General features: G+C 40.0%; 5 protein-coding genes across 7 annotated transcripts; 2 read left to right on the forward strand and 3 right to left on the reverse strand.

Annotated features, from left to right (window-relative positions):
- Positions 1 to 31047: 31047 nt before the first annotated feature.
- LOC109156511 (SUMO-activating enzyme subunit 1A-like) lies at positions 31048 to 33346 on the forward strand. The gene is made up of 5 exons (XM_019304364.1): positions 31048 to 31082; positions 31227 to 31458; positions 31588 to 31638; positions 31775 to 31841; positions 33197 to 33346. Exons 1-5 carry the CDS (start codon positions 31048 to 31050, stop codon positions 33241 to 33243), a joined length of 432 nt encoding a protein of 143 aa, XP_019159909.1. The 3' UTR covers positions 33244 to 33346.
- A 15785-nt stretch (positions 33347 to 49131) lies between these two features.
- LOC109156562 lies at positions 49132 to 50547 on the reverse strand. 2 transcript variants are annotated; one of them, XM_019304412.1, is made up of 3 exons: positions 50426 to 50547; positions 50127 to 50266; positions 49132 to 50027 (listed from the first exon to the last, which is right to left on the reverse strand). In XM_019304412.1, exons 1-3 carry the CDS (start codon positions 50431 to 50433, stop codon positions 49315 to 49317), a joined length of 861 nt encoding a protein of 286 aa, XP_019159957.1. In that variant the 5' UTR covers positions 50434 to 50547; the 3' UTR covers positions 49132 to 49314. The 2 variants fall into 2 exon arrangements, with proteins under 2 accessions (XP_019159957.1, XP_019159956.1); XM_019304411.1 differs by having other exon boundaries at positions 50127 to 50349; positions 50411 to 50547.
- A 413-nt stretch (positions 50548 to 50960) lies between these two features.
- LOC109156561 (E3 ubiquitin-protein ligase KEG-like) lies at positions 50961 to 54277 on the reverse strand. Of its 2 annotated transcripts, none has more exons than XM_019304408.1 (5): positions 54046 to 54277; positions 53355 to 53738; positions 53164 to 53255; positions 52605 to 53078; positions 50961 to 51987 (listed from the first exon to the last, which is right to left on the reverse strand). In XM_019304408.1, exons 2-5 carry the CDS (start codon positions 53724 to 53726, stop codon positions 51030 to 51032), a joined length of 1896 nt encoding a protein of 631 aa, XP_019159953.1. In that variant the 5' UTR covers positions 53727 to 53738; positions 54046 to 54277; the 3' UTR covers positions 50961 to 51029. The 2 variants fall into 2 exon arrangements, with proteins under 2 accessions (XP_019159953.1, XP_019159955.1); XM_019304410.1 differs by lacking the exon at positions 54046 to 54277 and adding an exon at positions 53939 to 53959.
- An 11491-nt stretch (positions 54278 to 65768) lies between these two features.
- Positions 65769 to 68734, forward strand: LOC109156566 (PTI1-like tyrosine-protein kinase At3g15890). The gene is made up of 4 exons (XM_019304417.1): positions 65769 to 66275; positions 66703 to 66850; positions 67363 to 67625; positions 67710 to 68734. The coding sequence occupies exons 1-4, from the start codon at positions 66232 to 66234 to the stop codon at positions 68341 to 68343; spliced, it is 1089 nt and encodes a 362-aa protein (XP_019159962.1). The 5' UTR covers positions 65769 to 66231; the 3' UTR covers positions 68344 to 68734.
- Positions 68735 to 68776: 42 nt separating this feature from the next.
- Positions 68777 to 70627, reverse strand: LOC109156565 (protein TOO MANY MOUTHS). The gene has a single exon (XM_019304416.1). The coding sequence runs from the start codon at positions 70331 to 70333 to the stop codon at positions 68873 to 68875; it is 1461 nt and encodes a 486-aa protein (XP_019159961.1). The 5' UTR covers positions 70334 to 70627; the 3' UTR covers positions 68777 to 68872.
- Between the last annotated feature and the right edge of the window lie 194 nt (positions 70628 to 70821).

Consider the following 70821-nt stretch of genomic DNA (forward strand, 5'->3'; position numbering starts at 1 on the left):
GTTTCATACCTCTTTTGCAATTCGTTGCTTGTTTCGTGTGAGTGGTGGTGCGTGTGTGGCTCTACCTGGATTGCACGATTAGTGGTATGGGACGCTAGTCACCAAGGTATTGCAGCGGTCCTCGTGGTGGCCGTGACGTGATTATGGAGTTGTGGCTGAGTCCACGTGTTTGGGGGATAACATTGTGTTATCCGGGCATGTGTTGCCGTGAATTGGTGGATTTTCGTTGGTGGTTATAGGTGGGGGACGACGGTCCCGGCGGAATAAGGTTGGACTTGGCTGTACAGGGGTTTTCCGGAGGTAATGGTTGGCTTTGAAGGTACAAGGTTGGGGGTAGCCATAAGGTTGGAACAGGGCATAAGGAAGGCATATCAATTCGTGATGGGTGATGTCACGAGGGCTTGTGTAGCCGTTGTTGTGTGATCTTCTCTCGTGACGTGTGTAGTCATAGAGGCTTGTGTTGTTTGGCATGCGTTGCCGTTGGGTGAGTCTTTATCCTTGTGTGTGGTTAACCTTTGTGGTTGGGATGTGTTCCCGGTGTTATCCTTGCGAGTAGTGAGTCTTGTGTTGTCTTTTGATCTTGGCTTTTGACTTATATATATGTATTCCGTTTCGAAAATGGTTTTCATATTATATATCTACCTATTTATGATATTTAACGGTATTGGTGGGTTACCAGCATCTTTCGCTGACCGGGCGTCGCCCCGATGTTTATCTTTGTATCTTTCAGGTGATGCATAGTCGAGCGCGATGTCTAGAGCCGGTAGCTTAGCACCTGTATCTTTAGACAGTGTTGTTGAGGCCTGTGTGCCAATGTCTTTAGATTGTTCTAGTATGTTGTTTTTGGGATAGTGATACACTTGCAGATTGTCGCCGTAGCGTATGCCAAGTGTGGTATACGTGGCATAACACCCCGTTTTGGATTCCTTTTATCCAGTTATCTTTCTATCTTCCGATGTGCTAGTGTTTTGTTGTTAATCTGCATGTGTTAAGACTTGTTTTTAGGTCTTGCTGTTTTGGGGGGTGTTACAGTTGGTATCAGAGCCTAGGTTTGAACCTTGGTTTAGAGCCTAGGAAGAGTTAAGTCTAGACTTTCTAAGTGTTTAAGTGTGTTTTGAGACCTCTAAGCGACCTTAAGAAGCTAAGTGTTAAGCTTAGGACTCTAGGTTGCGCGGTGAGGTGTGTGTTGTTTTCTGTCTTGCTTGCTTGCTTTTTGTGGTAACCTTGTTGTTGTAGCAGAAGTGCGATGCCTCCTCGCCCTCGCGCCCGCTCCCCAGAGACCCCGACCAACGAGCAGCTCGCCCAGAATCTCCATCAGCTGACGCAGACGATGCAGTCTCTCAGTGAAGCTCTGTTGAACAACAATCAAGCTGTGCCACCTCCGCCTCTGGTTGGGCACCGCGATGTGGGTCGTTTAGTGTCCGGGCATCGGCCGCCTTCCTTTGCTGGTGAAGAAGACCCTGTAGTCCTTGAAGAGTGGCTACGGGTGTTTGATAAGATTTTTACCGTGGTGGGTTGTCCCGAAGAGAGGAGAGTAGAACTGGCAACGTTCTACTTCTGCCAAGAAGCTGATCTGTGGTGGGTTCACGAGAGTCCGGCCTTTCTTGAAGAGCCTGGGTTTGATTGGACCGCGCTCAAGGACAGGATGCGCAAAAGGTTCTACCCAGCGCATGTGCGAGCCGCCATGTTTGATGAGTTCCTTCATCTGCAGCAGGGACCTCTATCTGTGGTGGAGTACCACAAGAAGTTCCTAGAGCTGGCGCGCTTCGCGAGGGTGTTGGTGCCTACAGAGCTTGCCAAGGTTGAGCGTTTCGTTGCCGGTCTGAATTATGAGGCACGAAAAGCGTTGACGGTGAGTAGACCCAGTTCCCTTAAGGATGCGTATCTGTGTGCCGCGGATCTGTTTCGTGTTCAGCAACTTCAGAAGAGTTCGCTTGAGTTGGCTAGGAAGAGAGTTGAGAGTGGTGGTTCTTTTGCTTTCAAGAAGCCCCGACCGAGTTTTCCGGCTAGAGTTGTGTCATCTTCTTCTCAAGGACCAGTTAGGATGGAGTCTCCGGTTCAAGCTAAGTCGGTTGGTTGTCGCAAGTGTGGGAAGGTGCATCCGGGTCAAGTTTGCTTTGGCCAGGCGTTTAAGTGTTTTCGCTGTGGGGTTGTTGGTCATAGAGTTGCGGAGTGTCCTCAGCTTGTCGGTCATAGAGCGTTGCCGCCACCCCCGGGAGTCGGAGGAGCACCAGGAGGGAGTTCGAGTCGTGGAGCTGTTGGAGCTAGGCCGCCGGGGAGAGTTTTCGTGATGGCGCGTTCGCAGGCGAAGTCGGAGGGTCTAGTGGAGGAGGAGTTAGCAGGTAACCCTTGTTTTGAGCCTATCCTTGTGTCCCCGAGAGCTTTGTGTTCTTTGTTGCCTTGGTGCTATCTTGTGTTTCGTAGTTGTCTTTGTGTTCTTTGTTGCCTTGGGTGCTATCTTGTGTTTCGTAGTTGTCCTTGTGTTCTTTGTTGCCTTGCTTGGGTGCTATCTTGTGCTTCGTAGTTGTCTTTGCTTGGCAATCCTTGGCTTGTTTCCCTTTCTTGTTTTTCGTTGGATGCTTAGTATAGACTCTTTTCTTGCTAAGTGTTTTCTTTAGTTGGTATCTTGTTTGTGGTAGCCATCTATCCTTGAGTTATCTTGTGCTTAGCCCAATTCTTTCACCTTTGGACTTGGTTGTTTTTACAACAATTCCTTGAGCTTTTCCCTAAATTTTCCAAGTATTCTTTGATTTGGAAAATAGAAATCCCTACCAAAATCTTTCCTTGTGTAGCCTAAAAGTTGAGCCTAATATTTCTTTGTAGCCTTTGAGTTTCAAACCTTAGCCAATTTCTTTTCTACCCAACCTATAAACTACTTGAGCCAATTATCTTTCTTGGAACCTAACCTATTTTAATTCTTTCTAAACCTTAAATCCCACTTTGTTCAAAATCCCCAAATTTAATCATCTTTTTCCCCAATCTCGCCCAAATCCCTAATTTCTTTCCCCAAAATTCTCTTCATCTTTTTCCTTCTCCCTACCCGTGAGCTACCCGAAGCCACCCCACCCCATCGCCCAGCACCACCTGCCCGTCGCACCACCGCCTCACCATCGCCGGAGTTCGCCGCACCGCCGCCGCCGTCGACCTGCTGTGTGCCGCGTCGCCGAGAGCAGCCGAGAGAGAGAGAGTGCAGCGTGAGTGTGAAGAAGGAGAGTTGTGGGCTTTGTTTGTTGAGCTTTGGATCATCTTTCAGCATGCCTAGAAGGTCAAGCTTGGCTAGGAAAGCGGAATGGGTGGATGCCCACTACCTTGTGCTTGAAGGTAAAGCTTTTGATCCGGAATCTTTTTCAAGTTCCTTGTTGGATTTGCTTAAGTTTTAAGGTTTGTTAGATGGGTTTCTCGCCATAAGGGCTGAGACTTACCCGAGTTTGGTGAAAGAGTTTTACCGTCACATGGTGGTGACGAAGGAAGGTGAAAGGCTTGAGATCACCTCTAAGGTGAGAGGTGTGAAGGTTGTGTTGTCCGAGAAGAGGTTAGCTCAGTTGTTGAGTTTGTCTGCTACCGGAGTGGCTCAGTACAGTGGTCATTCTTGGATTAGTACGGATACCATGGGGTACCGTGACTATTTGAGCTATCTGTTTGGCCGTACGAGTGGTTTCGCTCAAGCTTCAAGGCCGGAAAGGAAGTGGTTTTCTGCGGAACAAAGGATCTTGGTTATGTTGGTGTCAGATTGTTTGTTGCCTAACAACAACAAGAGCAGTTTGTTGGGTAAGTTGGAATGTACCTTTGCTTTCTGTTTGAAGAATATGGTTAAGTTCAATCTGCCTGCTTTGATGATGCAACACATGGTGTTTTGCCGGGATCACAACCGGAAGAGTTTGCCGTATGGCATGGTGTTAAGTTGGATCTTGGTTAAGAAAGGTGTTAGTGTGGATGGTTGTCCCTCGAAGGCTGTGGGAAAGATGGTGTTGGATACCGCCAATCTTCGGAGTTGTAATCATTTTCAGTTGGATAGTGGTGAGTACATCACGCTTGAAGAGGTTGCTAGGAAAGCACCTGTTGAGAGAGCAGAGTTAGCTGCTGGGCTTGAGATTCATGCCAGGAAGTTGAGCCTTGCAGTCCAGAGTTTGGGTGGTGATGAAGAAGTTGAGGAGGAAGCAGATCAGGAAGAAGAAGAAGGAGCACCGGAGACCGCTGAAGCTGAAGTAAGTGAATCAGACGGTGAGGAACGCCGTAGAAGGGAAGAAGTTCGCACCAAGAGAGGGCAAGACGTTGTTTCTTTGCTTCGTCAGCAGAACAGTTTGATCGCCGAAGGTTTTGCGTTTGTGAGGTCGCAGTTTGCCGTAGTGCATCAGAGGCTGGATCGGTTTGAAGCTAGTTCTAGCCACAGAGATGAAGCCGAAGAAGAAGATTCTGAAGAGGCCGAAGAGTCAGAGAGTGAAGAGTTCTAGTGGTGTTGTGGTAACCCCGTTCGCTTCTTCTTTGTTGTTTCTTAGCCTTTGTAGCTTGGTGTTTGGTTGTTGTGTGCTTTGTGTGCTTGCTTGTTTTGTTTGTTGCCTTGTTGTTTAGCTAGTTTGTTAGTTGGTGTTTGAGTTAGTAGTTTAGTTCTTAGTTGTTGTCTAGAAGTTGGTTGTTGTGTTGAGGGTTAGAGTTCTTGATGCCCAATCTATCCGTTTGTTGACCTCTTGCCTATCCTTGAATTCGTAATGTCTTTCTCTTTGCTTTGGAACCTTGTGAGAACTTTTGGAGTTTTTGACCAAAAGGGATATTCTTGGACATCTTGTCACAATTTTGTTTCCTTGTTACCTTTCGTTCTTAATACGTTGTACCCAAGTTTCGGGGACGAAACTTCTTTGAAGGGGGACAGGATGTGACACCCCAAAAATCCACACTCCAAACCATGAATTAATTGAGTAATTAATTCTATCTCTTTTGAGGAATTGATTCCTAAAATACTGATTTTTTTTTATACTCAAGGACTAGTATTTGACTAGTCAATCTTTAAGTGGTGTTGTACCTTGTGCTTTGAGAGGAATTCCCTTGTTCCTTACACTTTTTAAGAGTTAGTAAGGGTATCCTTGTCTTTTCACCAAGAGCTAGTTTTGTAACCTAAACCTAGAAGACTTCTTCATTTCATTCCCTTACATTTCCTAGAAAATATCTCTACCTTCTCTCTAGAATAGAAGAGTAGCTTGTTCTTCAAGCCAAAAGAAGCCTTTGTCAAGATTCCAAGTTTTGCTTCCAAGATTCAATCTTTCCTCTATTTTGGCATCTAGAAGGGTAAGATCTAAGCTTGTCTAGTCTTTTTGGTTCCATCTTAGTTGTCGTTTTCTTAAAGGTTGGATCTTTATGATCTTTTGGTTTGATCTTGAAGTGGGTTTGGCTAGTGAGCTTAGTGGAGAGCTTGTTGTGGTGTAAGAAGAGTCTTTTGGTCTTCAAGAGGTAACCCATGCTCTACAAAACCTATTTTGCTTACCTATATGTGATTTCTTGGCTTCTATTTGTGTTTTGCTATGAAATGTGAGAGTTTATGCATTTATCTTGTGATATTGCATATCTAGAGCTTGTGTTTAGGATTCCTTTGTGCCATTGCTTGGCATTTTCCTTGGTTCAAGTCATTTTGTTGTGTTTGGTGAGATTTGGCATGTTTTGGACTTGAATTTGTGTTTGGAGGAGAAAATCCCCGAAGGTATTTGTTGTGGTACAAGGGCGTACCCGCGGGCGGGGCACCACCCGCCGGCCTACCCGCAGGAACGTCTTGCCTTGTGGGTGTTGTACCCGCGGGCGGGACCACGGGTGGGGCACTACCCGTGGGTCCACCCACGGGGTACACGATGGTGTTGAGATGGGATTTGTTCCCCATGATTTGTTTGTCTCGGTCTTTGATCTTTTGGCCTCCCGATGTTCTTTTGTGGAACTATTTGAGCGTCTTCTTGATGTTTCGTAGGTCTAGAGCTTTATGGTAGGTATCCATGTAGGATCTTTGGTGTTGTGTATCGTGCTAAGTGTTCAACATTGTGTTTCGTTGATCCGTGTGGTGTCTTGTGTGTTCCTCGGAACTATCTTGAGTTTCCCCGTTGTTGAGCTTGCTAGTTATTATCTTAATGCTAGCGTCGTTATTGTCGTTGGGTGGTGACCCGTCTCTTGATTGAGTATGTTTCATACCTCTTTTGCAATTCGTTGCTTGTTTCGTGTGAGTGGTGGTGCGTGTGTGGCTCTACCTGGATTGCACGATTAGTGGTATGGGACGCTAGTCACCAAGGTATTGCAGCGGTCCTCGTGGTGGCCGTGACGTGATTATGGAGTTGTGGCTGAGTCCACGTGTTTGGGGGATAACATTGTGTTATCCGGGCATGTGTTGCCGTGAATTGGTGGATTTTCGTTGGTGGTTATAGGTGGGGGACGACGGTCCCGGCGGAATAAGGTTGGACTTGGCTGTACAGGGGTTTTCCGGAGGTAATGGTTGGCTTTGAAGGTACAAGGTTGGGGGTAGCCATAAGGTTGGAACAGGGCATAAGGAAGGCATATCAATTCGTGATGGGTGATGTCACGAGGGCTTGTGTAGCCGTTGTTGTGTGATCTTCTCTCGTGACGTGTGTAGTCATAGAGGCTTGTGTTGTTTGGCATGCGTTGCCGTTGGGTGAGTCTTTATCCTTGTGTGTGGTTAACCTTTGTGGTTGGGATGTGTTCCCGGTGTTATCCTTGCGAGTAGTGAGTCTTGTGTTGTCTTTTGATCTTGGCTTTTGACTTATATATATGTATTCCGTTTCGAAAATGGTTTTCATATTATATATCTACCTATTTATGATATTTAACGGTATTGGTGGGTTACCAGCATCTTTCGCTGACCGGGCGTCGCCCCGATGTTTATCTTTGTATCTTTCAGGTGATGCATAGTCGAGCGCGATGTCTAGAGCCGGTAGCTTAGCACCTGTATCTTTAGACAGTGTTGTTGAGGCCTGTGTGCCAATGTCTTTAGATTGTTCTAGTATGTTGTTTTTGGGATAGTGATACACTTGCAGATTGTCGCCGTAGCGTATGCCAAGTGTGGTATACGTGGCATAACACCCCGTTTTGGATTCCTTTTATCCAGTTATCTTTCTATCTTCCGATGTGCTAGTGTTTTGTTGTTAATCTGCATGTGTTAAGACTTGTTTTTAGGTCTTGCTGTTTTGGGGGGTGTTACAGTTGGTATCAGAGCCTAGGTTTGAACCTTGGTTTAGAGCCTAGGAAGAGTTAAGTCTAGACTTTCTAAGTGTTTAAGTGTGTTTTGAGACCTCTAAGCGACCTTAAGAAGCTAAGTGTTAAGCTTAGGACTCTAGGTTGCGCGGTGAGGTGTGTGTTGTTTTCTGTCTTGCTTGCTTGCTTTTTGTGGTAACCTTGTTGTTGTAGCAGAAGTGCGATGCCTCCTCGCCCTCGCGCCCGCTCCCCAGAGACCCCGACCAACGAGCAGCTCGCCCAGAATCTCCATCAGCTGACGCAGACGATGCAGTCTCTCAGTGAAGCTCTGTTGAACAACAATCAAGCTGTGCCACCTCCGCCTCTGGTTGGGCACCGCGATGTGGGTCGTTTAGTGTCCGGGCATCGGCCGCCTTCCTTTGCTGGTGAAGAAGACCCTGTAGTCCTTGAAGAGTGGCTACGGGTGTTTGATAAGATTTTTACCGTGGTGGGTTGTCCCGAAGAGAGGAGAGTAGAACTGGCAACGTTCTACTTCTGCCAAGAAGCTGATCTGTGGTGGGTTCACGAGAGTCCGGCCTTTCTTGAAGAGCCTGGGTTTGATTGGACCGCGCTCAAGGACAGGATGCGCAAAAGGTTCTACCCAGCGCATGTGCGAGCCGCCATGTTTGATGAGTTCCTTCATCTGCAGCAGGGACCTCTATCTGTGGTGGAGTACCACAAGAAGTTCCTAGAGCTGGCGCGCTTCGCGAGGGTGTTGGTGCCTACAGAGCTTGCCAAGGTTGAGCGTTTCGTTGCCGGTCTGAATTATGAGGCACGAAAAGCGTTGACGGTGAGTAGACCCAGTTCCCTTAAGGATGCGTATCTGTGTGCCGCGGATCTGTTTCGTGTTCAGCAACTTCAGAAGAGTTCGCTTGAGTTGGCTAGGAAGAGAGTTGAGAGTGGTGGTTCTTTTGCTTTCAAGAAGCCCCGACCGAGTTTTCCGGCTAGAGTTGTGTCATCTTCTTCTCAAGGACCAGTTAGGATGGAGTCTCCGGTTCAAGCTAAGTCGGTTGGTTGTCGCAAGTGTGGGAAGGTGCATCCGGGTCAAGTTTGCTTTGGCCAGGCGTTTAAGTGTTTTCGCTGTGGGGTTGTTGGTCATAGAGTTGCGGAGTGTCCTCAGCTTGTCGGTCATAGAGCGTTGCCGCCACCCCCGGGAGTCGGAGGAGCACCAGGAGGGAGTTCGAGTCGTGGAGCTGTTGGAGCTAGGCCGCCGGGGAGAGTTTTCGTGATGGCGCGTTCGCAGGCGAAGTCGGAGGGTCTAGTGGAGGAGGAGTTAGCAGGTAACCCTTGTTTTGAGCCTATCCTTGTGTCCCCGAGAGCTTTGTGTTCTTTGTTGCCTTGGGTGCTATCTTGTGTTTCGTAGTTGTCTTTGTGTTCTTTGTTGCCTTGGGTGCTATCTTGTGTTTCGTAGTTGTCCTTGTGTTCTTTGTTGCCTTGCTTGGGTGCTATCTTGTGCTTCGTAGTTGTCTTTGCTTGGCAATCCTTGGCTTGTTTCCCTTTCTTGTTTTTCGTTGGATGCTTAGTATAGACTCTTTTCTTGCTAAGTGTTTTCTTTAGTTGGTATCTTGTTTGTGGTAGCCATCTATCCTTGAGTTATCTTGTGCTTAGCCCAATTCTTTCACCTTTGGACTTGGTTGTTTTTACAACAATTCCTTGAGCTTTTCCCTAAATTTTCCAAGTATTCTTTGATTTGGAAAATAGAAATCCCTACCAAAATCTTTCCTTGTGTAGCCTAAAAGTTGAGCCTAATATTTCTTTGTAGCCTTTGAGTTTCAAACCTTAGCCAATTTCTTTTCTACCCAACCTATAAACTACTTGAGCCAATTATCTTTCTTGGAACCTAACCTATTTTAATTCTTTCTAAACCTTAAATCCCACTTTGTTCAAAATCCCCAAATTTAATCATCTTTTTCCCCAATCTCGCCCAAATCCCTAATTTCTTTCCCCAAAATTCTCTTCATCTTTTTCCTTCTCCCTACCCGTGAGCTACCCGAAGCCACCCCACCCCATCGCCCAGCACCACCTGCCCGTCGCACCACCGCCTCACCATCGCCGGAGTTCGCCGCACCGCCGCCGCCGTCGACCTGCTGTGTGCCGCGTCGCCGAGAGCAGCCGAGAGAGAGAGAGTGCAGCGTGAGTGTGAAGAAGGAGAGTTGTGGGCTTTGTTTGTTGAGCTTTGGATCATCTTTCAGCATGCCTAGAAGGTCAAGCTTGGCTAGGAAAGCGGAATGGGTGGATGCCCACTACCTTGTGCTTGAAGGTAAAGCTTTTGATCCGGAATCTTTTTCAAGTTCCTTGTTGGATTTGCTTAAGTTTTAAGGTTTGTTAGATGGGTTTCTCGCCATAAGGGCTGAGACTTACCCGAGTTTGGTGAAAGAGTTTTACCGTCACATGGTGGTGACGAAGGAAGGTGAAAGGCTTGAGATCACCTCTAAGGTGAGAGGTGTGAAGGTTGTGTTGTCCGAGAAGAGGTTAGCTCAGTTGTTGAGTTTGTCTGCTACCGGAGTGGCTCAGTACAGTGGTCATTCTTGGATTAGTACGGATACCATGGGGTACCGTGACTATTTGAGCTATCTGTTTGGCCGTACGAGTGGTTTCGCTCAAGCTTCAAGGCCGGAAAGGAAGTGGTTTTCTGCGGAACAAAGGATCTTGGTTATGTTGGTGTCAGATTGTTTGTTGCCTAACAACAACAAGAGCAGTTTGTTGGGTAAGTTGGAATGTACCTTTGCTTTCTGTTTGAAGAATATGGTTAAGTTCAATCTGCCTGCTTTGATGATGCAACACATGGTGTTTTGCCGGGATCACAACCGGAAGAGTTTGCCGTATGGCATGGTGTTAAGTTGGATCTTGGTTAAGAAAGGTGTTAGTGTGGATGGTTGTCCCTCGAAGGCTGTGGGAAAGATGGTGTTGGATACCGCCAATCTTCGGAGTTGTAATCTTTTTCAGTTGGATAGTGGTGAGTACATCACGCTTGAAGAGGTTGCTAGGAAAGCACCTGTTGAGAGAGCAGAGTTAGCTGCTGGGCTTGAGATTCATGCCAGGAAGTTGAGCCTTGCAGTCCAGAGTTTGGGTGGTGATGAAGAAGTTGAGGAGGAAGCAGATCAGGAAGAAGAAGAAGGAGCACCGGAGACCGCTGAAGCTGAAGTAAGTGAATCAGACGGTGAGGAACGCCGTAGAAGGGAAGAAGTTCGCACCAAGAGAGGGCAAGACGTTGTTTCTTTGCTTCGTCAGCAGAACAGTTTGATCGCCGAAGGTTTTGCGTTTGTGAGGTCGCAGTTTGCCGTAGTGCATCAGAGGCTGGATCGGTTTGAAGCTAGTTCTAGCCACAGAGATGAAGCCGAAGAAGAAGATTCTGAAGAGGCCGAAGAGTCAGAGAGTGAAGAGTTCTAGTGGTGTTGTGGTAACCCCGTTCGCTTCTTCTTTGTTGTTTCTTAGCCTTTGTAGCTTGGTGTTTGGTTGTTGTGTGCTTTGTGTGCTTGCTTGTTTTGTTTGTTGCCTTGTTGTTTAGCTAGTTTGTTAGTTGGTGTTTGAGTTAGTAGTTTAGTTCTTAGTTGTTGTCTAGAAGTTGGTTGTTGTGTTGAGGGTTAGAGTTCTTGATGCCCAATCTATCCGTTTGTTGACCTCTTGCCTATCCTTGAATTCGTAATGTCTTTCTCTTTGCTTTGGAACCTTGTGAGAACTTTTGGAGTTTTTGACCAAAAGGGATATTCTTGGACATCTTGTCACAATTTTGTTTCCTTGTTACCTTTCGTTCTTAATACGTTGTACCCAAGTTTCGGGGACGAAACTTCTTTGAAGGGGGACAGGATGTGACACCCCAAAAATCCACACTCCAAACCATGAATTAATTGAGTAATTAATTCTATCTCTTTTGAGGAATTGATTCCTAAAATACTGATTTTTTTTATACTCAAGGACTAGTATTTGACTAGTCAATCTTTAAGTGGTGTTGTACCTTGTGCTTTGAGAGGAATTCCCTTGTTCCTTACACTTTTTAAGAGTTAGTAAGGGTATCCTTGTCTTTTCACCAAGAGCTAGTTTTGTAACCTAAACCTAGAAGACTTCTTCATTTCATTCCCTTACATTTCCTAGAAAATATCTCTACCTTCTCTCTAGAATAGAAGAGTAGCTTGTTCTTCAAGCCAAAAGAAGCCTTTGTCAAGATTCCAAGTTTTGCTTCCAAGATTCAATCTTTCCTCTATTTTGGCATCTAGAAGGGTAAGATCTAAGCTTGTCTAGTCTTTTTGGTTCCATCTTAGTTGTCGTTTTCTTAAAGGTTGGATCTTTATGATCTTTTGGTTTGATCTTGAAGTGGGTTTGGCTAGTGAGCTTAGTGGAGAGCTTGTTGTGGTGTAAGAAGAGTCTTTTGGTCTTCAAGAGGTAACCCATGCTCTACAAAACCTATTTTGCTTACCTATATGTGATTTCTTGGCTTCTATTTGTGTTTTGCTATGAAATGTGAGAGTTTATGCATTTATCTTGTGATATTGCATATCTAGAGCTTGTGTTTAGGATTCCTTTGTGCCATTGCTTGGCATTTTCCTTGGTTCAAGTCATTTTGTTGTGTTTGGTGAGATTTGGCATGTTTTGGACTTGAATTTGTGTTTGGAGGAGAAAATCCCCGAAGGTATTTGTTGTGGTACAAGGGCATACCCGCGGGCGGGGCACCACCCGCCGGCCTACCCGCAGGAACGTCTTGCCTTGTGGGTGTTGTACCCGCGGGCGGGACCACGGGTGGGGCACTACCCGTGGGTCCACCCACGGGGTACACGATGGTGTTGAGATGGGATTTGTTCCCCGTGATTTGTTTGTCTCGGTCTTTGATCTTTTGGCCTCCCGATGTTCTTTTGTGGAACTATTTGAGCGTCTTCTTGATGTTTCGTAGGTCTAGAGCTTTATGGTAGGTATCCATGTAGGATCTTTGGTGTTGTGTATCGTGCTAAGTGTTCAACATTGTGTTTCGTTGATCCGTGTGGTGTCTTGTGTGTTCCTCGGAACTATCTTGAGTTTCCCCGTTGTTGAGCTTGCTAGTTATTATCTTAATGCTAGCGTCGTTATTGTCGTTGGGTGGTGACCCGTCTCTTGATTGAGTATGTTTCATACCTCTTTTGCAATTCGTTGCTTGTTTCGTGTGAGTGGTGGTGCGTGTGTGGCTCTACCTGGATTGCACGATTAGTGGTATGGGACACTAGTCACCAAGGTATTGCAGCGGTCCTCGTGGTGGCCGTGACGTGATTATGGAGTTGTGGCTGAGTCCACGTGTTTGGGGGATAACATTGTGTTATCCGGGCATGTGTTGCCGTGAATTGGTGGATTTTCGTTGGTGGTTATAGGTGGGGGACGACGGTCCCGGCGGAATAAGGTTGGACTTGGCTGTACAGGGGTTTTCCGGAGGTAATGGTTGGCTTTGAAGGTACAAGGTTGGGGGTAGCCATAAGGTTGGAACAGGGCATAAGGAAGGCATATCAATTCGTGATGGGTGATGTCACGAGGGCTTGTGTAGCCGTTGTTGTGTGATCTTCTCTCGTGACGTGTGTAGTCATAGAGGCTTGTGTTGTTTGGCATGCGTTGCCGTTGGGTGAGTCTTTATCCTTGTGTGTGGTTAACCTTTGTGGTTGGGATGTGTTCCCAGTGTTATCCTTGCGAGTAGTGAGTCTTGTGTTGTCTTTTGATCTTGGCTTTTGACTTATATATATGTATTCCGTTTCGAAAATGGTTTTCATATTATATATCTACCTATTTATGATATTTAACGGTATTGGTGGGTTACCAGCATCTTTCGCTGACCGGGCGTCGCCCCGATGTTTATCTTTGTATCTTTCAGGTGATGCATAGTCGAGCGCGATGTCTAGAGCCGGTAGCTTAGCACCTGTATCTTTAGACAGTGTTGTTGAGGCCTGTGTGCCAATGTCTTTAGATTGTTCTAGTATGTTGTTTTTGGGATAGTGATACACTTGCAGATTGTCGCCGTAGCGTATGCCAAGTGTGGTATACGTGGCATAACACCCCATTTTGGATTCCTTTTATCCAGTTATCTTTCTATCTTCCGATGTGCTAGTGTTTTGTTGTTAATCTGCATGTGTTAAGACTTGTTTTTAGGTCTTGCTGTTTTGGGGGGTGTTACAGTTGGTATCAGAGCCTAGGTTTGAACCTTGGTTTAGAGCCTAGGAAGAGTTAAGTCTAGACTTTCTAAGTGTTTAAGTGTGTTTTGAGACCTCTAAGCGACCTTAAGAAGCTAAGTGTTAAGCTTAGGACTCTAGGTTGCGCGGTGAGGTGTGTGTTGTTTTCTGTCTTGCTTGCTTGCTTTTTGTGGTAACCTTGTTGTTGTAGCAGAAGTGCGATGCCTCCTCGCCCTCGCGCCCGCTCCCCAGAGACCCCGACCAACGAGCAGCTCGCCCAGAATCTCCATCAGCTGACGCAGACGATGCAGTCTCTCAGTGAAGCTCTGTTGAACAACAATCAAGCTGTGCCACCTCCGCCTCTGGTTGGGCACCGCGATGTGGGTCGTTTAGTGTCCGGGCATCGGCCGCCTTCCTTTGCTGGTGAAGAAGACCCTGTAGTCCTTGAAGAGTGGCTACGGGTGTTTGATAAGATTTTTACCGTGGTGGGTTGTCCCGAAGAGAGGAGAGTAGAACTGGCAACGTTCTACTTCTGCCAAGAAGCTGATCTGTGGTGGGTTCACGAGAGTCCGGCCTTTCTTGAAGAGCCTGGGTTTGATTGGACCGCGCTCAAGGACAGGATGCGCAAAAGGTTCTACCCAGCGCATGTGCGAGCCGCCATGTTTGATGAGTTCCTTCATCTGCAGCAGGGACCTCTATCTGTGGTGGAGTACCACAAGAAGTTCCTAGAGCTGGCGCGCTTCGCGAGGGTGTTGGTGCCTACAGAGCTTGCCAAGGTTGAGCGTTTCGTTGCCGGTCTGAATTATGAGGCACGAAAAGCGTTGACGGTGAGTAGACCCAGTTCCCTTAAGGATGCGTATCTGTGTGCCGCGGATCTGTTTCGTGTTCAGCAGCTTCAGAAGAGTTCGCTTGAGTTGGCTAGGAAGAGAGTTGAGAGTGGTGGTTCTTTTGCTTTCAAGAAGCCCCGACCGAGTTTTCCGGCTAGAGTTGTGTCATCTTCTTCTCAAGGACCAGTTAGGATGGAGTCTCCGGTTCAAGCTAAGTCGGTTGGTTGTCGCAAGTGTGGGAAGGTGCATCCGGGTCAAGTTTGCTTTGGCCAGGCGTTTAAGTGTTTTCGCTGTGGGGTTGTTGGTCATAGAGTTGCGGAGTGTCCTCAGCTTGTCGGTCATAGAGTGTTGCCGCCACCCCCGGGAGTCGGAGGAGCACCAGGAGGGAGTTCGAGTCGTGGAGCTGTTGGAGCTAGGCCGCCGGGGAGAGTTTTCGTGATGGCACGTTCGCAGGCGAAGTCGGAGGGTCTAGTGGAGGAGGAGTTAGCAGGTAACCCTTGTTTTGAGCCTATCCTTGTGTCCCCGAGAGCTTTGTGTTCTTTGTTGCCTTGGGTGCTATCTTGTGTTTCGTAGTTGTCTTTGTGTTCTTTGTTGCCTTGGGTGCTATCTTGTGTTTCGTAGTTGTCCTTGTGTTCTTTGTTGCCTTGCTTGGGTGCTATCTTGTGCTTCGTAGTTGTCTTTGCTTGGCAATCCTTGGCTTGTTTCCCTTTCTTGTTTTTCGTTGGATGCTTAGTATAGACTCTTTTCTTGCTAAGTGTTTTCTTTAGTTGGTATCTTGTTTGTGGTAGCCATCTATCCTTGAGTTATCTTGTGCTTAGCCCAATTCTTTCACCTTTGGACTTGGTTGTTTTTACAACAATTCCTTGAGCTTTTCCCTAAATTTTCCAAGTATTCTTTGATTTGGAAAATAGAAATCCCTACCAAAATCTTTCCTTGTGTAGCCTAAAAGTTGAGCCTAATATTTCTTTGTAGCCTTTGAGTTTCAAACCTTAGCCAATTTCTTTTCTACCCAACCTATAAACTACTTGAGCCAATTATCTTTCTTGGAACCTAACCTATTTTAATTCTTTCTAAACCTTAAATCCCACTTTGTTCAAAATCCCCAAATTTAATCATCTTTTTCCCCAATCTCGCCCAAATCCCTAATTTCTTTCCCCAAAATTCTCTTCATCTTTTTCCTTCTCCCTACCCGTGAGCTACCCGAAGCCACCCCACCCCATCGCCCAGCACCACCTGCCCGTCGCACCACCGCCTCACCATCGCCGGAGTTCGCCGCACCGCCGCCGCCGTCGACCTGCTGTGTGCCGCGTCGCCGAGAGCAGCCGAGAGAGAGAGAGTGCAGCGTGAGTGTGAAGAAGGAGAGTTGTGGGCTTTGTTTGTTGAGCTTTGGATCATCTTTCAGCATGCCTAGAAGGTCAAGCTTGGCTAGGAAAGCGGAATGGGTGGATGCCCACTACCTTGTGCTTGAAGGTAAAGCTTTTGATCCGGAATCTTTTTCAAGTTCCTTGTTGGATTTGCTTAAGTTTTAAGGTTTGTTAGATGGGTTTCTCGCCATAAGGGCTGAGACTTACCCGAGTTTGGTGAAAGAGTTTTACCGTCACATGGTGGTGACGAAGGAAGGTGAAAGGCTTGAGATCACCTCTAAGGTGAGAGGTGTGAAGGTTGTGTTGTCCGAGAAGAGGTTAGCTCAGTTGTTGAGTTTGTCTGCTACCGGAGTGGCTCAGTACAGTGGTCATTCTTGGATTAGTACGGATACCATGGGGTACCGTGACTATTTGAGCTATCTGTTTGGCCGTACGAGTGGTTTCGCTCAAGCTTCAAGGCCGGAAAGGAAGTGGTTTTCTGCGGAACAAAGGATCTTGGTTATGTTGGTGTCAGATTGTTTGTTGCCTAACAACAACAAGAGCAGTTTGTTGGGTAAGTTGGAATGTACCTTTGCTTTCTGTTTGAAGAATATGGTTAAGTTCAATCTGCCTGCTTTGATGATGCAACACATGGTGTTTTGCTGGGATCACAACCGGAAGAGTTTGCCGTATGGCATGGTGTTAAGTTGGATCCTGGTTAAGAAAGGTGTTAGTGTGGATGGTTGTCCCTCGAAGGCTGTGGGAAAGATGGTGTTGGATACCGCCAATCTTCGGAGTTGTAATCTTTTTCAGTTGGATAGTGGTGAGTACATCACACTTGAAGAGGTTGCTAGGAAAGCACCTGTTGAGAGAGCAGAGTTAGCTGCTGGGCTTGAGATTCATGCCAGGAAGTTGAGCCTTGCAGTCCAGAGTTTGGGTGGTGATGAAGAAGTTGAGGAGGAAGCAGATCAGGAAGAAGAAGAAGGAGCACCGGAGACCGCTGAAGCTGAAGTAAGTGAATCAGACGGTGAGGAACGCCGTAGAAGGGAAGAAGTTCGCACCAAGAGAGGGCAAGACGTTGTTTCTTTGCTTCGTCAGCAGAACAGTTTGATCGCCGAAGGTTTTGCGTTTGTGAGGTCGCAGTTTGCCGTAGTGCATCAGAGGCTGGATCGGTTTGAAGCTAGTTCTAGCCACAGAGATGAAGCCGAAGAAGAAGATTCTGAAGAGGCCGAAGAGTCAGAGAGTGAAGAGTTCTAGTGGTGTTGTGGTAACCCCGTTCGCTTCTTCTTTGTTGTTTCTTAGCCTTTGTAGCTTGGTGTTTGGTTGTTGTGTGCTTTGTGTGCTTGCTTGTTTTGTTTGTTGCCTTGTTGTTTAGCTAGTTTGTTAGTTGGTGTTTGAGTTAGTAGTTTAGTTCTTAGTTGTTGTCTAGAAGTTGGTTGTTGTGTTGAGGGTTAGAGTTCTTGATGCCCAATCTATCCGTTTGTTGACCTCTTGCCTATCCTTGAATTCGTAATGTCTTTCTCTTTGCTTTGGAACCTTGTGAGAACTTTTGGAGTTTTTGACCAAAAGGGATATTCTTGGACATCTTGTCACAATTTTGTTTCCTTGTTACCTTTCGTTCTTAATACGTTGTACCCAAGTTTCGGGGACGAAACTTCTTTGAAGGGGGACAGGATGTGACACCCCAAAAATCCACACTCCAAACCATGAATTAATTGAGTAATTAATTCTATCTCTTTTGAGGAATTGATTCCTAAAATACTGATTTTTTTTTATACTCAAGGACTAGTATTTGACTAGTCAATCTTTAAGTGGTGTTGTACCTTGTGCTTTGAGAGGAATTCCCTTGTTCCTTACACTTTTTAAGAGTTAGTAAGGGTATCCTTGTCTTTTCACCAAGAGCTAGTTTTGTAACCTAAACCTAGAAGACTTCTTCATTTCATTCCCTTACATTTCCTAGAAAATATCTCTACCTTCTCTCTAGAATAGAAGAGTAGCTTGTTCTTCAAGCCAAAAGAAGCCTTTGTCAAGATTCCAAGTTTTGCTTCCAAGATTCAATCTTTCCTCTATTTTGGCATCTAGAAGGGTAAGATCTAAGCTTGTCTAGTCTTTTTGGTTCCATCTTAGTTGTCGTTTTCTTAAAGGTTGGATCTTTATGATCTTTTGGTTTGATCTTGAAGTGGGTTTGGCTAGTGAGCTTAGTGGAGAGCTTGTTGTGGTGTAAGAAGAGTCTTTTGGTCTTCAAGAGGTAACCCATGCTCTACAAAACCTATTTTGCTTACCTATATGTGATTTCTTGGCTTCTATTTGTGTTTTGCTATGAAATGTGAGAGTTTATGCATTTATCTTGTGATATTGCATATCTAGAGCTTGTGTTTAGGATTCCTTTGTGCCATTGCTTGGCATTTTCCTTGGTTCAAGTCATTTTGTTGTGTTTGGTGAGATTTGGCATGTTTTGGACTTGAATTTGTGTTTGGAGGAGAAAATCCCCGAAGGTATTTGTTGTGGTACAAGGGCGTACCCGCGGGCGGGGCACCACCCGCCGGCCTACCCGCAGGAACGTCTTGCCTTGTGGGTGTTGTACCCGCGGGCGGGACCACGGGTGGGGCACTACCCGTGGGTCCACCCACGGGGTACACGATGGTGTTGAGATGGGATTTGTTCCCCGTGATTTGTTTGTCTCGGTCTTTGATCTTTTGGCCTCCCGATGTTCTTTTGTGGAACTATTTGAGCGTCTTCTTGATGTTTCGTAGGTCTAGAGCTTTATGGTAGGTATCCATGTAGGATCTTTGGTGTTGTGTATCGTGCTAAGTGTTCAACATTGTGTTTCGTTGATCCGTGTGGTGTCTTGTGTGTTCCTCGGAACTATCTTGAGTTTCCCTGTTGTTGAGCTTGCTAGTTATTATCTTAATGCTAGCGTCGTTGTTGTCGTTGGGTGGTGACCCGTCTCTTGATTGAGTATGTTTCATACCTCTTTTGCAATTCGTTGCTTGTTTCGTGTGAGTGGTGGTGCGTGTGTGGCTCTACCTGGATTGCACGATTAGTGGTATGGGACGCTAGTCACCAAGGTATTGCAGCGGTCCTCGTGGTGGTCGTGACGTGATTATGGAGTTGTGGCTGAGTCCACGTGTTTGGGGGATAACATTGTGTTATCCGGGCATGTGTTGCCGTGAATTGGTGGGTTTTCGTTGGTGGTTATAGGTGGGGGACGACGGTCCCGGCGGAATAAGGTTGGACTTGGCTGTACAGGGGTTTTCCGGAGGTAATGGTTGGCTTTGAAGGTACAAGGTTGGGGGTAGCCATAAGGTTGGAATAGGGCATAAGGAAGGTATATCAACTTGTGATGGGTGATGTCACGAGGGCTTGTGTAGCCGTTGTTGTGTGATCTTCTCTCGTGACGTGTGTAGTCACAGAGGCTTGTGTTGTTTGGCATGCGTTGCCGTTGGGTGAGTCTTTATCCTTGTGTGTGGTTAACCTTTGTGGTTGGGATGTGTTCCCGGTGTTATCCTTGCGAGTAGTGAGTCTTGTGTTGTCTTTTGATCTTGGCTTTTGACTTATATATATGTATTCCGTTTCGAAAATGGTTTTCATATTATATATCTACCTATTTATGATACTTAACGGTATTGGTGGGTTACCAGCATCTTTCGCTGACCGGGCGTCGCCCCGATGTTTATCTTTGTATCTTTCAGGTGATGCGTAGTCGAGCGCGATGTCTAGAGCCGGTAGCTTAGCACCTGTATCTTTAGACAGTGTTGTTGAGGCCTGTGTGCCAATGTCTTTAGATTGTTCTAGTATGTTGTTTTTGGGATAGTGATACACTTGCAGATTGTCGCCGTAGCATATGCCAAGTGTGGTATACGTGGCATAACACCCCGTTTTGGATTCCTTTTATCCAGTTATCTTTCTATCTTCCGTTGTGCTAGTGTTTTGTTGTTAATCTGCATGTGTAAAGACTTGTTTTTAGGTCTTGTTGTTTTGGGGGGGTGTTACAGAGATACAAACTGAGGCCTGTAAACAGATGGGTCAGTTTCTTCAACAGGTTGAACCTCAGGAGTAATGCTTCGACCTCTTGATCGTGTGGATGGCTTCCTTTTTCTGGCCGATGGTGCAGGTACAGAAGTAGCTTGAACAGCAGTAGGGCCCTTTTGCTTAACAGACGATCTCAGTGTCTTGAACACTTTTTGAATAGGCGGATTTCCTTCAGACTTGACAGCCTCACTCGACTTCCTTCTCTTCTCAGGCTGATCCACATCAGCACTGTCATCACCGGTCTCAACAACAACCTTTACTGGAACATTCTTCCTTTTAGACCGTCTTGTTTCTTTTGTTGGGGATTGAACAGGAGTCACAGAGTGACTAGATCAGAGACATTGGCAGAAGAGTTCCCAATAAGATTCGAAATCTCTCGAATTTTGAAGGTCGTGGAGTCAGGATGAGCAGTGGCCTCAACAGTTGGAATATCAGATGGAAGTGCTTGAGATCCATACACTTCAGCCAGAATTTTATCATCTTCGCTGGAGGATTCAGATGGATGAATCACTCGATAAGGTTGAGGAATTGAAGCAAATGGTAGGCCAGCAAAGTGTCGCACCTGTTCCAGACTTTCACCTAATGATGTGGCAGTGTAGACTGGGATTCCACCAGTTTTCTCAGACTTATGGGGGCTTGATAGATCAACAATTTCAACATTAGCAGGTAAGACAGAAGTGTCATCGGCAGAGCAAATTTCTTTAGGGTCATCAGCAATCTCAACAGGAGGCAGAGCAATATTATCAGAAGAGTAAACAACTAAACTCAGTTTATTTGGCTCATCAGGGGATTTTTGTTTCTCATCAGACACATGCAAGATATCATTTTTCTCATCAACAGACTCACTCAACGGCAGGGATGAAGGATCAACATTCACAGGGGGGGTTCTCAGAGTTCAAATCAGTTAAATTTTCAGAATTAACAGGCACACAAGATGGGGTAGCAGAATCATCAGGTTTATCCGGAGAAATTTCAATAGGAGTTTCAGAATTGTTTGACCTGTTTCGGAGGATCTCCTGTCTGTGTTTTGCCTCTTTCTGAGTAGCTTCGAGATACAAAGGCTGTGACTCCGCTCGCCGTCGAGAGACCTCAACAGATTCTAGGGCTCGTTGCGCAAAGTATCGAAGGAATGCCCCGGCCCGATTTCCATCCGAGGGTTCTGGAATAGATACTGGAGAAACTTCATCACTGGCTTCGGAAACCATCATCAGCAGTTCAGTGGCATCATCTTCAGACCATTCTGCATAAAACTCCAGATAGTTGGACATAACAGTCACCAAAATCTCGTCGCGAAGCAGAGGATCAAGCTTGAGTTTCTTTTTCATAGCAAACTGCAATATCGTCTGAATATGCTTAAGAGCCACCTCCGGAGAATGTGTCTTGCTTCCGAGTTTGATGATGATGTTTCTTACAGGGTCCGCCATTGAATTTTCATGAGAGGAGAAGAACTAATCACGGAAGACAGGTATGCTGAGAGAGAGAATGTTTGAGTGCTAAGATGCTTGAAGATATTTTTTTCTTCTTGGCCCGGTATCAAATAGACTTAAGGGTGATGAACCCTAATCAATGTGGCTTGTCAAATATCATGCAGAGGCGATTGATTGACACAACGGTACGGCTTCTTTTTAGGAAGGAAACGGAACCCAAGGAAATTTGAATTTCAAAAGAAGATTAAGATCTTTTAAGATATCTTTAAGATACAAAAGGTTAAATAATCCACTTAACAAAAATAGAGATGAGTCTTTAAAGAAAGTCAAACCATAATACTGACCCGTATAAACCAACATTTTTTGCTCCTCTCTGACTGACCAACTACTTTAATTAGTCAATTCTACAAATTCCCAAAGCAGACCTGAGAATTTCAAAACGCTTAGCGTCCAGTGGCTTAGTCAGAATATCCGCCAGTTGTTTGTCAATTTGAATGTATTCCAATTCAATTTCCTTCGATTCAACCAGGTCTCTGATGTAATGATGCCTGATATCAATATGCTTCGTTCTGGAATGTTGAACTGGATTCTTAGAGATATTAATAGCACTGACATTGTCACAATAGAGTGTCATTATCCCTTGAGTAAGACCATAATCCAGAAACATCTGTTTCATCCATACCAACTGAGTACAACATCCGCCTGCAGCTATGTATTCTGCCTCTGCGGTGCTTAGTGAGATTGAATTCTGTTTCTTGCTTAGCCATGATACTAAGTTCTTACCAACAAAGAAATATCCTCCAGAAGTACTCTTTCGATCATCAATATTTCCTGCCCAATCAGCATCACAGTATGCAACAAGACTCAGTTCACTGTCCTTGGAGTACCAGAGGCCATACTGCATCGTTCCTTTAACATATTTCAGAATGCGTTTTGCAGCTATCAGGTGTGAATCCTTTGGGTCAGATTGATACCTTGCACAGATTCCAACACTGAACATTATGTCTGGTCGACTGGCTGTTAGATACAACAGACTGCCTATCAAGCTGCGATAGACTGTGTTATCCACTGATACACCAGTTTCATCTTTCGATACTTTTGTGGAGGTGGAGATTGGTGTCCTGGATGATTTACATGATTCCAGATCAAACTTTTTAACTAGATTCTTAGCATACTTCTCTTGTGAAATAAAGTATCCTTCAGGACTTTGCTTGACCTGTAGACCTAGGAAGTATGTCAGTTGACCAACCATGGACATTTCAAATTCTTCCTTCATCACTTTTACTAACTCGTTAGTGTATTTCTGTAAGGTTGATCCAAACACAATGTCATCAACATAGGTTTGGGCTATGGTTACATGACTTCCAGTAGTTTTTACAAACAAGGTTTTGTCAACACTTCCCCGTTTATACCCATGCTGGAGCAGATACTGTGTCAGTCGTTCATACCATGCCCGTGGGGCTTGTTTGAGACCATAGAGAGCTTTTCGAAGCTTATAGACATATGATGGATGATCTGGATCTTCGAAACCTTTAAGTTGAGCCACATAGATATCTTCGTGGAGATAGCCATTCAGGAATGTTGTCTTGACATCCATCTGAAACAGTGTGAATCCCAAAATACATGCGACAGCCAACAAAATCCTGATTGACTCGAGTCTAGCTACAGGAGCAAAAGTCTCATCATAGTCAATCCCTTCAATCTGAGTATACCATTGAGCCACTAACCGAGCTTTGTTCCTTGCTATATTCCAGCTTCATCAGTTTTATTTTTAAAGATCCACTTAGTTCCAATTACGTTGACACCATCAGGTCTTGAAACTAGATCCCAAACATGATTTCGCTCAAACTGATGTAGCTCCTCCTGCATTGCCTTGATCCACAGATCATCCTGTAAAGCTTCTTTAACATTCCTGGGTTCTATCTTTGAGGTATAGCATGCAGACCCAGATACTTCTGTCAGATTATTTCTTATTCTGCTCTTGGTCTTCATCCCATCTGATGGATCTCCAATAATGTTATCTGATGGATGGTTTTTCTGAGTTCTGGTGGGTTTGTCTTTACCTGTATCATTTATGAGGTTTGTCTCCTGTTCCGAACTTTCTTGATCTTCATCTGACGATTCTTGTGGTTTGGGCTGACTGTTGCTATTAGTGGCAGTTGGGTCACTGAGAGGAAGCTCTGTCTCTGAATCTGTCACTGTTGTGTCTACTGATTCTTCTGGACTGTCATCTATAACCACATTTACTGATTCCATCACAGATTGAGTCCTCTTGTTGTAGACTCTGTAGGCACGACTGTTTGGGGAGTATCCAAGGAAGATGCTCTCATCACTCTTTGGTTCGAACTTCCCTCTTTGTTCTCTATCAGCCAGCACATAACACTTTGTCCCAAACACATGAAAATACTTCAGATTTGGCTTCTTTCCCTTCCAGATCTCATATGGTGTTTTGGTTGTTCATGGTCTAAGATAGACCCTATTTATAGTATGCAGGCTGTGTGTACTGCTTCAGCCCAGAAGCGCTGCGGCAGATGCGAGGCATGTAGCATAACTCTAGCCATTTCTTGTAATGTTCGATTCTTTCTTTTCACTACTCCATTCTGTTGAGCAGTTCTAGGGGCTGAGAACTCATGTGATATACCGTGCTCGGAGCATAAATCAGAATATAGTGAGTTCTCAAATTCCTTTCCATGATCACTCCTCAATCTCTGAACTTTTATTATAGACTCATTCTTTTCCTTCTGAACCCTTATACACAGAGTTTTAAAGGCCTTGAAAGCTTCTGTCTTTTCTCTCAGAAAGTATACCCAGCTGTATCGAGAGAAATCATCTACACACACAAATATGTATTTCTTTCCCCCAATGCTTTCAGTCTGTGTTGGTCCCATGAGGTCTATGTGGACAAGATCTAGGCACCTTCTCAGTGGTGATGCCTCTTACTGCTTTGTGTGGAGTTCTGATTTGTTTCCCAATAGCACATGCGCCACAAATTTTTTCTAGATCTATTCTGATCTTAGGTACACCTTTCACAGCTTCCAGTTTTATCAGCTTATCCATATCTCTGAAGTTTACGTGACCCAGTCGTCTATGCCAGAGTTTTGATTCATCAGATTTGGATAGGTGACAAGCAGTTTCATTTGTCAAAACATAACAATTGTCTGAGGACCGAGTTCCTTCCATGACTAGTTGATTTGCTTTGTCACTAACTCTGCAGCAGTTACGATCGAAGCACACATAACAATTGTCTGAGATGACTGTCCTTGTTCATAGCTGTGAACAGCTATGGTCTTAGACATACTCTCTTTGATGAACATAGGTGCGTTATTCGAAGATTCACCTCATTCAAATCCCAGACCCTTTTTATCATTAGGATTTCTGCCAGAGTCTAGAATCTTATCTAAGGTTGATGTGGTGTCCATCATCTGGATATTTTTCTTCAGACTCTCCAATTCCTTGATCAGTTTTCCTTCTCTGGATCTTATCTGAGTGATGAGATCTTCTTTTATGACAAGATCTGTATTCAGTTTCTTTAGAAGATCATCTCTTTGCTTCAGCTCGTCATTCAGATTTTTATTTACTTTCACAAGTTGTTCCCAGCTAGCAACAAGTTTTGCAAATTCTGTTTCAAGTTGAGTATGTCTCTCTTCAAAATCATCAGTTGATATGTACGATTCTTCATCTGATTGGTCTCCGTCTGACTGAAGGTCTGTAGCAGTAAAGAAGGCTACAAAGTTTCCCACATTATCATCTGACTGATCATTTGAAGTTTCCTCCTCATCATCGCTTAAAGTAGCTACAGACAAAGCCTTTTTCCTCTTGAGATACGTTGCACATTCAGCTTGTATGTGTCCATATCCTTCACATTCCCTACAATGCACTGACCGGTTGAGGGATTTACCTGTGTCTGTGGAACTGTTTCTGTTTTGTCTTGTTCGACCAGTTTGAGATTGATTGTTCTGTGAGAAAGGTGTTGTTTCAGCCTTTTGATATGAGGAGTTGTTGCCTTTGTATTGTGTCCTGGTAGACTGACCTTGACCCTTTCTGTTGAAACCTTTTAAGATTTTCTTGAAATTCTTGGTTAGAAGAGCCAAGGTTTCATCATCTATGTCGTCTGTGTCAGATTCTCGATCAGCCTCAGCCACAAAGGCCACTGACTTTTCTTTTCTGTTGCTTCCAAGATCATCATCAGCAAGAACTTCTAGTTCATATGTGTGTAAGCTTCCCATAAGTTCTCCGACGGTCTTCTTTTCTCAACCTGTGTGTTCCTGAATAGCAGTTACTTTCATTCGAAAGCGTTTAGGTAAAGATCGAAGGATCTTTTTGACCACTCTCTCATCAGTGAATGGTTCACCAAGAATAGAGGCTCGGTTCATAAGATTCTGAACCCTACTGTGGAAGGTCGAATAGTTTCTTCTTCATTCATTCTGAGGGCTTCGAATTCTGATAGAACCATTTGTAGCTTTGACTGCTTGACATCACTAGTTCCTTCAAATCTGGTTTCAAGAATTTCCCATACCCGTTTAGCCTCTTTTACTCCGATGACAAGAGTAAAAACAGATTCATGCAAAGATCCTACAATCGAATTCAACGCTTTGTTGTTTAGATCTGAGGCATTCATTTCATCGTCTGTCCAAGTCTCCATGGGCTTATCTTCAGTGACTCCTTCTACATTCTGAATAGTTGGACGACTCCACCCAGTTATGACAGTACGATAAACCCTGGTACCTTGTGCTTGAAGATATATCTCCATGCGAGCCTTCCAGAAAGAGTAGTTGTGACCATCTAGTTCTGGTGGTTTCATACTTGAATCCATCCTGAATACAAACAACTAGCCAACGAACACACAAAAAGACTTCCAAAAGACAGAGAGAAATGCAAAACTAAAAACAACCCGTCGGATCAAGTCACTATGTAGACTTAAAAGCTCTGATACCACATGTAATTTTGCATTTTCTCTTTTTAGATAGATTAACAGGATTAATCAACTGTCAGAGATTACTGATTGATTCGGTTACGAAGTCAGTCAGTAATAATAAATTATGGAGAAGATGTAAGAGAAAGATAACAGCACAAACCCAACGACACAGAATATTTACCCAGTTCGATACAGTGTGTATCTACGTCTGGGGGACGATCACATAGGCGTCCAATCCACTAAATCATAATCCAATGTACAAAGGTAGATATACAATAATCTTACCCAAGTGCCCCACACAAGGTACATACCCAGTCTACACAGCTTTAGTGGATTGTTGAAGATGGAGAGCCATGCATACAGAAGTCCAATGAAATCCCTTCACTTGGAGAGCCCACTCTGATGCAATCCACTTCAATGACACTCTTTACAGTTGTTCCCACAACAGTGTGATCACAGTGTCCTTTCGTTTAAGCAGCAGTGATTCTTCTCAAGTTCATCATCTTAATCACCATGAACATATTATATTGAGAAGATGCATGACAATCAAAGATCTAGTCTCATATAGCAGATAGGGAGTGTTTCTTCTTACATTCGGCGTAACCCTAATTCTCTTCGAATAAGAGTACTTATAGATTCTTCAATAAACACTCTCCATAGATCACTTTGATTGTAGAAGGTAGGACTATAAAAGAGGAATGTAATCTCAGAAGATTAGGTCCATACCTTTCTTGAAAATATACGCTGATCTTCTTTCCAAACTTTTCTGATAAAACCGCGTACAGTCTTTTAGAAATCAGCTTCCTAAATCAGATCTTCAGTGTCAGTCCTTCTGTTGTTGCTTCTGATTGATCAGTCATCTGTAGAGCTGGACGGACAAACTCTAAACCTATCTTAGTATGCCATAATAATATTGTCAATTATAATATGGGGTTTTTGAACATTTAAAAACACTAACAATTTGAACTGGTGATCCAGTGGCTGGTGTAGAGGTCTGTCCTCCTTGACTGGTGTTGCCGACGCCGGTGACGGCGGCGAGGTAAGAGCCAAGTCGCGGCTCTAATACCATGACGAAATGTTTACATGTAGCGCGAGAGAGAGAGAGAGAGAGAGAGAGAGAGAGAGAGAGAGAGAGAGAGAGAGATTTTGAAGATGAACTGAACAGGAAAAGGAAAAGGAAAAGTGATTTATTCAAGTAAAGAAGATGGTTTTATACATACAAAGGGGAACGACGGTTATAACTAACCAAAAACGGAAAAGACCTGACTGCCCCTCTTTATTTATTTATTTCTATCGTCTTCTTCATTCATGCATAATTGCATATATCATCTTCCAATACGTTTGGTTGGCAAACCAACTACAGTGGTCGGGTGCTGATGTTGGCAAAGGTTAATTTCGATGTCACTTCAATAGTCATCACTCCAGTAGTCTGGACATGACATGATTGACTGAAGTGGCAAGTCAAAAGATGTTATGTCAGCATTTTGCCATCATGATGTTCCTTATGTCATTAGTATAAATATGACCCTTTTTTTCTTTTCTTTTCTTAATGTCTTATCAATTCAATTTTTTTTTTTTTTTATGCTTGTCCTGACTGAAATAAAAATTTCTCAAATTCCCATTGTAGTTTATATTAGGTTGATAAATTCCATTCATTGTACTAATCAAGATCGACTACATACATCCCATTCAATCCACATCTAGATCTAGTACAACTACATAGAGTATAGGAATACCCGTACCCCGAGGCCATTTAAGTTTATAAAAAGTGAATCATCTTTCTCTTCTTTTTTTTTTTTTTTTGAAAACAAGTGAATCGTTTTTTTTTTTAAATCAAGGATATACTTAAAAGTGGAACAAATTAGGATTGATCACTAATAATAATCAAGAGACCAAATCTGGAATAAACTCTAAAATGTGATGTAACAACAATATTTAAATATAACATTTTCTTATTTGAGAAATAGTTTAATACTTGACTCTTGTACTTGAATGGTCATGAATTTGATTCTTGCCAACACTCTTTCTCTCGAACTCGTGCACAAGATCTTTCTAGTGCAATTTACATCTCCTATGTGATTTGCAAGTTATTACAATTAAGGGAGTCAAATTTATTAAATGCATGCTTTCGAGTAGTGGTTGCGAGGTTCACTCGTATAGAGAGAGATCGAAATAATGCATGATGTCAGAAAATTATCACAAAAACTCTTTATTTTTTTCTTTATTTACACGTACAATTTTATTGTTATTAGCTAGGTACGTTTGCTCTAACTTAACAATTATTGCTCTAGCTAGGGTCATAATTTTCATTTATGCACTGGCTGTGTTGATGTATGTGATGATTTGATTAAGGAACAACCCAACATTAGTAGTGTTAGGGGAAGGATTAAGGTGGTTGTGCTAATTAAAACCCATAAATATCCCATGTTTCATGCATGCTAATGGGTTGTGGTTCACTGACCCACAGGACTCCCATCTCCCACCTCCAAGGTTATATGTAAGATTTGACATGACCTATGTATTTGGAATGTGTTGGGTAGTTGGGATCTTTAATACGATTTTATTACATAATACAAATTTGTGGATCAAAGCAACTTAGCTACCTTAGTCGTTTCTGCATTCACTTAATTTCATTAGGCAAATTATTCTGTGGACCATGGTCCACACAATGTTATGTGAACCATAATAAAAAGTATATTTTTAATATAGTAAATGCATATTATTTTTGTATTGAATGTACATTATACAATATAATGTACACTCAGAACAAAAATAATGTACATCCCCTGAATATAATGTACATTATTTTTGTACTGAATATACATATTTTTGTATTGAATATACATTATTTTACAGTAGATAAAATATGGTTCATACAACTTGTGTGGACCATGGTCCATACAATACTGATTGATTTCATTAATGTCCACAGTAAATGATTTTATTATTTCCTAAAAAGTCGGCATTAAGTCTTTTATACAGCTTATTTGGTTCGCTGAAAATTATTTGAAGAAAAATAGAATTGAAATTTCATAGAAAATAAATTTCAAGAAAATAGATTTCATTGTTTCGTTGGTGCATGGAAAAGAAATTAATGGAAATATGAATTCCATTGTTTAGTTGGATTTGGAATGGTAAGGAATAATGATGAATATAATGACAAATATAACCCTACACAACAATAATAATATAATAATATAATAAGAGTAATTAATAAAGTAGGGTGATGGCAAAATTGTCATACTAATTTTCCATGGAAAATATAAGCAACGTTAACGCGGAGGTTGGCAACCTTTTAGGAAACAAGGACAAATACAGGTGTATGATTGTAAGAGAATCTGTGCCGTGTTATATAACACTGCCTTAAAAGCATTATTTGCCCAGTGGCGGTGCAGTCGAGATAAATCGATACGCTTTTAACAGGCAACACAGAATAACCACGCTAAGCTCACACCGCTTAAACATAGCCGAACCTAACTATTGCTCAGACTTAGGGAAGCAGACAAAGGAGAGGAAGAAGGTTTTTTGGTGTGTCTTCATTGAAATGTAATGGGGTTTATATACTAGACTAGTTGGCTCCAACTAACCTCTAGATATTAGCCACAACTAAACTAATTATTATGAAACCACAAATATTAAAATAGAGGATAACCACAATCATGAGAAAAAAAGGTGGGAGTTTATTAACAACCTCCCTAACAATTCATGACCAAGAATTATTGTGGACAATCCTTTCTTTATAGAATGATTTCCCAACAATCCCCTAGACATTCTTAAAGAAGGATATAAAGAAATAATGTCTGAGCAATACAAACGAGTTGATCTTAATGTCGGTGTTTGAGAACTTGAACTGACACGTAGTGACACTGAGTAATTTTCTTCCCGTGAGTGATATGAATCTTGAACTCACTGGTTAGATAAAATGCACACACCAACTCTAAAATGCAGGTTCTACGAAGTCAAACTCTTTGACTCCTTATGAATACTCTTAGTATTCAAGTCTGTTATGTCTATCTCAATATAGACCTTCACCCTGTCAAAGTCTATCTCAACATAGACTTTTAATTCTGACAAGTCTTATTACATTATAGACTTTTATGTTTGTCAAGTCTATCTCATTATAGACTTTCGACTCTGTCAAGTCTATCTCAATATTGACCACCTTTAAAGTCTATAGAGTGGTTAAAGACATAAATATGGTGTAAGTCTTTTCATGATTTCGTTTGACACTACTACAGAAAACACTTATAACGTCGTCAATTTAACGTCGGTTTTTTAAAAAACCGACGTTAAAAATTTAAAATAATTTTTTTTTTAAAATACATACAACATCGGGTTTTTGAGACAACCGACGTTGTATGTATTTAAAATAAAAAAAATAAAAATAAATATACTATAGGACGTCGGCTAATTAACTAGCCGACGTCGGTTAATTAACTAGCCGACGTCGTATAGTATACAATTTTTATTTTTTTATTTTTATTAAGGTTATGACGTCGGCCTTATAGAATACCGACGCCATAACCTTTATTTTAAAAAATAAATAAATAAATTATTAAGTATATGACGTCGGCTCCTTTATAGCCGACTTAGTATTTTTAATTTAGCCCTAGATATAAGTCTATTCGAACAAAATAATTTCTCTTCTTCTTCAGCGCACCACACCGCCAACGTTGCCACTGCTCCAGCCCCTCCTTCTCGTCACCACCGTCGTCGCCCACTTCAAGGTCGTCGTCGCCAGCTGCCGCAACAGCTAGTCGTCGCCCCTTTTGACTTCGTCGTCGCCAGCCGCCCTCAGCTGTCGCGTCGCGTCGCCGCAGAAGCTTCAACGGACGTCGCCTCGCCGCACCTGGTCGCCGGACGTCGCATCGCCGGACGCTACGGTACGTAATATATATTTTTATTTTATATTTCGAATTTTTCTTATATATTTTTTGAAATTTATAATTTTTTTTCGAATTTGTTGTTATATTTTGAAACTTTTTAAATTATTATTGTATATATTTCGAAATTTTATATTTGTGAATGTTATTCTGTTTATATTTTGAATTTTATGTGTTATTGTGAATGTTATGAATTAATGTGCTTTTGATTTTCCTTCGTGAGCTTGCTTTAATTTACCGGTGTTTGCAATTGGCAAGGAGATTGATATGAATTTTTGTGCGGATGGATTTTTCTCGTGATATTAATCAGCCTGGAGTGTAGGTTTTTGGTGCCATGTGAGGAAAATGGAGAAAGTTGAATAATTATAATTGATAAAGTTAAAATATAGATGAGGAAGTTGAATAATTATAATTTACCTCTGATGCTGATTTCTTTGATAAGTTTGACGCTGTTGTTATCAGCCACTGCTCTCTTTCAACTAAGGTATTCTTTATACATTTACATTTACCCATTGAATATGAAATTCTGTCACTTTTTAAAAATGATTTTCATATTCTTTCTGCAATTCCTCCACAGAAATCTGTAAATGCAAAGTGTCGAAAGTTGTCAAAGCGCATTGCTTTTAACGCCGTGGATGTTAGAGATTCTTGTGGTGAGATTTTCATTGATTTGCAGAGCTACACCTATTCTAAGGTTAGAAATGAGCTTATCTCTTTTTATTATATCCCCTTTGACCTAGTTGCTAACTTTAATTTTTAATTATTGGTATTTCTAGATAACACCTAAACCTCTTTATAAGCTGTCAATTTTCTCCTTTGACAGAAAAAGTCTGAAGAAATGAGTGATTGCCAACTGAACTATCCAAGTTTTGAGGTATCACTTTCTGAAGGTTTAATTAACACTCTTTTCTTTAACCTTTGCTTTTATATTGTACCACTAGGTGGAAGTATGATTCTTCAGAGTTGTTGGTTTTCTATTCATATGGCAATTGCTTGTTTATTTTTCACAGGAAGCTATTGCAGTCCCATGGAGAGGTTTACCTAAGAGAATGTCAAAGCTATTCTTTGCTATGAGAGGTAAAATACTTTTCTTGAGTGGTAATGCAAATTACTCTTGTTATTTCATTTGACAAGTCATTCTAGTGTAAACAAGGAACGATCCAATGAAGAGGTCTACAATGACTGGATGAATATTATTGCTGAAAAAAAAGGATATCTAAAAACTCTTGAAGCAAACCTGGCCTCTTATGTTTGCTTCTCTACTCTTTGAAATGTCTTCTGTTTGTTTCTTAAAGATCCCAAAGAATGAGAGACCCTATTTAACATATTTTGGAAGCATTTAAAATAAATTTTAACTTGTGTAGAATTTACTAAATTGCACCCTGCAACTCCACCCCTACTAAATAACTTGCTATTTAAAATAGAATGTATTCTTTGAGTAAGTTACTGCAGAACTGTTCCACAAGCCATTGTGTCTTCTAGGTATTGAAAATTACTGCAACCTCATTTAGAATGATGAATAGAACTATAACAACTTGATGACTAATGGATTGCTTCTTAATGAACTAGTCAACAATTACTAGCAAATTGCCCTAATCACTTTGGTGACTGCTCAGTAAACATTGTAATCTGTATAATTGTATTCTTTTCAGATGTGTCAACTGTCAAACATTTTAATGACAGCACACCTTAAGAAGGTTGCACTTAATTACCTAAAACGGTGGACAGTACTCACCTACTCGGCCGTTAAGTCATAAGTTCAAGCCTTGTGTACTAGTCCAAGCTCTTTAGTTTCAAGCCACCTCATTCACCATAGGCTTGGGAGAGTTGCTGGTGCATGTTATGAGTGAAGTTTCTTTAGTGCATATTGTCAGTCTTTTATGTGTGTTTAGTTGTATACAGTTATGCAGTATTGTATGTTTAGTGTCCTTTAGCCGAGTGTATTTGAGCTATTCTCCTATGAGTTCCTTTTAGATTAGTGAGTGCCATGTGGACTCAATGTATTAGAATGTGGAAACTATATAGTATTGCTTTTTCTATGTGGAATAAGTAAATGCCATATTGCCATGGAATTGTAAGGGAACTGAGCCACATTAACTTATACTCCGTATTTGTGTTCAAATTTTAGTCTTGTGTTAAGCAAGGAAGGTACTAGGGTGTTTGAAATGTATATCTATAATCATAAAATATAATTGCAATCCATAATCATAGGCTTTGCAAAACAAGGCTGGAATGTATACCAATCCACAAGGCTTTGAAATGTTAGTCTATAAGCTATTTTCAAAGTTCTTTCTTCATAGTGAAGCCTATACCAACTTAATTGTATTTTATCTTGTAAAAGATTCTGTCTTCTTATGTGGAGCTCTTATATGGCGAAATTCAATACTAGTTTATTTATTACTTAATTTTTTTTTTTTTTTTCAATTTTGTAGCATTTAGAGAGACAAGGATGTTTGCCCTACACTCAACAAGAGATTGATGAAGTTAAAGATGTAGTGTAAGTATTTTATTGATGAATGGTTTAGAGCAATTCTTGAAGTTTAGTTGATGTTGATAATTTAAGTTTGAAATTATTATTATTATCAATTGTAGTGTAGAATTAACACTCAACAAGAGATTGATGAAGTTAGAGATGTATGGTGTAATATTTTTGATGAATTGTAAAAGCAATTCTTGAAGTTTAGTTGATGTTGATAATTTAAGTTTGAAATTATTATTATTATTATATTATTATTATCAATTGTAGAATTATCATAAATTTAACTTGTTTAGTTGATGGTATGAGTTGCTTTTGAATTAATTATAAGATTTATTAGTTTTGATTCATTGTGAGATTTTGAATATCAAATTGCTTGACAGGTTAAGAAATATGTTGTAAATTGTAAAAGGTGTATAGGATTAATTGGGTGGAAAATCGTAAAAAAAAAAAAATTAAAAAATAAACGACGTCGGTTATTTATAAATAACTGACGTTTATTTTTTTTATTTTTAAAGTTAACATAAGACGTCGGTTTTTTTAACAAAACCGTCGTCTTATGCGAATTTATTTTGTTTTTTAAATATACGACGTCGATTTTGTTTAAAAACTGACGTCGTTTCTTAATTAAAAATAATTTTGAAATAGTTACGACGTCGGTTATTTCTTAATAACCGACGTCGTATGTTAATATTAAAAATTTAAAAATTATACGACGTCGGTTTTTTCAACCGACGTCGTATCTCATTATTTACGAGTTTGCTACCTAGACGTCGGTCGAAAACCGACGTTAAATGAGGTAAAAAAATTAACATTAAAGTCCTTTTTTGTAGTAGTGTGACCGCAAAAGTGTTATCTGTTATGACTTCTTTACCTCACTGGTCTTAACCCCATCTCCTTTGATATTTCAAGGATGGTTTTTTCAGTTTAGACCTTTTGTGAGAGGATCTCTCAGACCTCACAAACTCCATTGTGATTAATCTTTAGCCATCATCTGCCATTTAGATTGATGTCTGACCCTTATGTGTCTTCTCTTTCTATCATAGACACTATTCTTTGCAACGCAAACGACATTTTGTGAATCACAATGTATATGTTGTGAAGGTGTTGGACACCCCACAACTGCATGTTGATGAACATATTTCTTAACAACTCTACTTCTTGGGATACTCCATTATCTTTCATAAAAGGCGGTTAACACCCTTTTCACTCAAGTCAGTGATTTCGTTAGGTCCATCTCAAAATAGACTACCCAAATTGGGTATAAATCATTAAGAGCAATTTATGCTCAAGTGTTAAGCGGTGAATTAATTAGGTCCGTCTCAATAGGACCACCCGTTTCATAAGGCTATGAATTCATTAAGAGCTGTAGTTCAACTTCACAAGTACACTCATTATAGAAATGACCAACTAGTGCATTACTTTGTGACTCTTCCCATGGCTTCGTTTGACCTCAAAAGTGGGGATCTACCATGAATTCATAACCTCTTGGGTTATAAGTAATTCCATCAATAACTCAACGACTAATTATCATAATTAGCCTTCAAGTAAGTTGATCCTCTTGATCAAACTTACATACACTTTGACGAGTACTTTGTTTACTCGTAAATAATCCCTTGAGATTTTCATGCTTAACATGAAACATTCTCTTTTATCGTTATTCTCAGTACCACAGAGAAACTTTTGGTGAAAGTATAAGGAGCTAATTACCCTCACAGTGCGGCAATTACAAATACTTTTCTCAACTAAGATTTAGATCATATGTACAAATGTTTATTTCTCGTAAGCCAAAGAGATAATGTTGCTTCCATGCTACTTCATGTTGACCAACATAATCACAAATTTCACATAATATTCTTAAGAGAAATTAATCTCATATGCAAAGAATATATACAAGTTGGCATTTATTAGAGAATAATCTGTCTGCATAAACTCCAACAAGGTGAATTCCACGTGTATAACTTTAACATTCAAAGTTATTCCAACTTCACAATTTTTTTCCCAACTTGAGGAAATTCAAAACTCATATTTAGCATTGGTATAATGCAAATCGGTACAAATTTTAAACTTATTCTCAAGAAAATACATAGTGCCTTTTTGTAACACCCCCGACTTTTACCACAATTTTAAAACTTAAATGCAAAAGCAAACATCTAATCATCAAGACATAATGCAACGGAAGCTATATAAAATCAGGGTATGTTATGCCACACCTATCTCAGACATAGGTGCACAGGCGGGAAAAACTAATCAATTTAAACAAGTCATAAAGTATCTAGGCACACAGACCGCTAAACAGGCTCACAGGCCATCAAAACAAAACGTCTAGACAAGGTAGCTAAGCTATCTATCGATCCACGTCTAGCGCTCTCAAACCTCTACTCAAAACCTGTAGAACAAGGAAAACATAACATGGGGATAACACCCGGTCAGCGAATATTACTGGTAACCCATCAATACGCGTTACATAGCATATATAGATAAGTATGTATCAAAACCATTTTGAAACGGAATACAGTATATATCAGTTCAAAACTCAAGAGAGAAGTCAACTTCAAAGACTCATCAAACACTCTCAAAAGAAAGAGGAATTACCATCCTCACAACACGACAAGACATCAAACATGAAAGATAAACAACTCAGGATGCATTCTACTGATCACAAAGTAGAATACATCAAGACATGCTCATAAGCAAAGAGTTCACATTCACACATTGGCAACTACATGCCACAGTGACAACTACATGTCACAAGTATCATAGTTCCAACCTTATGCCCTGTTCCAACCTTATGGCTACCCCCGACCTTATTTCGGTTCCAACCTTTACTTCCTAGTGCCACCCTGTACTTCTGAGTCCAACCTTTTGCCTCCGAGGGCCGTCGCCCCCCGCCGACACTCCTATTCACCACCGATCTCTCAGTACACGAGGGTACCATTAAATATCACATCACAAAATCGCCAATCTCGTGAGCAAAGCTCAAGTAACAAACCACCAATCTCAATCATAGTCACACAAGGTCATCATCATTACCAAGAAGATCAAGGCTCAACAATAACCTTAATCAAGTATCAATCAAAAGGGGTACAACGAATTACATACGTTCACATCATAGGAATCAACCAAGAGATCACAATAAAGACATGAGACCATACTCAACAACAAAGGATTCCAATCCAACACCAAATAATTGTCAACACAAGTTGGCAATCTCAATACGAAGGAACAAACCACACATACTAGCATTTCAACATCAAACTAGCATGTTTATCAAACGGGCAAACCAAAAGTAGTTCCAAAGAACATTCAAGACTCACAATTAGCCCAACGAATCACAAGGTTGGACCCTTAGCAGTTAGCACGATTCAAGACACCAAATCCTACATGGATTCCTAACATACCGTTCTAGACATACAAAACATCAAGAAGACTCACAAATAGCCCAATAAAACAACATCGGGAGGTCAAAACATCAATACCGAGTCAAAAGAATCACGGGGAACAAATCCCCGCCATCATCCAACAACGTTCCACGCGGGTGGGGCCATGGGTGGACCTCCACCCGCAGGTACATAACCCACGAGCCACCGGTTCCCCACGAGTGGGGCGGCGGGTAGGCCTCTGCCCGCCGTTCCGCCCGCGGGTACACTCCTGTACACCAACAATTCCCTTCGGGGATTTTCAACAACAAGTCCAAGCCACCCAAAATCTCACACAAAACAACAATATGACTTGAACCCAAGAAATAGCCAAGCAATGGCATTCAAGAACCCTAAGAACAAGCTCTAAACATGCATCACCACAAGACAATGCATCAAATCTCACAAATCAACAAAAGAATCACAAGTAGAAGCCAAGAAATCATCATATAAGTAAGAAAATAGGTTTTGTAAAGCATGGGTTACCTTTGTAGCCTAATAACTTCCTCTTTTCACCCTTAGAAAGTCTTTCCTAAAGCTCCTCTTCCACACCAACTTCATACACAAACCAAAAGACAGCAAAGATTCTATCTTTAGAAAAAGACACCTAAAAGGAGGTTAAAAACACCAAAAGACCAATGATCTTACCCTCCCCTATGCTCAAGATGAAGAAAGTAGGAATCTTGGAAGCCAAACTTGCAAGACTTGGATGCTCAAATCCTAGCTTGGAGAAGAAGCTACACCTTTTTAGAGGGAGGCTAGAGATTTTTGTGTTTAGATTGTAGGGTGAATGAAATGAAAGAGTGTTGCTAGGTTAGCTTGAACCACAAACCTTAGGTAGAAAGACATCCCTACCCTTACTATTGTTGGAAAGACAAGTAAACAAGGGCATAACTCAAGAAGCACAAGGTACAACCCCTTGACTTAAGTGACTAGTCAAAATCTAGTCCCTCGACTATTGAATTTCAGGATTTTTATGAATAAATTAACAAAGAGACTAGGATTAATTCTCTAATTAATCCTTGATTAGAGTTTGGATTTACGGGGTGTCACATCCTCTCCCCCTAACAAGAAGCTTCGTCCCCGAAGCTTGGGCACGACAAGTTCAAACAAACGGATAACAACGAATCACAATGTGACAAAAAAAGGAATAAGAATACCATCAAACAAGACTTCAAGGATCCAAAAGGTGTAAAATTTTCAAGAATCAAGAAAACGCAAGGTTTCATAAGGTCACAAAAGAAATTTTCTCAAGCAACACAAACACTAACACCACAACTATACTACTCCCAGCCCCACAACTACTCAACAAGGAAGGTAGCACAAAGTACCTGAGGTGAACAACTTCGGGTAACACTCTCTCATAGCCGACTCCAACTCCCAGGTTGCTTCTTCTACACCATGATGCGACCACCACACCTTTACCATCTTCACCGACTTCCTGCGAGTCTCCCTGGTTTTGAAATCCAAGATCCGAAGCGATCTTTCTTTGTATGACATGGTACCATCAAGCGGTACAACTTCCGGTGGAATCACATGCGATGGATCGTGCACATATTTCTTCAACTGGGACACATGGAAAACATTATGTACCCTCTCCAACTCCATTGGCAGAGCCAGACGATAGGCCAGGTTCCCAATCCTCTCGAGAATCTCATAGGGACCAATAAACCGGGGACTTAGCTTGCCCTTCTTTCCGAACCATATTACTCCCCAGGTGGGAGAAACCTTCAACCAAACCTTGTCCCCAACTGTGAACTCTACTTGCTTCCTTCCTAAATCCGCATAGGACTTTTGCCGATCCTGTGCCATTTTCATTCTCCCTTGGATATACTTGATTTTCTCCACAGTATCATGCAAATATTGCGATCCCAACATCACCGGGTTGACCAAATTCTCCCAACATAACGGACTTCGGCATTTCTGACCATAGAGCGCTTCGTAAGGTGCCATTTTTATGCTTGCATGGTAGCTGTTATTGTAGGAGAACTCAATCAGGTCCAAGTGCTCCTCCCATGAGCCTTGGAAGTCCAACATGCACGCTCTTAGCATATCTTCGATCGTCTGGATGATTCTCTCGGTTTGTCAATCTGTGGCTGGGTGAAAGGCAGTGCTCAGGTTCAACTTCGTTCCCAAAGCAGCTTGCAAAAACTTCCAGAATTGAGATAGGAACCTAGGATCTCGGTCGGAGACAATATCCCGGGGTACTCCGTGGTACTTCACCACCTGGCTCACGTACGCTCGAGCCAACTGTGTCATTGTCCACATTTCCTTCATGGCGATGAGCCGAGCTGTCTTAGTTAAGCGATCCACAATCACCCAAATCTTGTCCTTGCCTGTATGGGTCACGGGTAAGCCACCAACAAAATCCATAGAAATGGAGTCCCACTTTCCTTGGGGTACTTCTAACTGTTGCACCAAACCCTTGGACCTATATCGTTCAGCTTTGACCTTTTGGCAATTCAAACACCGACTCACGAATTCAGCTATCTCTTTCTTCATGTTGGGCCACCAATAGAGCTTCTTCACGTCCTTGTATAGTTTGTCACCCCCAGGGTGTACCGAATAAGGTGTGATGTGACCTTCTTCTAGGATTTGTCGTTTCAGACGATCACACGACACGGGTACACACCAAACATCCTTTGTATCTCAAACCCCCATCTTTGGATAGATCAAAAGATCCCTTCTTCCCCCGACCAGTTCACTCTTCAATCTTGCTAGACCGGCATCCTTCATTTGCTCGTCCTTTAAGTACGATCCTCAAATTGAACAAACAGACCTCATCTTCTACCTCGCCTTGTTCCACCACCTCCAAGTTCAACTTCTGCATTTCCTTACACAACTCATCGGCATCCACCCAGATAGAGCTGATGGAATGCTTGGATTTCCTGCTCAGTGCGTCGGCTACTATGTTTGCCTTTCCCTCGTGATACTGAATATACAAATCATAGTCCTTGATGAGTTCAAGCCAACGTCTTTGACGCATGTTAAGGTCCTTTTGCGTGAAAATGTACTTAAGGCTCTTGTGGTCCATGAAGATTTTACAACGCACTCCGTATAAGTAATGCCTCCAACATCTCTACTACTTCTCAATGCATCAAAGAATGATATACCACATGCTTATGGTTTTTGAAAGTATTCTTGGGCTCACGTTGGCCCCTTATGCATTTTTGAAATATGACACATGCAAAATGTCAAAATGCTCTATAACATGCTTCTAAACCATGTATAAAATAACATGAAACACTTATGAATATAATGTCATGCTCGGTTTACAACATAGCAAATTCTATACATTCTATCAACAAAATATGATTCATTTCTCATTGATCAAATATCACAATCTAGTCATTCATTCATAATAAATCATATTCTCAAATGATCATGCTTCTTTACTCAATAAAAACATCATCAGATCACATAGTCAAATAATTCTTCATACACAGTAAACTAGCAAATATATACTCTCTGTAGCAATTCTTCAATAAAACCTTCATAACATACCCGTTTTTAATCCAAATTCAACGAAATCAAAGCCAAAACGTGCGTCAAGACGGTCCCGAAGAGCCGAGCCACAAGGGCCCGTAACACTCGGCCTGAAACGACACGTAGCTGAGCCACAAGGGCCCGGCCACTGCACAGGTTCTTCTCAGAATCAAAGTCAGTGACCTGGGGCAGGACTCCTCATGGTCCGCCCCATGTACCCCGCTACTCCACCGGGACTAGGCGGCGGCCCTCCTCTAGGGCCGTGCCCTAGTCCCGTGCAACCACGGCTCTAGCCGGCGGCCCTCCTGATGAGCCGCGGCTAGGGCCGTTAGTCTGATCTGGTGCACACTGTGTGTGCACCAGAAAGCTTTCTCATCTGCAAAACAAGTCCAAAACATTCTCAACAACTCATAAACAATTACTAGATCACTTCTAAGCATAAACACAACAAAATCTCATAGTTTCTACTCATTTCTACTCAATAATAAGGCTTCACAGAGCCAAATTTAAAAAGGAATCCATGGGGTTATACCTCTTGTTGCATCTTCTTCTTGTTCTCCTTCCTTGTGTGAACCTCAGCCTCCATTCTACTAAACACCAAACCAATCACCATCTAGACACCATGTGTTTTGCTTTGGTTTCTTGCTGAGCTGCTAGGTAGGGAAGATCAGGAAATTAAGGATGGAAGATGTGAGTTTTATAGGGTCCAAAACCCTAGAAGATCTTTTTATGATTGGTTGATGAGAGGAACAATCTTATTGGCTCTCAATTAAAGAATTAGACAAAGGTGGAGGCTAGTGGTTCACCATACTCCATGGCCCAAAGGCTAGAAATGCTAACTTTGAATACTTTGGGGTTGAAAATGAATTTTCTCAAAAAGTTATTTAGATGAACCCTTGTCTAAAGTCTTTTTGAATTCTCCCGGTCTCACTCAGATAAATTTCTCGATTGAAATCTTGGTATGCGAAGTACCCGAAAATTTAGGAAATTTCGAATAGAATAAATTTTGGTATCGAATTAATTTTAAAATGTGACGAAAATAATTTATTCAAACACCAATTAATCGCGGAAATTTTTAATGGAGTGAAAATGGCTATTTTGAAATTTCTTAATACTGGATTTATAAAATAAAATTTTGTGTTGTTACACTCTAATCCCTTAAAAGAAGTTCCGTCCCGAAACATAGAAGGAACGGATCGATTTTCTCAAAACGGAAGCTTTCGAAAAGATGGTAAGAATCTCAAGAATTGTCTTAGAAATTTCTCTTGGAATACTAAGAAGAAATGGAATCTCTGAGTTCCAAACAGGCATTGAAGCAACTTAGGCGTTAATCTTAATCTAACTGCTAGAATTCACTAACTCAAAGTTTCTTTGTTACTTCTCTTATTCTTATCGTTCTTACCACTTCTTTGGTCTCCACATTTGAACTTCTACGTTTTCTCTCATGAAAACTGAGAGTGTTTCACAAACACTTTTCTTTCTTATTCAGTAGCATCTTGCTCGTCTTTACTAGGGTCAGATACCCACAAAGTTCGAACTAAAATCGATCTCAACCTCTCTTGCTTGAACTACTATATACTTTCTTACATACTTTTTACTGTGCTCACCCCTCAAGGATAGGTTACACGTAATGAGATCTAATTCTCATAACACTACTACGTTCACTCTGATCGTAGTTGATAAACTTCAACTACCTCGATCCTTTCATTTGACGTCATCACTTCCTCATCGTTTACTTAATCCTTTAACTATTGATAGCAAACAAAATCAACCTTCATTACCGCTTTCACTTCTCAAGTTCATCATTCGATTTCTATTATTATACTAGACATAATGTCGTAGTCCTTCTTTCATACCATACATGGGTACTCATCTTAAGGATATATCAACCCTCCTGACCACGTAATGTGATCCAACTCACTCTTAGTTCTCTTTATTGTAGACCAAAATGTAGCAATTCTCTTTCAATCTGGTTCGGTGTATTCCTTTACGGCTTCCTTACTAATTCCATGGTATAACTTATCCCTTTACCAAGCACTTCGTTATAAAACTTCTTGATACTACTTAACTATCCTTGTTACTTTTCTCAACTTGTTACTTATCTCTTGCTAGCCTTGTTCACATTCTCTACCTCAAGGGATTCCCCACACGAGAAATACAATCATACACCCCTCTACACTTTAAATCTTTGTCTACGTTAGTCATCAGTGCCAACTTATAAGTCTCTTTTGCTAAGTCTTTTCCAAAACTTATTATAGTTCGATAAACTCCGACTTGATTATTCCCCTTCTTACTAATATTTACCATCGCTTTTATACGAAACTCTTAACGTTACTTTCTTCCTTGCCTTTGCCACGTTCATCCTTTCAGAAGTCCTTCGATGCAAAGTCTCATTCTTCTTCAAGAAAGTTAAACGATTGTGCTAATCGTTTAGATTTACTTCTGCCAATCTCATTCCTTCAATTACCCAATCATTCTATCATAAGTTCAACTGCTTTTTGTTTCATTCTCATTACCAACATTCTTCTTTAAGTTCTCACATAACTTATCCTCCTTAAAATTTACATTCTTTTACTTGTCCCTTTTTGCTTAGTTATTTCCTTAACTTCTTCACACCTCATGGGGACCCACAACTTACTGACAACGCTTCTTACTATCTTTATATCTTTCATAGCCCAAAGTTACCATCCATCGTCTTAGACTTTCACACCTTTGGAGTTCACAACTCCTAGCTCATCTCCTTCTTATCTTCTTAAAGGTAGATGGTACTGCCTTCTATTTGTGTAACCCAATCCTAAGTTCCAAGTCTTTTATTTCCCGGGTTTAACTCTTACTCTTTGGTTTAACCTTTAGTCTTCAAGTTTGATCTTTGAAGGTTCCTTCACCATTGATCTCGAAAGCATCCACTTGGCGTAATTTGTTTCCTTCTGGTTGCATCAGCATTCACACTTGTCTTTTCTTCACGATTGAGAACCTTTAAACCTTCGTCTTTAAGCTCCCGTTGCTTCTTTTCCTTCATATTTGTCTCCAGTTGCACGAAGATTCTCTTCAACTTTTGGGGTTTGCTTAGGTCTTGCAGACGATGCTGCACGTGCGAGGATGCCTCTCTTTTCAAGCAAGGACAGCTACAACTAACTCCAAACTGCACGTGGAGTAAACTCTTCATCACGTTCTTCGATTGTCTAGATATGCACGCTACTACTTTGCTTCTTCGCAACAAAAGATCTACTCACTTCTAACTTTCTTTTCTCAACAGCAAATATCACACAAGCAAAGCACACAAACAAGATATAAGCATAACTCTTATACTTATCACATTATCAACTTTCACATAACTTTTAAATTTTAAACTTTCAACTTTCAACTTTCGATTATTGACTTTCAACTTTCACTTTTCAAGGATGATAACAAGACTGGGCAAAGAAACTTCTTATCAAACAAACTTGAATCCACCAAATAGGTGTACACTTGATTTGAAGGAAATTGACTCCACAGAAGAAGAAAGTAAGAGGTTTCTAAACTTGAAACTCAAGAGTACTACGGGTTACAACCCAAGTTTTGCTTATCAACGCCAAGATTTTCCAAGATTCAACAAAGTCTTGTGAAACGAAAGCTGGGGATCGAATTCCAAGAGAAGGACACAACAACGAATAATCTCAATGAAATAATTTAATACTAACGGATTCCAAATGAAGATGCAATAGGGATTTAATCTCAAAACAATAGATCAACGTTAGTGGATTCCAAATGGAGGTATAAAAGAGAGATGATCTAGAATCTATAGCTCAATAGCTCAATAACAAGGAAAGGATGTCACACTGGACGATCTCAATACTATGGCAACTTGATCCGAGTGTACAAAAAGGATACATAGCCAATACAATAGCTCCTTAAGAGCAAAACACTTTCAAGAATACTTATCAGAGATAAGCTCATAGAAATAACTCAATAAATACGGATTCCAATGGCATAACGACAACAATTAGATCTTGCCTCAACAACTCAATGGATTCCAACAATATGGATTCAAGGATAATAAGCTCAAATCAATACAATGAGATTTCAAGAATAAGGCTTTCAACAAGATCTTACTAATTTCAAGATTCAATTATAGTAGCATTGCAAGTCAACAAAAACCCACAAGAATACTTAGAAAGAATCTATAAGCATGCTAGATACCGATTCAACAATAAATCGTGGAATGTCAAGAATGGACATTAGCAATGATTCAAGACTCAACTCAAACAAAACAACTTCTCATACTCAACTCCAGACATTAGATAACTTCGATAGATATTGAAAGCAAACTGAAAGTAGTCAGAATGACTCAGGGATCAATATTAAGCTACGAGAAAATTTCCAGAAGCATAAGCTCAAACTCGATGATAAAATTTCAAGAATTATCATGCCATTAACAACAAGGGATTTGGAATGGAAGTTTGACACAATGAGCACAACAAGATACTTAGGAATTAACTACTTTTAACTTCTCTATTCTTTAAGCAAGGCTTACAACAAGTAAGGCACATAAACAAGAATCAAGTAGAAGCTCTTATACTCTTCACATTAGCAACATTTACAAAACTTTCACTTTCAAACTTTAACTTTCAAAGTCTCAACTTCTAGCTTTTCACTTTCAACATTGGAACTCTTGGTTTTTCTCTTTCAACTTCTCACTTTTAACTTCTCTACTTTACTTTCAAAAGATAAGCAAAAACACTTTAAACACATTGATAAAGCACATAAACAGATAGGCAAACGCAAGGGAACTCACAACCTCACTGCGTTCCTAATTGATACTTAGAGTTTCTCTTAACTCTGATTCTCATACTTAGTCATTGAACTTAGAGTCTTTCTCACCTCCATTTCCATAACTTAGGGTTCTTTCCCTATTCTTATCCTTCCTAGGATTTCACTTAGAGTTCTCATCTTAACTTGTCCTTCTTAAGACTTCAACTTAGAGGTCTTTCCTTAACTTGTCCTTCCTAGGACTTTTACTTAGAGTTTCTATACTCAATCTTAAGGGTCAAACTTCCTAAGTCTCCCGTGATTCGTACCGCTCTGATACCAATTTGTATCATGATCCTTAAGACTTCAACTTAGAGGTCTTTCCTTAACATGATCATCAATAAAACTAGAGTTTAGACATCTCAAACTAAGAGACTAATCTAACTCGATCTCTTCTCATTGTTGGGCCCACCTGAAAGGGGTTTTGCAAGAACACATTGACAAATAGGAAAACACATGTTAGCACGAAGCTAAGTATAAGCACACTCAACCCTGTAAAGCATTCTAACATTTACTTTGAAAACATTAGATTTCTTATAAACAATAAACTCATCTCAAATCATCTTTAGATCTAACACATACTTTCTAGATGCTTGCACCCTATTATATCAGCTGGCATGCTCATATATATATAAGACTGATCACTTAAATTATCAGCATATAAACTTCTCGAATAACTTAACAAACAATTCATGCTTACAGATAGGATCATGCTATTAAACCATATAATAGGTATTCTCTTGCTTTCATATTATCATCTCATAATTCGATAAACAAGACTTCTGATACAACAAAACGATTATAAATCAACATTCTCGTTATGTACTCTCATGCGATACTTTACTCAAATGCAATCTTGTGCAATGCTATAATCATACTCATGTGCAACATTGTGCAAAGCTGTAATCATATCCAATCTCGTGCAATACTATAGTCATACTCATATGCAATCTCGTGCAATACTATAAACATACTCATATGCAATCTCGTGCAACAATATACTCATACTCTTATGCAATCTCGTGCAATACTATAAACATACTCATATGCAATCTCGTGCAATACTTATACATCATACTCATATGCAATCTGGTGCAGTACTATAAACATATGAAATCTCGTGCAATACTATAAACATACTCATATGCAATCTCGTGCAACAATATACTCATACTCATATGCAATCTCGTACAATAATATACTCATACTCATATGCAATCTCATGTAATAATATACTCATACTCATATGCAATCTCGTGCAATAATATACTCATACTCATATGCAATCTCGTGTAATACTATATATATATATATATATATATATATATATATATATATATATATATATATATATATATATATATATATATATACACACTCATTCACTCATTATAAAAATAGAGTACTTTCTGTGGAGGTCTCTTTCTTACTTTTGAGTCACTCTTGACTCGCTTTCTTTCTCTTGAGTCTCTCTTGACTCACTTTCTTTCTCTTGAGTCTCTTTTGACTCGCTTTCTTTTTCTTGAGTCTCTTTTGACTCTCTTCTTTCTTTTACTCGTAGACGGCTTAGGGTTTACCGATGTGTGAATTACCCCATCGGGAACGGCATAAATCCGACCCAATATCTCCTACCGTCTACTGAACCAATCTCGTGGTTTTATCTCTGTGGAATCAGGTAGCGAACTATTAGTGTGCACACCCCCTAACCAGGATTCCATGCCTGGCGGGCAGTTTCCAACCTCGTAACGTGGGAATACGCCGTGTTACATATACTGGGACCGCAATGTCCATAAATATCTCCCGAGAGGACATAGTCCAAACGGTATCCTCCAAAACCTCACCGATATAGATAATACATAAATATATCTCTCATGCATCAATCTCATGCATCCAACAACTCTACTACTTCTCAATGCATCAAAGAATGATATACCACATGCTTATGGTTTTTGAAAGTATTCTTGGGCTCACGTTGGCCCCTTATGCATTTTTGAAATATGACACATGCGAAATGTCAAAATGCTCTATAACATGCTTCTAAACCATGTATAAAATAACATGAAACACTTATGAATATAATGTCATGCTCGGTTTACAACATAGCAAATTCTATACATTCTATCAACAAAATATGCTTCATTTCTCATTGATCAAATATCACAATCTAGTCATGCTTTCATAATAAATCATATTCTCAAATGATCATGCTTCTTTACTCAATAAAAACATCATCAGATCACATAGTCAAATAATTCCTCATACATAGTAAACTAGCAAATATATACTTTGTGTAGCAATTCTTCAATAAAACCTTCATAACATACTCGTTTTTAATCCAAATTCAACGAAATCAAAGCCAAAACGTGCGTCGAGACAGTCCGGAAGAGCCGAGCCACAAGGGCCCGTAACACTCGGCCCGAAACGACACGTAGCTGAGCCACAAGGGTCCGGCCACTGCACAAATTCTTCTCAGAATCAAAGTCAGTGACCTGGGGCAGGACTCCTCATGGTCCGCCCCATGTACCCCGCTACTCCATCGGGACTAGGCGGCGGCCCTCCTCTAGGGTCGTGCCCTAGTCCCGTGCAACCACGGCTCTAGCTGGCGGCCCTCCTGATGGGCCGCGGCTAGGGTCGTTAGTCTGATCTGGTGCACACTGTGTGTGCACCAGAAAGCTTTCTCATCTGCAAAACAAGTCCAAAACATTCTCAACAACTCATAAACAATTACTAGATCACTTCTAAGCATAAACACAACAAAATCTCATAGTTTCTACTCATTTCTACTCATTAATAAGGCTTCACAAAGCCAAATTTAAGAAGGAATCCATGGGGTTATACCTCTTGTTGCATCTTCTTCTTGTTCTTCTTCCTTGTGTGAACCTTAGCCTCCATTCTACTCAACACCAAACCAATCACCATCTAGACACCATGTGTTTTCCTTTGGTTTCTTCACTTCTTGCTGAGCTGCTAGGTAGGGAAGATCAGGAAATTAAGGATGGAAGAGGTGAGTTTTATAGGGTCCAAAACCCTAGAAGATCTTCTTATGAATGGTTGATGAGAGGAACAATCTTATTGGCTCTCAATTAAAGCATCAGACAAAGGTGGAGGCTAGTGGTTCACTATACTCCATGGCCCAAAGGCTAGAAATGCTAACTTTGAATACTTTGGGGTTGAAAATGAATTTTCTCAAAAAGTTATTTAGATGAACCCTTGTCTAAAGTCTTTTTGAATTCTCCCGGTCTCACTCAAATAAATTTCTCGATTTAAATCTTGGTATGCGAAGTACCCGAAAATTTAGGAAATTTCGAATAGAATAAATTTTGGTGTCAAATTAATTTTAAAATGTGACGAAAATAATTTATTCAAACACCAATTAATCGCGAAAATTTTTAATGGAGTGAAAATGGCTATTTTGAAATTTCTTAATACCGGATTTATAAAATAAAATTTTGGGTTGTTACAACACGTGTCCCCCACTACCACTATATCCCAAGTAGGGGATCAGAAGGACATACACGTGTCCCCCACTACCGCTATATCCCAAGTCGGGGATGGCCATATACGTGTCCCCCACTACCGCTATATCCCTCCCAAGTAGGGGATGGCCAAACACGTGTCCCCCGCTACCGGATGCCAACGATCTTAACATGTTGTTATGCTGGAGGTCACTGGTTTGAACCCTATTAGTTGACCTTTAATTTGTTAATATTTTACTTCCTTTCACACCCCTTTAACTTCGTGGGCCACCATTTTTTACTGTCACCCCTCCCCCGGGCAAAGCTTTCCCAACAAAAAGGGCTCCCGAGTCCCATGACACCTATTAATGATAAAGAATATTTGAATCTCAAAATAGTTGAAAAGACTATTTTATACTAGAAAAGTTAGAATTTTGACTAGGTTAGAATAGTGAAAATTGTAAATTTTTTAGCAATGATGTAAAATATGGAAGTCCTCATGCAAGATTTTGTGCAGCAGTTGATGTTAGCCAAGTTAGTAATACAGTTAATTGGTAATTATAAGGTTTTGGTGAAATTTGTTTATTAACCTTTTTGATTTTAGCTTATCAATGTACATGGTTTACCCTTTTATGGTTCTTTGACAATCACAAGGCAAACTTCACTCAAAATACACATTCGGATAGCGATCGGGGACTTTGAAGGCATCCTTCAGAAAACCCATTTTCTATTTTAATTTTCTGCCCTTTAGCATGCATCAACAAGCTAAGAAGTGGAAAGGGAGTTTCTTTTCATCTGTTCTAACACTCTCAAGTCTGTGTTCAACAAAGCTCTAAAACAAAACAACAGTAGACATTATATACATCTCAAGTCTGTACAAAATTTTCTGAAATAATGTTTGATTCTGAGGTTATCTGATCAATCTGTTACTTGGTGGGTAGAGAAACTGGGCCATTTGTCAGCTTCATGTTGATAGCGTGTTGGTGGATCAAATCTTGAATCTTGGCAAACGCAACTAAGAATTCTGCAGCATCTGTTGGGCTTAGCACCTTCTTGACCGCCATGTCCATGGCTTTCAACCTCAGATTTTGTGCCTTAGTCAGTACCTGATGAACCTTCCGAAACTCGGTGTAAACACAGGCTAATGCTTCTTCTCCATCTTTCTTCTTCTTCTTCTTCTTCTTCTTCTTCTTCTTCTTCTTCTTTGTTATCCCGAAAGGGAGATGGAAGATGCAGTTTGCTTGGATCTCTGCCATTTCCTCGTCGATCACGGCCTCCTCCACGCGCAGCTCGTTGATCAGCTGCGACATAACAGTTTTGGCCCTGTCGGAGTCGGCGGAAAACGAAGACGAGGAATTGATGAGGGAGTGGAGGAGGCCCGGGATAGTGGACGGCCGCCAATCGCCGTACCATGACAGCGCCGACGCTAGTTCCTGCGGCGGCGCCCATTTCGGCGTGAAGAGGTGCGCGATGTCCTTGAGCCTGGTTGGGATCATGGCCTGATTGTATTGCGCGTGGAAGCGGTTCAGTTGCTCTTCAATCAGTTCTTCAACCGCCCATCTCGTCTTCAGTTGCTTCTCCAGCCTCTCTGCTCTGCTCATCTGCTCATTCCTCCATTGCTCGCCGGAAAACTCTTCGCCTGATAACCCACCAAAAGAAAATCCCCCCAAGAACCATGAATTTTCTTGAACACAGAATCTACTCAATCCATGGTTAAAGAAACAGAGTAAATTCTTACGTCTTTTGTAGGTTTGTCGTTTCTGGATTGTCATGCAAGTCACCGGCGCCTCTGCAATCTGACTCAACCCGTCTTCTTCTTCTTCTTCTTCGGTTTTATCGGATTCATATTCCACTGCTTTTCCTTTGTTCTTGAAATTCCTGGAAGAATGCGTATACATTTTCTGAGAAAAGACTTTTGGAAATTTGAAAACAGAAGAAAGTAATAATAATAATAATAATAATAATTAATAAATTAATAATTAGAAGAAAGAAGAAGAAGAAGAAGAAGAAGAAGAAGAAGAGGAGAAAATCTTACACCTCTTCATTCTTCAGTTTTCTTGCTTTTGTCTCTCTATGGTAACTGTAATTATGAACTAACAGTATATATAGAGGAACTGGTTTGGCAGTCTGGGTACTGTAAAGTTGACGGTAATAGCTCGATTCTATATTAATCGGAGTTTAATGTGATTACTGATTCGGAGATTCGAGGGTCATGGCAAAAGAACAGAACATATTGTGGTAACAGTATATATAGGCACTGTGGGAAGAAGACATCAATAGTGGGCTTTGGCTCTGTCTGCTGAGCCAACTCATATTCTGTTGGATCGGGGTGTAAGAGCCCTTGGAATTGAGAATTCAACCTTTTGAGAGAAATATAAAGGAAATATATATAGAGGAATTGGTTTGGCAATCTGGGTCCTGTAAAGTTGACGGATTCTAAATTAGTCGGAATTTAATGTGATTACTGAGTCGGAGATTTGAGGGTCATCGCAAAAGAACAGAACATATTGTGGCAGGGACTAAAGTTGTTGAAAGTAACTATTCATTCTATAATTTTCAGACCAGAAAGTTAAGCACTTTCTGCAGCTGGATACATGGATTCATCTAAAAATTTATACAATCTTGGGAACGACCGTACATGTTACCTAGCAGCAACAGTTCCATCTTTAAAGAGGATGTTTGCCACTGGTGGTGGAAGCCATGGCGAATTTCCACCCCCCTCAGCATCTCGAGGGCGGCCATCGCTGGGAACCTGTTTCTTCTTGTTGCTCTTCTTCAGCTTTGCGCTGATATTCTTTCCGACAAAGATACCGAGCTTCACTGTCATGAATAAGCTGAATGTGATTGCTAATGGTCGGACAGCCCAGTGGAAATCCTCGACATGCTGGTATTTTTCCAGGAGACCAGGGCATGTATCGAAAGAGACAACCTCCACTTCGTTTGGATCGGCCAAGAAGATGTTTGGTTTATTTCCAAGCACAAATCTGCCTGGAAACCCAACGAGAAGGCAACCGTTGGGAAGTATCTGTGATATTTTCCCGGTAGCCCATGCCCCTCCACCTTTCTGAGGCCAGTCAAAACGTGGAGCTAGCACGCTTTCTCTCAATTTAACAAACTGCCCCACACTAAGTGGCTCTGCCATTTGGAGCTCTGAAGCGCGTCCTTTCCACAATGTTTCTAAACCTAGAAAACCAACAGTAGCAATACCATCTCGCTGTATGGAGTGCAGAATACCCACCGCTGAGTGCTGCTTATTTTCCTTGTTCATGTGTACCCAATCGCCAGCAGCCAACCCATCTGTGACCCTCTCTAGAGTTGATACACTTACCCTTAAAGGGCTTCCCAAAGTGGGGAGCCGCACCAGGACAAATCCATCTCGATCGGTGTCCTTCTCTAGACCAACTATACTTCCTTCCATTACAGCCATATTTTGAGGCTTGCATGAGTTGCATCCCTTTCTTGAGCGGACAGTATCACCCACTTGAAGATGATCCTTTAAGAGGAACCAAGTGGTATACCCACTGCTATTCGGTTTTTCTACAAGCAGGGTGCTCGCTGGGCCAATCCACTCACCTTCACTGTAAACAGCATTCTTGGAACTGCAAATTTGAGTTAAAGCACTTTACACAACTTTCCAGGAAAACTAAATAGATTGCACATCTCATTTTCTGAAACTAGAATGTTTTTTTCGCAAAAAACAACATACAAAATTCAGATTTTTCACATCATATGCCCAGGAAAAAATTTGTAACACATAGTGTAAAACTCCCCCCACCCAAATAAAAACAACACACCCCTGAGATGCACGTGCAGAATTTTCAGTAGTAGCATACTACATAACACACACATAATACTCTGTAATCATCAAACATATACTACTTAGAGTAGACCAGTTAACTATTTAACAATCTGTGACAGTGTCCATCTTAATCTTCTTATTATGTAGCTTCTCAGGTAAATGGTACTGCTACAAAAGAATTCCAATTCTAATCAAGATAAGCATATGCCACATAAGTTGAGAGGATAAACTTTCAACTAAGGTATGCGGTTCATCCAACATATTCACTATGGTAAGCTACAAAGTTAAGCTGCAGCATCTATCTAGATAGAGGATTGATTTCATTAGAGCAGACAAAGATATTCAACTGAAACATAAAATCATGCTATTCTTATAGGAATTCCAGGGAAGAAAGGGAAATGGATGGGAGTATGAGACCTTTCAAATGCTTGCAGAATATCCAGCATCAAAGGTCGATTGCGAAGATCATATTCAAAACAGCCACAGAGAACACTCTCAAGTGCAGGTGGGAGACCATTTGGAAGCTGTGGCTTTTCTTGATTTATCACAACTGATTGAAATATTTCTTCAACAGATTTCCCAAACCAAGGCTGAACACCAGTTAACATCTCAACAATGCTGCACCCAAATCCCCAAGCATCAGTCTCATAGCTTATTGGACCTCTTACTTCAGGTTGCCATTGTTCAGGAGCCATGTAGTTTGGGGTTCCAAGTCTGAAAGCCAAATCTGAATCAGGTAGTTTAAAACCAAGAAGTAAATACGGGATCCCAAAATCACCAAGGAAAGCTTGATCGCGTTCATTCAAAAGGAAATTAGTTGGCTTAAGGTTCAGAACAAGGATATCCATTGAGTGCATCTCTTGGATCCCTTTAGCCAATTCGATCCCATATCTGTAAGGCATTAGTATTCCGTCAGCATATATCAACTTCCACCATGAAAACTTTTATCTCTATGAACAATAATATATGCCATCACCTCAAAACATCAGATAAAGGAAGCTTTCCTCCTTTTAGTCGGGCAATTTGGTCTCCTATCGACCACTCATAGAATTTCATCGCTATGCAGAGCTATCAAGAAACAGTAGGTAAATCAAGTATAAAAATAGGTATCAACAAGAAAACTTGAAACTTTTATAAGCCAAGTACAATTTCAGATGAGGAATTCACCTTTCCCGATATAACAGACATACCATGCAACCAACAAACACCTTGCACTTGTTTGGACTTCAAATTCATCCAAACCTCCTCAAACTTACTGGTAAAGTGCTTCACATGATGTTCACTTATAGGATACAACATCTTCACAGCCACTTCATGATACTCATCAAAATCAGCACCTGTATGATGATGTGTAGCTAACCAAACATCCCCAAAGTATCCACGCCCAATCCTGTGTTTCAGCTTTAGTGAAACAGGGTCGATATACGGACTGGGCAGAGCAGGGGTCGCGACAACAGTTGTAAGATGGTCGGGATCTCCTTCATAAAGCTCGTAATCAAAAGGAGGCACCGATGTGGCCGGTTTAATATCTTTATCCATTCCCCTTCTTTACTGATAAAACAAAGAAATAATAAGTTATTACATAATCAAGGAAAAAAAATTCATGAAATTAAAAGGAATTTTCACAAGCACAAAATAGCAAACAGTTATTATGCAGATAATCAATTCATAAACCCAGGTAGTTCATCAATCATCCCGTTTTATGTACCAGAAAAAAAAAAAAAAAAAAAATCGAAGCAAAAGATCATTACAGGTAGACGAAGAAGGGCAGCAAATCAAAGTATGCAGCTGCGAATTGAAACTATAAATAGAGGAGAAAGGAATTGAAGAAGTTGAGTAAAAGCAGAAGAGTTGTTACCGTGAAGTATTGGAAGTGAAAAGTAGTGCGACGGCGAGCTAGAAGCCAGGGGAGTGGCGTTCACGGAGCGAGAAAGAGGTAGAAATGGACAAAAAAGGGTTTGAGCGAAAACACGGCACCGAGGAAGAGTACAAAACGGGGGTCGGAGGAGTCACGGCCGTCCACTTCTCCGGAGCTCGCCTTTGCCTTCACGCCGGTTCTCTTTCTTCTTTTGACTTTTCTACGTACGTTAAAGCTGATCATTTATAATTTTCTTTTTCTTTTTTATTATTTACTTCCTAATTAATAATAAAAAAAATACTATTAACAAGTTAAAATACAATTATTATTCCATGGACCATTGTCCACACATTTGCAGTCGTTATATTATAGACCGCGGTGCATGTGCACCGCGGTCAAAAACGACGCCGTTTCTTTAAATAAAGAAACGGCTCGCCGTTAGAGTTAACGGAGTCCGCTTGTTTGGTGTATTAGACACCAACTGACACTATAGTATATTCAAACCGACACTGCAGTTATATCAAAATGATACTGTAGTTATAGTGAAATGAAACTGCAGTGTATATAAACTGAAACTGAATAACATTTCACATATTTGAGTGTATATTGTACAATGAAGCTGTAATTATATCAAAATGATCATGTAGTTGTGTTTTAATGAAACTATAGTGTATATAAAATAAAATTAAATAACATTTTCACATATTTGAGTCTATAAATATCGAATGAAACTATAGGTATATCGAAATAAAACTGTAGTTGTGTTCAACTGAAACTGCAGTGTATAAAATGACAGTGAATAACAGAGTTACTTTTTGCAAAAGGGTGTGAAACGGCGGAAACAAACACTGTTAATTTTCATTTTAAAAAAAAAAAAGACGCGCGGTGCATAATTGATTATGCACCGCGGTGCATAATATAATTTGCCCACATTTGTGTAAATCATGAATAAAAAGTATATATTTTTAATATATTAAAAGTACATTATTTATATACATAAAATACATTATTTGAAAATACATGATTTTTTATATATATCAAATAATGTACATTCATTATACAAATAATGTACTTTTAATATATTAAAAAATGTATATTACATTCATGGTCTACACAATAATTTGTTGTTGAAATATAGTCCAAATATTAAATTTTTGATCGGGAATATTCCTCGGTATGATCTCCCTATACGTTCACGCTCTCTCTTTGCAGCCGGTAGGGGTGTGCAAAAATCGAGAAACCCGATCAACCCGCCCGATCCGAATCCGCCTACGCATACCCAAAGCGAACCGAACCCATAAAGCATAAACCGATCCGTCATAGGAAACGGCTTCGGTTAATATGGTTCGGGTGGAGGGGGGTCAAAAAACGCATCCGACCGGTCTGAATATCCGAGATATGTTAGGGTTCATGTACGCTTAGTTCTATACGGCGTCGTTTGGTCTAAGTATATATACGTGCTGATAAGGTTGAAACCAGTGTTGCAAGGCGCCGATTAATCGGCGCCAAGGTTAAAAACTTTGCGAAGGCATAAAGAAAAATTTATGGTATTTTGGAAATTGAGGAGGTTTCAAACCCAGGTGCTAAGACTGCTAGGCCAACACCCCAACTGCTGCACCGCTCTGCTTATTAGTTTATCCTCTCTGCTTATTGCAACTTCACCATTCTGGATTCTGTTTGCGCATCCAAAAAGAAGGATGATCACATGTAGCACAATGAGACTACATTTGCTGTGCCCTGGGTTCCAAATGCCCATTTCTGACATGCGGCTCTTGAAGCCCACAATCTGCGTGGCACCAATGCGATTACAAGCTTTTGCCATACAAGACACATGCAACGCCGAAGGAAGAGCGGGAAGCCATACTCTTCTCCACCACCTCCGTGGTTCTACTCGACCCAAAGACTTCACCGCCACCACCACATCCCTCCGTCGCTAGGAACTGATTTACTTGCAGAGTGAATCACCCCTGTGTGATCAATATCCATTGTATCAAAATCATTTCCACTTAGTGAAGAAATAATCCTCATGTTAACTTCAGATATCTCGGCATTAAGCCAAGAATTCTTCTTCAAATATTCCACAGCAGAGAAATAAGGTTTCCCCACTCTATGCTTATGAAATTCCTTCAAGTTTCGTCTGCATACAACAACCAAATATGTCAAACCAACAGAGATTATGGAGTCCCTTCTCGGTTCATAAACCGGGCATTAAAGGGGAAGACTCCCCATTTAGTTAATTGTTGTTTTTAAAGCGGATCTCGCTATCGTTAGACCTTCGGGTCTCCTAATATCCCTGTGCCTAGGACTCTCGATTCGTAAATCGAGTGCACAAGGGAGAAATCATCCCGGTCGAATAATTTTTTGTTTTCCAAAACAAGTCATAGGTCGTTAATGCGGTAATCCAAACCAACCAAGCATGATCGGCTAAGAACGATCTTTTAGTCTAGCAATTTAGGTCAGGGTTTGACCGAACTCGAACCGGTTGCGACCAGTTGGTCCGTGCGAAGGGCATTGGGAAATGAATTCCTGGTTGTGATCCATATGTTCAGTTGAGATCCCTAAACCGTGAACAAAATCCAATCTCTTGATTGGTAAGACTTGATTAGTAAGTTTCCCTGCAAATCCAATATCTTGATTGGTTAGTTTCGATCCTTAGATCGTAAGTAAATCCAATCTCCCGATTGGTGTGATCCGATCCCTAGATCGGTATAGTTTGATATCTTAAACCATGCTAGAACCTGATCGCAAGTATTGATCATGCTCTTTGAACTCAAAATAGACATCATGCTCTAATATTTCACTTTACTGAACAAATAAGTTCATGTACTGTACAACCAAATATCTCATATTCTTGACAAAATCCTCAATAACTCGCAATGGATATTTAGACATGCTAAACAAGCAAACTTGTCAATAATGATCATGCTTTTGAATCCAACAATCAAATAATGATCATACTTCTCATTCAAATAGCTAAGTTCAAACACTTCACGTTTTCCTTCTCTGTAAATAATACACAGTGCACATCAATAACAATTCTCAACCCAAAATCTACTGTAATTTACTCATTTCAACTCCAAATTCAACGAAGTCAAAATCTACTAGTGCGTCGTAACGAACCCGAGTGTTCGAGCCTCAAGGGCCCGCGAGTCCCGGACCGAACGACACGTAGCTGAGCCACAGAAGGCACGACCACTACACTGATTTGGCCTGGCAAAACTTGTGGCGGGGCTTGAGGAGCCCCGCTACTTGGCTCCGCCAAGCAGCGACCTTGGGCCACGGTTCTAGCCGAGAACCATGCCCAAGAGCCGGCCCTCCACGGGACTAGCCAACGGTCCCTGCCTAGGGCCATTGGCTAGCTCTGTGAGCTAGTCTGGTGCACAGACAGTGTGCACCAGAGAGATTTCTTCTCCACTTGCAACAATTTTTTAGCAATCCAACACTCCCAAATCCTCAACAACACAATCATAGATCAACAATAGATCACTAATAGCTCAAAAACATCAACAATCTAGCATTTCTAAGCATTTTCACTAACATCTTGACTTCACAGAGTCATAAATAAGAGGTGGGAGTCCATGGGTTATATCTTTGTTGTCTCTTCTTCTTCTTGTTGGGATTCATCTTTCTTCCCAAGTCAGCCACTACCCCATCCACCACCTAAACACCTCAAACAAGCCACAAAACCACCCTTAAAAACTAGAATCTCAGAGATGAAAGCTAAGAAATTGAAGCTAGAAGGGAAGAGGATGAATGGATGGGATTAGGCTTAGAAACTTACTGTGTTTTCCTTTGAATCTTGCAGAGCTCAAGGTGAGAAGACAAGGATGGAATCAAGAGGCAAAAGTCTGATAACTATTCATTTTATAATGACTCCAAACCCTAGAAGAATCAACAATGATTGGTGGAGGGCAAAATGGTAGTTTGGTTGGCTCTTACAATGTATCAGACAAAGAAGTGAAGGCTTGTGGTCCACGTTGCTACATGGACCAAGTCTAGGAAGATAGCTTTTAAATAGTTTGGGGGCCAAAATAGATTTTTTCAAAAATGATTTCTAAATAAACACTTGGTTTAGGTTTCTCAGATTTCTCCCGGTTTCACTCACATTGACTTTTGGATCAAAAACTTGGTACGTAATGTACTCGAAAATTTAAGATTTAGAATTAAAATAAGCCCCGGTGTTGAATTCATTTAAAATATAATTCAAAATAATTAATTCCAAAACCGTTTTCGTCATAAAAATTTTGGTAGAGTGAAAAATGACTATTTTGGAATTTCTTAAAAACGAATTTATAGATTAAATTTTGGGTTGTCACAAGATGCCAGTTTCCTTAGCTGATTCGGCCATACGTCAGCCCTACTTTCCTTGTAGATCTTGGCTCTACACCTCCCTATTTTCCTTGTACGGGTTTCCTTGTACGAGTTTGTATTCTTGTATAAATATCCCCCCAGGATCATCGTGTACGGGGATCCATCATTTTTGGCTTCTTTTGGCACTTAAGCGGCCAAAGCCTTAGAGAAATAATATCACTTTATTCTCTCCATTACTTCATTCTCTGTCCACATAAACTCTTGTTTATAGTATTTTACGGTAGTGTTCGCCCGCCGACCGGCACCCAAGAGCCGTAAAACCAACAAGCTGCATTAGTAGGTCACAATGCCTAAAATTACCTAAGGATCCAAAATTAAATGATATTTTAGTAATGAATTTATGAGTTAATAATATGCTAAATCCAACTTTAATGCATGTTTTTTTAAATGTATATTATAACAATAAAACGATTATAAATATACGCAACATGCTTGGATCTGAACATTAATATATTATTAACTCATAAACTCTAAATAAATTGTAACACTTGAGACAATTTAATATGCACCTTAATATTAAATTAAAATTCAAATAGCAAATTAAAACTTAATATTTACCCAAAATTAAATGATAATTTAATAATGAATGCAATCAATGAATTAGAAGTAATTCATTTGGGGAATAAACTAAAGACCCAAATGAAACAAAGGGATGATGGGTAAAATTAAGTAGCCCAAGATCCAAAATAGACCCAATACTTAAAAAATTAATCATTATTGTATGGACCATGGTCTACACAAGTTGTGTGGACTATATTTTGTCTATTATAAAATAATGTACATTCAGTACAAAAATAATGTACATTTAATACAAAAATAATGTACATTGTATTCAAGGAATGTACATTATTTTTGTTCTGAGTGTACATTATATTGTATAATGTACATTTAGTACAAAATAATGTACATTTAATATATTAAAAATGTACTTTTTGTTATGGTCCACATAACATTGTGTGGACCATGGTCCATACAATAATTTGCCTTAAAAAATGGTCTAGGTCTTGCCATATGGGTCAGACCTGGCCCAAGTTATTACTTCCATCATCTGCTTCACAATTGTTATATCCTACACCATGGCGCACATAGCACTGTGCGCCACGCGCCTCCCAAAACGACGTCGTTTTGGGGTAGTGTTGGGAGGCGCGATAGGAAGTTGCTGAGATTATGTGTATTTGTTCACAACGTTATGTGTATTTGTTCACAACGTTATGTGTATTGGTTCATACAGTTATGTGTATTTTTTATACAATTATGTACATTCTTTTTATACAATTATGTACATTCGAATCAGAAAATTTGTGTGTATTATGTTAATAGTTGATGTGTATTATGTTAAAAGTTTATGTTTATTATGTATTATGTTAGATTATGTGTATTATCTTTTAAAAAGAGTATGTATATTTTGTTATATAATTATGTACATTCATGTATAACACTATGTGTATTCTAGTATAACATTATGTACATTCTTGAACAGCGGGTTTTTTTTTAAAGAAAAAACTACTACCATTCACTTGGACGAGAAATTTCAAAAAAAAAAATAATTAAAACGACGTCGTTTTGCATTTGGGCGTATAGTGCAACGCGCGCCGTGGTGTAGGATATAAATTGCCTCTGCTTCATCTTCTTGAAGACCACCAAGCTCTACCAGCTGCGCCGCCGATGAGAGAAGAAAGAAGAAGAAGCAGCAACGCCAGCAAGCCAGATCTCAGCGATGGACTGAAGAGGCGTCGCATCTCTGCAACGCCAAGAACCCCGTCGTCGTCTTCAGCAGGCCAGATCTCGGCAATGGACTGAAGAGTCGGCGCCGCCTGGAAGAGGAACAGACAGCAGCGATGAACCGAGAATCTAGCCCACCTCCGCCGTCTTTCCTTGTCGCGGCACCAACGCCATGGCTCGCAGCCAACCGCCCTCAGCCCGTCGTCGATCCTTGTCCTTAGTCGCGTCGCTAGGAGTCACGGCCACCTGAAGGAAGCAGTGACGGCCTCGAAAAAACCAGCCCGTTTCCACCGGACCACCTCGCTGCAACTCTAGGTCCGCCAACGTTGCCCACCGCACGCGACGTCGACACCCAAAGCTCGCCGTCGTTGACCATGGAAACCGGCGAACTGACCGGAACACTGAAGGATTTTTTTTTTTTTTTTTTTTTTTTTTTTTTTTTTTAACTATAGCTCGTCGAACTTCGCAAGTAGCAGTCGCCGGAAAAGCAACAAAACGGAGACCGAAACCAGATAATAAATCCGAAAAAAATTCTCCAATAAACTTAGGCCAGCAGTAGGTAAAAATTTAGAATAATCTTAATGCCGAAATTAAATTTCAACAATCCCAAAAAAAAAAAAAAAAACAATTACGATTAATTCATTCACAATATACACACTAAATTGCTTAATTACATCATAACAAAAGAATATATTTTATATGCATATTTTGATGAATTTAGCTGAATGTAATTGTAAACTAAAGCATATACAAAACTTCTTGATGTATATGAAATTAATGTTAATTTTTAGGCAATAACAATCAATCAGACAGAGATTATGAAGGTTCTTATGCCAAATGTAGTATACAAGAAACCTAGCATCGTATGAGCGGAAGCGGCACAGACCCATCGTATGAGTGGAAGCGGCACAGACCACTTAATAAGCCTAGTCAACTTGCACCACTTAATTAAGGCCCTAATATATAATCATTTATATAATAAAGCTATATGGTTTGGGAAATAATTAATGTTACAATTAATGCCACAACATCCTTTATTAAAAAAAAAAAAAAAAAGCACAACATTTAAAAAATAAAATAGCTATATATATTATATAATCATATAAAAAAATATACTTTGGAAAAATAAAATAACTATATATATTATATAATCATATAAAAAATGTGTTCAATTAGAGTTTAAATTTACACATACAAAATTTGAAATTTGCTTTTCAAATGTAATTATCTTAGTTATTATTTGTATTGTGAAATTATAATATAGATGAATACAATTAAAAATAAATCAATGTAATTATGTAAATTCTCTCTATAAGTTTATTTGAATATGCACATAATTAGAGATTATATTAACCATACAAAATTATAATTTTAATATTAATTTTCATTTTAATTGTAATTTTGTATTCTATAAAATAATAAATATTTGACCAATGGAAGCTCAAAAATATTATTATATTAAATAATTTAAAATATTTTAGTTTTTCTATTTTCATTTATATTTATAATAACATAATTTTTTCCTATGCATCGCGCGGGTGAATTACTAGTATATAATATATATTATTAGGGAAGATCTTACAGAACAAGCTCGTTTGTGTTCGTTTAATAATGTTCGCGAACAAGCTCATTTGTGTTCGTTTAATATTTGTTTGTATTCTCTTTGTAGTTGTGTTACTTGTTTCGTTATTTTTCGTGAACATAGATGATTTCTTGTTCACGAACAAATTGTGATCATGAACATGTTCATATGTTTGGTTATTAAGCATTCACGAACGTGTTTATGAACGTGAACGAACATGTTCACAAACATTAATGAACATGTTCGTGAACGTGCATATTAACAAACATGTTCGTGTATGTGTTCGTAATATTAACGAACACGTTCGTGAACGTGTTCACGAACGTTAACAAACACTAATGAACGCTTAACAAACGAACACGAACAGAATTTTCAAAAATTTTAACAAGCAAACACAAATACGAACAGTCCAACAACCTTAACAAACTAACACGAACAACCTCCGTTCATTTATGTTTGGTTCGTTAACAACTCTAATTATGAGTATAGTTAATTTAAATGATCATTTCAATAGTAATTAGTGCGATTGTAACAATCACTATCCTAATCACTCCAATTGTTCTTCAATTCTAGCTAAGAGCATCTACATCAGTAGATAATATGGGGAGATTGCAGCACTAATTCTCCCACTTCAAGTTTATAGCTAATGTAGGGGAGAATTCATCTAGGGAGAATTCATCTGCAAATTTCGAAATAATGGCAGAGAAAAGAAGAAAAAGAAGAAAAAGATAAAAAACAAAGCATGGGCTGCTGTGCGCGTTTCGCGCACAGCAGCCAGCCCACATGGGCGCGTGCAAAGCACGCGCCCGAGGGCGAGTCAGGCGCGCCGAACGACGCGCCTGACTCTTTTGTTTTTTTTTTTATTTTTTTTTTCTTTTTTGATTTTTTGATTTTGGTTTTTTTGTTTTTTTTTTTTTTTTTTTTTTTCTCCCCTTTCCATATTCTCTCTCTTAATCACTCTTACATTATCTCCCAATTCTCCCAAATTAATGTGGATGCTCTAACCTTGCCTGCATAAAAAAAGTACCTTAAATGAGTATTTTAATACTCCGTACTAATTAGTACAGTTATAATCATTGTTCTAACTACTTCAGTCTATCTTTCTACTTGTCCGATTTTTCGTGCATTAAAAAAGATCTTTTAAATGAGTAAGTGTTGAGGGATGTAATCATGTAAATGACTTTGTGATCTAATAAAATGAAGAGACTCTCCCAAATAAAGGTCATGTGTTTGAACTTTAGTGAGGACTCTGTGTTTCAGTAGGTTAAGAAAATAGATATGAACAGATATTATATTATAACAAAGGGGAGGGAAAACTCTTTCATTTTATAAAAAAAATCTAAGCTTGATTTAAGAAAGTTTTTTTTTTTTTTTTTTTTTTTTTTTTTTTTTTTTTATTGAACAAGATTTAAGAAAGTTTCATCAACTAAATTTGTAAACTTTTTTCCTTTCCTTTCCTTGGACTAATTCATGTGTATAAATACCTCGAGGCACATTTAAGAGGTTCGGACATGATTTTCTAACAATAAATTATTTTTGTGATATTTGCAGTAATATTGACATGTTAATCGATTACCTCATAGTAGTAAAATCAACAAGCATAATTGTGAAAACCACTTTAATTAATTTTTTTCTATTCATATACTTTCTCACATACTGAAACACAAAGAGCTAATAACGCCTCCACTGAGGCTTGAACTTACAACCTTCCAAATGGAAGTCCAACCCGGATACCATTAGACCACATAGTCCTGGTTCTTAATAAATATGATTATTCGTTAACTTTTCCGTTAAATATTATTTTTTTCGTTAATTTCTGTTAGTTCACCGTTAACTTACTAATTGATTTCAATAAGAAAGGTCTTAGGTTCGAACCATATCCCTATCAAAGTTGGCATAATTAATACTCTATTTTACTCTTATTAAATTAAAGGGAAAATGACACTTTTTTCCCCTGAGTTATATACCTATAGCATTTTTCCCCCCTAAATTATTGAAGTGGTTGTTTTTCCCCCTGAAATGTTAAATGGACATATTTACCCTTAAACTAAATATTTAATTTATTTTTTTTCCAACAAATTATGACCATAATTTGGTTCAAACTAAACAAACACTATAGCAACCAAACTGAAATATTCCAATTACAATTTAGAATCGAAATTCGATATTTAGAGTTTATTAAAATCGTAAACCGGAATGGACGGTTCATGTTCCGAACTGAAAAAATAAAATACATTTATTGTTGAATTTAGATTATTTTAAAATAAAAAATAAAATTTTAAAATAAAGACGGTTCAAAATCGCGAATCAGATCCGGAACCGCCGGTTCACAGTTCAAGATTCAATTTTTTGATACATAATTTTAATAAATTGATATTTAAATATTGGGTTCTAGATCTGAATTATAACCGTAAACTATTAATTCGATTGCTTTAGTATCCGGTTCAATTCAAACCGAACCGTGGTCATCCCTACGTATACGCAATAATTTGTTGGAGTAATAAAATAAATAAAATGTTTACTTTAAGGGTATAAATGTCAATTTAATATATTAGGGGGAAAAGGCACCACTTTTAGAATAATTGAGGGGGCTAATGTGCTTACCTAAATAATTGAGGGGGGAAAAGTGCTATAAGTATATAACTCAGGGGTAAAAAGTGTCATTTTCCCCTAAATTAAATAATAATTTAGTAGCTACAACAAAAAATAATACATATGCATTTCTTTAATTTAGAATTATGTGTCTACAATGTCTTTATTCAAAAAATATTATTCATTATGAATAAATTAAATAAGAGAAATAATTTCATTAGTTATATTGTATTTATTTTTCTCCAATATAAATATTCTTTACATTCAAATTCATCAATTGATTATACACACTATATTGTCCCTAGAATGTGTTTATTAAAAAAAATTATTCATTATCAATAAATTAATTAAGAGAAATAATTTTATTAGTTATATTGTCTTTATATTTCTCAAATGTGTAAAAATTCTTTACATTCAAATTTATCAATTGATTATATTCACTACATTGTCTATTATCTTTTTTTGTGCACTATTTTTTTAATTAAATATTAAAGTTATAATACAAAATAATGCTATATATTTATTTACCAAGTATTTTATTAATACCATGAAAAAATTAAAAAAAAAATATTAATTAATAAAGTCAATCATATTAACTACTTGAGGGATTTGTTAACAAAGAGAGTATTCAAATCACACAACAAATTGAAGTGGCATGTGAAACTATCTCGCAATGTCCTTGTTTGGCAATCCGCAGTTAGCTCTTCAATATTAGTATATATTTAATATTTATGCCCTAATTTTTATTTTCTCTCCCTTATGTCCCGTATTTGGTTTCAACCATACCTATACAATTATTTTATTGACAATTATAATCAATCTTGTCTATATTATCTTGCATTTGTAAACTTAGAATTGCCTATTTAAATACGCAAATTTAATATTCAATTATCTATGCATGGACAATTCCAATATAATCTTGCCTTGATATACTTTAAAATACTTATTTAAAAAAACACATTGGGGATTATCACAATCGCGCAATGCGCGTAAAAAATTAATATCTTAAATAAGTGTGTCAATAGTAGTGCAAGACAAATCATTCTATGGATCAGGGTCCACTTTACAAGATGGACCTAGGTTTAAAATACACAATTTACAGATCATAATTTTATGAAAAGGTAAATTGTAAATATTTGTATGTAAATTGTGAACATCTATTATGCAAATTGTGTATTTTAAATTCAAGTCCATGCAAATGGACCCTGGTCCATAGTATAAGAATTGATAATGCAATTGTAACGTACCATTGTCCTAACCACTCTAATTGATCTTGGCAAATTATTGAGTGGGCCATGGTTTACATAGTGTTATGTGGACCACAATAAAATGAACATTTTTAATATACTAAATGTACATATTTTATCATCCGTCCAACCCCGCTTGGCAGGCATCAAAAAGATATCTCGAGAAGCTTCATAATTTGGATTTTCCTTTTATCTCATTGATCAGAACATGTTTTGCAGGGAGAATTACAATTATTTTTTAATCATTCCTCTTTTTCTCTCCTATCAACCTTGAAGTTGGGAAAAAGGACAGACAAAAAAATACAAAAAACAAACAAACATGAGGACTTGGATGGAGTGCAAGGAAAGAAAAGAAAGAAGAGGCAGTATAGAAATTTGAATCTTTCTCCTTATCAGGAAAGACCCAAACCTTTTTTATTCTTTCCCTCTCAGTAACGTCCGGAAAAGGAACTCATTCAACAACTGGGGCTGCCGCTTTCGTTTCTCTGACTAGTTGGTGGGGAGAGAAAGAAATTAAAGATCGAACCTTTAAAGCAGACTAAAGTTCATGGCTTGATTTATCGTGCTGTTTTGAGGCTTATAGGTGAAGCTGGGTTCTGATCACTGCTCTTTTATTTACTTAAAAAACCCAATCTTTAATCTGTCTACAGAAAGAGAAAGTTGGGGGTTTTGATGGGTTTGTGCTCAAGTTTTTGCTTCCTTAAGGATCCTGATAGGTATGTGCTGCCAATTTTTCAATTTATGCATCCTTCCTGTTCCATCATTTTGGGCTCAATTGATCCTGAGTGTCAGATTTTTTGAGGGTTTTTGTTTGTTGATTTTTGTTGAAATTCAGAAAGCCCACTCTTCCTTTTACTGAAAATGCACCATTCCTGTTTGGCTGCTTAGATGTTCTAGCAAAGACAGCATTTTGGGCTACCTAATTCTTATTTGCTGAGTTGGTTTCAATGTGTTCAGTTTGTGGAAGTGCCAATGTCTGTTCATAAATTTGATGAAAGAAAGCTGTTACTGATAATCAACTGGAGAGTTTTCACAATAAAGAAACTTGAGTATCACTGTTTCACACTACAGATATCAGAGGAGGGAATGAATGCCAATTAACAATACAAGGGGTCCTGTTTATTAATCTTTGGAATGTTGCAGGAAGGAGAAATTGAAGAAGCAGTCGATATGGAGGGTTTTTTCTCTGAAGGAGTTGCACGCGGCTACAAACAATTTTAACTATGATAACAAGCTTGAAGAGGATGGGTTTGGGAGTGTTTATTGGGGTCAGCTCTGGGATGGATCACAAGTAATTATGGACAACTTCTCCCATTGTTTTTGCTTTTGAAAGTGTTCTGTTATGCTTTATAGTATTTGTTGTCTGAATCTGATCTTATTTGCATTATAAGTTGAACCAAAGCCAGAGAAATGATTGTCATATCACTTATTAAAGCACTTCCAGCTTCATTAATCATCATGGCTCAAAGGTAATTAGGGAATTATTTGGTCTAAGATTTCTGTTAGATTGCTTAACTTGAAACTCACTCAAAGAATATGCTTGTGGAGTTCTGTCTGACTCTATATTTTCATCATAATTGTCACAGAAAGGGATGAGTGTACTCTATTCTTATACTAGATTTGGTTCTGCCTTCTTCATAGTAAATTTAATTTAGTGTTTATCTGCAAAATCTTTGGTAGTTTTTAATCATTGCTTCACAGCAACATTGTCTACCTGTTTTCTTTCTGTTAGTGCTTTTTAACTCTGATACCAAGAAATGGATTTAGGAGGTAGCGCTCTTTCTCATGATGATATTTATCCAGATTGCAGTGAAAAGGCTAAAGGAGTGGAGCAACACAGCAGAGGTGGAATTTGCTGCTGAAGTTGAAATACTGGCTCGAGCACGCCACAAAAATCTTCTGGCTTTGCGTGGCTATTGTTCTGAGGGGCAAGAACATGTGCTTGTTTATGATTATGTGCCAAACTTTAGCTTGCTGTCTCATCTTCATGGGCAGTATTCAGCTGACACCCTTCTTGATTGGAAGAAGCGGATAAGCATTGCTGTTGGGTCTGCTGAGGGAATCGCGTAAGTTTCAAAGCACCATTCCACCATTTTTTGTTTTGGTATGTTAAGTCCTTGCTAATAGAAAACACTTATTATGAACTACAGCTATCTACATCACGATGCAACCCCACATATTATACATGGAGACATCAAAGCAGGCAATGTGTTACTAGATTCTAACTTCCAAGCTCAACTTGCTGGTTTTGGGATTGCAAACTTCTTCCCTGATGATGCAACACGTGTGACCACCAGATCGAAGGGCACGCTTGGTTATCTTGCACCGGAATATGTAATGTTAGGAAAAGAATCAAAGAGTTGTGATGTTTACAGCTTTGGGATTCTTTTGCTAGAGCTTGCTAGTGGCAAGAAGCCAATAAAAAAGGTGAGTGCAAGTAAGAATTGGACAATCACAGATTGGGCACTACCATTGGCATGTGAGGGTAAATTCAGTGAACTTGCAGATCCAACACTTAATGGAAACTATGTGGAAGAAGAGCTAAAAAGAATTGTGTATGTAGCTCTCATATGTGCTCAGAATCAACCTGAGAAGAGACCAACGATGCTCGAGGTCGTTGAACTCCTCAAAGGAGAATCAAAAGAGAAGCTTGCTGCTCTAGAGAATAATGAAATGTTTAAAAATCTCAAAGCTGCAACCCATAAAGATGGATGTGCACATGAAGACAGCCAAGAGTTTATCTCAGAGAAACAAGTATTGGAGCCTGAAATTGGCTCTGCATAAATTAAACTTGGTATATTTTGATACATAAATTAAACTTGGTATAGGAATGCTTCTTAGTCTTTTACTAGAAGACATTGACATTGACATTGAAGTGGAACTGAAATGATCATTTGAGTTTGTTGTGTTATCTTTTGGATGACAAGGGAATCCTGCAGTCACTACCTGATGGATAAACCTTGCCTTGTGACCCTAGCCGGGAAAAGGATCACAAGTAGGTAAACCAGCCTAGGTTGTCCATAGTTTACAGGCTCAAACCAAGAAGGCTATAGGCCGCTTTTACTGGGAACCTTGTAATTACCAAGCCAACAATATGACAAACTTGGCTCGGTTGCCCCCATATATTGTGTTATCTTTGTTGAATACAATTGATTGATTAGGCTGCATAGCCCAATGTGTCTTCAGCTGTATATGATATAACTCTACATTTAGGCAGTGAATAAGAACTCAGATTCTATTTAATATTCGTTCTACTATGGTTTACAAAGGCTCTTAACTATCTACAGAAATGAAATCAGTGTTTTACTTTCAATTAAAGGAAGTATACAGCTAGGAGAAGACAGCTAAGAGGTGATAATTCCTTTACTGTTCCACCTGATTTCACACTTGATCTCAACATGCTTTCATCCACTGCAGAAATATGTTCCACTGTTCTTGTTGGTTCAGTGGCTTGGCTCCCACAATGGCTGATGCCCGAATCCGAGATGGCCTCGAGATCATCCCCAAGCCCAGTTTTGGCATCATAGCAGAGGCCTGAGTTGTTGGAAAGCTTCAACTTTCTTCTCATCCTCCAAACCATTTCTCTCTTGAATGGCACAGCTCCTGTGAGTTGATTACTGTCCAGTCTTAGCTCACTCAGGCTATCTAGCTCCCCGAAACTTGCAGGAATCGAACCGTTCAACTGGTTCCCGTCCAGGTGGAGGACCCGGATTTTGGGTAACTTGGCTAGTGATTCTGGGATTGAACCTTGGAGGTTCATGTTCGACAATGCTAAGATCATCAAATCCTTAAAACCATCCAAAAAAATGTGTTCTGGCAGTGTATCCGACAACATGGGATTGCCACTGAGAACCAAAGCCTGCAGAAAATCCAAGTTCTTGAGAGTGGTCGGAATCGGACCCGTGATACTATTGTAGCTCAAGTCCATCAGTATTATGTTGTTGAGGGCATCAATGGAGTCCGGAATCCGGCCGGAGAGACGGTTCCGGCTCAAATCCATCTTCATGAGAGAGTGGCAGTTAATGAGAGCGGTTGGGATTGAACCCACAAGATGGTTTTGGTTAAGGTCAAGAATTTGTAACAGAGGAAAGGTTAGATTGGGGATTGAAGCGGCCAGTTTGTTTCTGCTCAAGTCCAACGACCTCAAACCGTCAATTCTGCTCAGGGAAACCGGTATTGAACCGTTGAGATTGTTTCCATGGAAATCAAGAACCCTGAGACGGGTTAAGTTCCCCAGCTGATTAGGGATGGAGCCGACATGGCCGTTTTCCCTTAGGACAAGTGTCTGGAGAGTCTGGCCGAGCTGGCCGAGAAACGTGGGAATTGGTTGGGGGTTGTCGGTGAAACAGCGGTAGAAGAACAGGGTCCGTAAATGCAGGAGCTTAGTGACGGCGGGGGAAATGAAGGGGCGGGGGGCAGTGTCGCACGTCGGAAACGCCGTGTCGTCCGACAAAGCCCCGAAGGAAAGCGACACAACGTGGTACACATTGGCCTTGTCGGGCATGCATTCAATCCCGTGCCATCGCCCCCGACAAACATCGGGAATCTCAGTCGCCCAATCATTCCCGGTGGCTCTCATAACCTCGTACACCGCCTCTTGCTCGCGCGCGTCCGTGCGTGCATGGTCGTTGTTCAAGGAATATGCAGTCTGCGGAGCGTCCACCAAGCCGGACGGCGCGCCAGAATCCGACACGATCACGGTGAAGCACTGCCCAAAAGGGAGGAATATCAGAGACACCAGAATAAGTGTAGTGGTCGACAAAAAAATGGCCATTTTCGATCAATTCCAACAGTGAGACACTTTTGTTAAGTTGTTACTGAGAGCTGAGATATATATAACAAACATAGGCAATGGGATTTTGCCTTTATGGCGGCCTGAACACTTGAGGTTGGTTGGGTTGGTAGGTGATGAATGAAAAATTCAGAGTGGGTATAGAAATTAAAGTTGGCTAATTATGAACTCACGAGGAATGAGAGAGCATAGAATAAATACTGATTTTTATAGCATTAATGTCACTCACGGGGTTTAACTCTGCTTCAGCATCTTATGTTAGTCACGATTTTTTTTTTTTTTTTTTTTTTGGAGAAGTGTCAAATAGGCTCATGTACTATTGTCAAGTGCTCAATTCCCACCATAAACTAAATTAAAGGCTAATTAACCACACTTACCTACTAAATTTGTTCAATTAACTTTTTTTTTTTTTTTTTTTTTTTTTGCAGGTAATTGATTTTTTTTTGCAGGTTACAAATTCAATTATTAAA

This window comes from Ipomoea nil, unplaced genomic scaffold, assembly GCF_001879475.1.
Source record: "Ipomoea nil cultivar Tokyo-kokei standard unplaced genomic scaffold, Asagao_1.1 scaffold2735, whole genome shotgun sequence".
In the NCBI taxonomy this organism is placed as follows: Eukaryota; Viridiplantae; Streptophyta; class Magnoliopsida; order Solanales; family Convolvulaceae; genus Ipomoea; species Ipomoea nil.

What these genes read in the sequence shown, in the direction of transcription:
- LOC109156565 (XM_019304416.1), bottom strand. Translation starts at nt 70,333, where the DNA reads ATGGCCATTTTTTTGTCGACCACTACACTTATTCTGGTGTCTCTGATA.
- LOC109156562 (XM_019304411.1), bottom strand. Translation starts at nt 50,286, where the DNA reads ATGTATACGCATTCTTCCAGGAATTTCAAGAACAAAGGAAAAGCAGTG. An exon ending in ACGACAAACCTACAAAAGAC is followed by an intron (nt 50,028 to 50,126) that starts GTAAGAATTTAC and finishes GTGGGTTATCAG; the next exon opens with GCGAAGAGTTTTCCGGCGAG.
- LOC109156511 (XM_019304364.1), top strand. Translation starts at nt 31,048, where the DNA reads ATGGATTTTTCTCGTGATATTAATCAGCCTGGAGT. An exon ending in GATATTAATCAGCCTGGAGT is followed by an intron (nt 31,083 to 31,226) that starts GTAGGTTTTTGG and finishes TGTTGTTATCAG; the next exon opens with CCACTGCTCTCTTTCAACTA. An exon ending in AGAGCTACACCTATTCTAAG is followed by an intron (nt 31,459 to 31,587) that starts GTTAGAAATGAG and finishes CTCCTTTGACAG; the next exon opens with AAAAAGTCTGAAGAAATGAG.
- LOC109156566 (XM_019304417.1), top strand. Translation starts at nt 66,232, where the DNA reads ATGGGTTTGTGCTCAAGTTTTTGCTTCCTTAAGGATCCTGATAG. An exon ending in AGCTCTGGGATGGATCACAA is followed by an intron (nt 66,851 to 67,362) that starts GTAATTATGGAC and finishes ATATTTATCCAG; the next exon opens with ATTGCAGTGAAAAGGCTAAA. An exon ending in GGGTCTGCTGAGGGAATCGC is followed by an intron (nt 67,626 to 67,709) that starts GTAAGTTTCAAA and finishes TATGAACTACAG; the next exon opens with CTATCTACATCACGATGCAA.
- LOC109156561 (XM_019304408.1), bottom strand. Translation starts at nt 53,726, where the DNA reads ATGGATAAAGATATTAAACCGGCCACATCGGTGCCTCCTTTTGATTAC. An exon ending in TGTCTGTTATATCGGGAAAG is followed by an intron (nt 53,256 to 53,354) that starts GTGAATTCCTCA and finishes GTTTCTTGATAG; the next exon opens with CTCTGCATAGCGATGAAATT. An exon ending in ATTCTGCAAGCATTTGAAAG is followed by an intron (nt 51,988 to 52,604) that starts GTCTCATACTCC and finishes TCAAATTTGCAG; the next exon opens with TTCCAAGAATGCTGTTTACA.